General features: G+C 36.0%; 1 protein-coding gene across 1 annotated transcript; it reads left to right on the top strand.

Annotated features, from left to right (window-relative positions):
• The first annotated feature begins 31,976 nt into the window (after positions 1-31,976).
• Positions 31,977-43,785, top strand: LOC132056001 (histidine decarboxylase-like). Its single transcript, XM_059448047.1, has 5 exons — positions 31,977-32,314; positions 33,261-33,495; positions 39,496-39,689; positions 42,716-42,852; positions 42,942-43,785. The coding sequence occupies exons 1-5, from the start codon at positions 32,086-32,088 to the stop codon at positions 43,545-43,547; spliced, it is 1,401 nt and encodes a 466-aa protein (XP_059304030.1). The 5' UTR covers positions 31,977-32,085; the 3' UTR covers positions 43,548-43,785.
• Positions 43,786-72,089: the final 28,304 nt, after the last annotated feature.

Here is a 72,089-nt window from a genome sequence, read left to right as displayed (position 1 = left end):
TTCATGACTTCATAATAAAGTCATATTTTTATAGGTTGTACGACACTCCTACCTCCGGTTACATTTTAAGGAACAAAACCCTACTTTTTTTTTTTTCCATGCCTTCAAGAATGAAGTTCCATCATTGGTCGGAGGAAAGAAGAATGTTCAATCTCAACACTCCACTAGTTGCATTTTAGGGAACTAGAACCCCTACTTCTTTTTCATGACTTCAATCGAAGACAGGAAGGTACGACATTCCCCCGATTTTTTACATTTTATCGAACAAAACCCCTACTTTTTATGACGCCTTCGGGATATGTAGGATGCCCAAAGCCGGGACTCGGTCACATCCTTTTCTTTTACATTCCCTAGTTGCATTTTATGTTTCCAAGGAACAAAAACCCCTATTTCTTTTCATGTCTTTTAGGTCTAGATTAGATACTTTAATTTTTTTTTTAGTAAGTGTTATTTTAGATATTGAAAACTTCAAAAATAGAGTCAAAGGAAAGACAAAAAAATACTAACGTTAGTGATTTTAGTATTTTACTAAATTAATTTTTGACTAGCTATTTAAAAAAACCTATCATTTTTATCTTTTAAAGAAAGTATCCCGTAAAAGGAAAACAAATTAAAAAAAAAACCTATCCAGCAACCTAAACTACCCCATCACCCTCACGTCTCTTCCCTCTAATCCTAAACTACCCATAACCTATCTCCTTAAACTCCTCACCCCCAAAAATACTCACCTGAACGCCACCCATTCCCGATATTTTCTCTACGCATCTTTCGCACACAACCCATATATAAATACACCATGCAATGAATTCAAAAAAAGAACCTGCTAAACACCCCTCACTTCACGTTACTATCCCTTATCCCCATTCCCTTTTTTTTCTCCTTCTTCCTCTCACACGATCCCTCACAAAAACAAATATATATCCATGCACGCACACAACACAGAAAAAAAGGAGAACAACAGAGGAAAAAAAAAACAGATCAGAAGCAGTAGAGAGAAAAAAAAAAGTAAAACAGTAAAAGAAAAACAGTGAGCAAAAAAAAAATATAGAGAGGAAAAATACTTAGAGCAATTTAGGTGTTTCGAAAAGGTTTTATTCGAGTACGAGGTTTTCGTTTGAGGTTTCCGCCAAGTTCAAAAAATTTCCGATCGAGCTTCGTTTAGTCATCTAAGATCGTTGTTTTGATTTGCAGAGACATTTAAGGTTCAATTTCAATCTCATTCTCATTTGTTCAACAACTCCTTTATTAAACATATACATATGAAGTTATTTCTTTGTACGTGAATATGCATGTTTTAAAATTTTCTATCCTTTTTTTCATTAATTTGCAACGAACTATTCAGTGATTATCAAGTTTGTATGAGTTTTTTTTTATTAAACTAATTCTGGTGACATTGTGCATGGTATCATTAATGAAGTATTTCATTAGAATACACCTGAATGTTAAATGATTATTATTGAAAAGATGGTTCAGGATTTAAACAAAGAGTATGTAGCTTTTATATAGAATAATGCTCAAATAATATGATTATCGCAACGAGTTTAAAGGTTCGTACCCGTTATTACTTTTCTATTCACTAATTTTTTTTTTTTATGGATCAAAGTTTTGTTTGAAATATCCGTTAGGATTGGTTAAATCTTTTTTGTATATAATGGTTTATTATAAAGAAATACTCGTCCAAGTATTCTTTTATGGCTGTTTTAGTTCATGATTTTTGTTTTGTTAAGAACATGTAGTTCTTTTGCTAAGAATTGTTAGTTCCTTCTTGAGACTTATTACTTGTGAAGTTTGTATAAATTTATGCATGAATATCGACACATTACGTTGAAGCCTCTTCATTCTGCAATTATTTTTTTTTTATTTTTTTTTTATGTTTTGAACGTCCAACTCTTGAGTTCAATTAATCCTAATCATGTGTTTATTTTTATATAAATGAAAATTCTATGGATAGCTCCCAGATAATTATGATTTTGCCTATAACATGTTAATTTTTGTTGTATTTTTAATATTCCTTCATGTGATAGTTTACGTCTATATGAGGCTATGATTCACTTGATGTTATAATATGAAGTTGTTTAGATATAACATAGGTCTAGTTTATTATAATTTAGAGAAAAATTAATATTACCGTCACTGTTAGTTGCTTGCTACATCACCGTCCTAAAGCAAACAAAGAAATTGATCATTTTGATAGAATGAGTATAACAACGTAAGCTGAAAACGGTGAGAGAATCCATTAGTCTTATGAAAAGACTAACTTTTGTTCTTGATAAATTTTTAATCCTTGTTGACATTGCTAATTTTTTTTTTTTTTTTTTTTTTGTTGTTGTTTAAATTCTCACTTTTTGCATATTAACTCTTCAGTTTATATTTTTTTGAGTGGGAAAAATGACCGGGACTTTTAGCTAAATTAGTTTGAGCCGTGAATGGATTTAAATATTTAGCACGTTTTTTTTATTTCTGACTAATAATTAAGAAAAAAACAGTATGCTTATGAAGTTTTCTTTGATAAGTTAAAGTGTTCTATATTTATCCAATATTTTATTTAATTACAGTGCTTAAAAGATCTTTTGTATCTAAAGTGCTATGAATATTTAAACTGACCATTCTCCTTGATTAGCATTTGATGGCTAAAAGTGGTTTCAGATAATGAGGGATTCAGATACTTAATTGTCTTATATGTATGATGTTTGGGTTGCTATTCCGTTACCATATGTATACATGTTATTAGCTTATCTTTCCTTTGTTTATTCCAATGTGTTTTAAAGAAAAGGTTATCTTCGACGATTCTTATAAATTTAGTTACTTTATCCGGACATTTTAGGCCTAGATAAATACTTAAGGTTCAATTAATTTCTTTTTAATGTGAGAAAGAACGAGATGGGATACAAATTTATTTCAATCACGTTGTCACATTAAATAAAAATAAAAAGAGTGGAAAGAATATGTATGAGGGAGTGAGGCATGGCCGAAAATATAACTCACCATGTTCAAAGCGAATTAATTGGGCAAACTAGAATTAAGGCAAGCATGATTTTATCCAAGATTGGTTTAAGCCTAACATTAGTCAATAAGAGCGACCGTGCTAGAACCACGGGACTCGGGGAATGCCTAATACCTTCTCCCCGATCAACAGAATTCCTTACCCGGACTTTTGTTTTCGTAGACCAAAAAATAAAGAGGCATTTCCTTTTGATTAGGGATTCAATAAGGTGACTTGGAACACCAAAACTCAATTCCAAGTGGCGACTCTGTAATAAATAAATAATCCCTTCTCAAAATGTCACTTTAATTGGAAAAACCCTTTTAAGTAAAAAGAAATCAAATTTATTTTTATTAGCGAAAAAAAAAGGGGTGTGACAAATACCAATATGTCATCTACATACACTAATACAAACCTTTTGTATTCTCCAAATATACTATCCATTTTTTGTTGGAAAATTAGTGGAGTTGTCTCTAATCCAAATGGCATTACTAACCATTCAAAATGTCCTTCAGGACAAGTGAATGCGGTCCACTCTATACTATCTTCATGCATTCTTACCTACCAGTACCCTAACTTGCAGTCAAATTTACTAAATACTTTCTTTCCTTGTATTCTATTTATTAATTCTGTTTTATCTGGTAATTTATATCCATCTGTTATAGTATTATCATTAAGTCTTTTATAATTTATCACCATTCTACCTTTCGCTCTTACTATCTCACTATGATTTCTTACCATAAAGGTGCAGATATATATGTAGAAGTAGATCTCCTTATTACTCCTTTCCTTTCACCAAATGTCTCAACTCCTTTTTCCAATGCAAACCTTTGTAATATAAACCTCTCTTTGTATAATAGTACTAGTTTTTCAACAATCTTCCAAGCGTGAGAAGTAGTTTTTGGGGTTCCCCGAAAAAAAAACCTCTATCTATCTTAAAATCATGTAAGTTTTTATAACTATGTTTCTGTATTACTCTCCCAGTTATGTATATTATTAACTTGTTTTGTTGTAAAAGCCTATGCGATATATCTATGTTTAAGTAATCTCTTATTATTATGGATCTGTTACTCTTAGTATATGGTTATTCTCTTAATTTATTAATAATCTCAATGGATTAACCTATAAATTCATAGGTTTTGAGAGGCCATTAAAAATTTCCAAAGATGATAAGGACGAAATGTATGGCCATGTCTAGGGTGTGGTTAAAGAAGAGCGTTATTAAGAACAAAGATTAAGAGAAAGAGATGAACGGTGTAACAAGGATCCTAACTGGACAGAGTCCAGATTTTAAAAAAAAAAAAAAAAAAAAAAAAGAGGAGATAAATAGAAACTTAGTATTGGTATAATTTTTTTGGAGATATTTAATTGACCACCCTTCGGCACTCATACCTGCACCCTAGGCGCTAGCAGTAGAACCGATAATTTCTCCCTTCATTTCATAAGGAAAGCTTAACTTTTAGATATTAAATTTTTTTAGTGAGACAAAACTAAGCTTGAAGATCTTATATATATATTGTCACGCCCCGAACCATGGTCTGGGCGTAACACGACATTCGGTGCCTGTCTGCATGTGACCGAGCAAACCAATTGGCTGGCTGGATCAACATGTGATATATTGATATCTAAGTATGATAAACACGTGTTAATCGAGTGAGAAATAACTGACTGAAATGTATCTGTGCGGAAGAAATACTTAAAGTCTGCAATACTAAGTAAGTGGTAGCCAAAAGAGCTAACTCAATAATCCAACAAAATACTGAAATATCTGACTGACTGTAATCTATAAAGCCTCTACTGAATAAGGGAATACTGACTGACTACCGGGACAAGGCCCCCGGCACCTTAATACTGAAAATACTGTCTGCTAACTGACTAAACATAAAGATAAATGTAGGGCCTCGGAGAACTGAGGCTCACCACTGACTAGCTGAATCTGAAAGCCACCTAGCAAGCAGCGTCTGGACCCTGTATATCGGTATCTACATCATGAGATGCAGGCCCCGAGCAAATGGGACGTCAGTACATAGGAATTATACTGGTATGTAAAGCAACTAAATGAAATAATACACCGAACTGAAACAGAACTGAAATGCTGATAACTGGACTGAACAGGGAAGTAAAGATATGGATACTCCCTGTCCTGAATAATGAATAACCTGCTTACTGTCTGTGACCTTAGGTCCAATAGTAATAAAATGCATGCAAAACGTGGTATGATGCCTAAGTATACGTATACATAATTCGCGACCTTAGGTCCATATCGTCAGGCCTAATGCCCTAATACAGGTATTCAATAACAAGCACTGAGACTGAGATATAACTGATAACATGATATTAATTACTGATTATAAAGATAAAACTGGTAACTGTTCATAATAATTCTAAACATTCATACTGAGACTCATGAGATAAAATTCACAAGTCTATATTGATTACGTACTGAGTTCATGGTATTCAAATTAATCATCGCGAACGAATTCGGAAACTATAAGCCTAGAAGATAACAGTTCTACAATTATTCAAAAAACTACGGCTAAACTGTATTCTGAGTCAATTTACTGATAAGTATGAAGAATGAGGCGTAAGGAGAATCATGAATATTTCCTAATGTATATAGTTAGCCTCACATACCTTATTTGCTTCACAATCCTCAATCCAAAAGTCTGCATTCTGAGAAGAACCCAAAAGCCTGTGTCTCAAACCTTATCGGTGGGTTTTCATGAAAACCCTAGGTTAAGAATAATGAATTCTATCTTAGATTATCTAAATACATGATAGAATTTGATTGGAATGGGTAAAACTTGCTTACCATAGAGTTCTTGGGGTTGGAGAGGAGAAACAAGTCGTGTTAGGGCTTTAGGAACTAGTAAAAATAAAATTAGAACTGAAACCAGGTATTTATAGGTTCTGGTGCGGGCTGAGAAATACAGACCAAAATACAATCCATATTTTGAATTACGGTCTATAAACCTGGATCGTATTTAAGCATGTTCAACGGACAGAAACACTGTACAACTCCTTACCAAATACGGGCCGTATTTCAAAATACGGTCCGTATTTAACTATGAAATTTCCTGAGCCAATTTCCAGAATGCACAGTGATTAGATGCCACATTACGATTTGAAATGCGGGCCGTATACTGAAATACAGTCCGTATTCTAGGGCATAAATCCCCATCTGACAACTGAAGAGAAATTTTCAATTCCCGCATTCAAAGGTTAAGTTAAAGGTCTGAGATGTTACAATATGTCCCTCTTGGGGTCATTCGTCCTCGAATGATAGATTTTGGTTAAAGGTAACTACTGAAACATGTGTACACTATCTAGCATGAGCACATGCAAACTGAACTGAAAGGGGCTGAACTGAATTATCTGCTGAACTGAATAACTACTAAGCTGACTGTCTAACTGACTGAATACTGAGAACGTGGAAACTATAGAAGGATAAATTTTGAGAGAAGAAAGTACATTACCTTTACCAGTTTCTGCTGTTTCTTCAAAGAGATAGGGGTATCTGGACTTCATGACTTCTTTGGCTTCCCATGTAGCCTCTTCGACTTTCTGACTTCTCCACAAAACCTTTACTGATGCTACTTCTTCAGTTCTCAATTTGTGAACCTGACGATCAAGGATTACTACTGGGACTTCCTCATAAGTCAAACTATCCTTAACTGTAATGCTATCAGTTGGGACAACCAACAACGGGTCCCCCATACACTTTCTCAACATGGACACATGAAACACTGAGTGTACAGCAGCCAACTCTTGTGGCAACTCAAGTTCATAAGCTACTAAACCGACCTTTCATAAAAATTTGTAAGGTCTAATATATCTGGGACTGAGTTTGCCTTTCTTTCCAAATCTCATAACACCCTTCATGGGTGAGACTTTGAGGAACACCCAATCATTAACTTCAAATTTTAGATCTCTCCATCTCACATCTGTGTAAGATTTCTGGCGACTCTGAGCCGTTTTCAAACGCTCTTGAATTAACTTGACTTTTTCCATAGCCTAATAGACCAAATTTGGTCCTAACAATTCTACTTCACCACCTTCGAACCAACCAATTGGCGATCTACACCTTCGCCCATACAAAGCTTCAAACGATGCCATCCCAATACTGGAATGATAACTATTATTATAGGAAAACTTGATAAGAGGTAAGTGATCATCCCAGTTACCTTTAAAATCAAAAACACAAGCCCTCAACATGTCCTGAAGAGTTTGAATGGTACGTTCTACCTGACCATCTGTCTGTGGATGAAAAGCTATGCTGAAATTAAAGTTGGTACCTAATCCTTTCTGGAAGGATTGCCAGAAGTTCGTTGTGAACTGAGCACCATGATCTGAAATAATAGACACTGGGGTCCCATGAAATCTGACAATTTCATTAACATACAACTTGGCGTAATCTTCTGCTGAATTTGGTCTTGACTGGCAAAAAGTGTGCTGACTTAGTAAGCCGGTCAACGATCACCCAAATAAATTCATGCCTCCTAGCTGAACGAGGTAGGCCTGATACAAAATGGATATTGATCATTTCCCATTTTCAGACAGGAATATCAATGTTCTGAGCCAAGCCACCAGGCCTCTGTTGTTCGGCTTTCACTAGCTGACAGTTGGGGCACTTAGCCACAAAGTCTGCTACATTCTTTTTCATGTCGTTCCACCAATAAATTTCCTTAAGGTCGTGATACATCTTAGTGGAACCTGGGTGAATGGAGTACCTGGAGTTATGAGCTTCTGTCATAATTCGCTCTCTGAGCCCATCAACATCTGGGACACATAATCTACCTCATTACCTCAAGGTACCATCATCTTCCCTTTGTTCAAAAGCCATCGTCATATGCTTGTGAATCCCCTCTTTCAGCTGCAACAGGCAGGGATCATGAAACTGCTTCTCCTTCACTTCAACGACTAGGGAGCATTGAGATTTATCTTGAACAACAACACCACCATCCTCGGAGTCCAACAGTCGAACCCCAAGACTGGCCAAACGGTGAACTTCCTTGGTCATAATTTTCTTATCTGCATCGACATGGGCTAAACTTCCCATAGAATGCCGACTGAGAGCATTAGCTACAACATTCGCCTTCCCTGGATGATAGAGAATATCTACATCATAGTCCTTAAGCAATTCGAGCCATCTTCTCTATCTAAAATTCAACTCTCTTTGCCTGAAGATATACTATAGACTTTATGATTGGTGAAGATATCAAAATGCACTCCATGCAAATAGTGACGCCATATCTTCAGTGCAAAGACTACTGCTGCCAATTCTAGATCATGAGTCGGATAATTATTTTCATGAACTTTAAGCTGTCTAGATGCGTAAGCTACAACCTTACTATCCTGCATTAAAACACAACCGAGACCAACTTCTGAAGCATCACAATAGACTACAAAACCTTTGGTTCCCTCTGGTGGCGTCAAAACTGGAGCAGAAGTCAACCTTTTCCTCAAATCTTCGAAACTCTGCTCGCATGCATCTGACCACTGAAATTTAACCTTTTTCTAAGTCAACTTGGTCAATGGAGCTGAGATTGAGGAAAACCCCTCTACAAAACGCCTGTAGTAGCCTGCCAGACCCAAGAAACTTCTGATATCTCATGCTGATGTGGGTCTGGGCCAATTCTTAATAGCGTCAATTTTCTGAGAATTGACCTTAACACCCTCTCCTAAGATTAAGTGGCCTAGGAATGCCACTGACTTTAGCCAAAACTCACACTTTGAGAATTTTGCATAAAGTTGGCGATCCTTGAGTATTTTCAATACTATTCTGAGGTGTTCTACATGGTCAGCCTCACTACGGGAGTATACCAGGATATAATCAATAAATATAATGATAAACAAATCAAGATACGGCTTGAAGACCCAGTTCATAAGATCCATGAAAGCTGCTAGTGCATTCGTCAACTGATGGGTATAAATTATTCATGTAATTTCAATATAAAAATATATTATTTTAAAAATAAAACATGAATAATTTATATCATACTCTCGCACTTTTCTAACAAATCTTGCAAGAAAATAATACATGGAAAAAGAGAAGAAGCAAGAACTAAAAGCCAAGAAAGGAGGATGCATCCACGACAACTTCACCAAAGACTACATAAAGTCAAGAGAAACAAAGTTATGACAAATTCTCACCAAAATTTCATGATAAATTATTATGCCAAATTCTCAAGATTGCATGATAATTTGCCATGCCAATTTCTCAAGATTGCATGATAATTTTCCATGCCACTTTCTCATCAAGGAAATATTATTATATTGAATTTCTCTTGCAATGTCTCTCCAAGACTTCTAGGAATTTTTCTATAAATAGGGCATATGTTTGTAGAAGAAAAAGAAGCCATCTTTCATCCTTGATTTGCATCTAATAGTGAAGAGGACACAAGAACTAGTCTTGGTGTCTCTCTTGGCTCTATCTTGTAGTAAATATATTTTCTTAGTCTTTGTTTCTATTTAGTTTTTCTACTCCACAATGGAGTAAGTTTCCTTGGTTGGGATACTAGATGAAGCTTGATGAAGCTATTATAATAAACATCCTTATTTTGTTATCTTCTTATGTTGGGATTTTCTCTTTACCATCTTTATACACCAAGGTATTTGATATTAATTATATCTATTATTGGATTTAATTATATCTCTTTACAAAAATCCTTATCTTGTTAATTTATTTCTTATTCGGGAGAAGAGAACGATTTAAACAAGTTTATTGATTTAAATGATCTTTATCTTATTTCTTTTAGTCCTAATTCTAGCGGAGGGATTAACTCAAATAAGTTTATTGATTAAAATGATATTTATCTTATTTCTTTCAGTCCTAATTTTCACGGAGGGATTGACTCAAATAAGTTTATTGATTTAAGAGATCTTTGTCTCATTTCTTTCAGTCCTAATTCCACGGAGGGATTGACTCAAATAAATTCATGGATTTAGCAAAAGCTAATCGAAAGAGGCTTTTTTTCACTTGGTGCACTCAACTAAGATAATTCTTGTTTGAAGCCATTACTTTAATTAGTTAACTACACTAATCGAAAGAGGTGTTATTAATTAATTATTGTTTAATGTCACTAATTAATTGTCAATAAATTAATAGTATAAGCGAGAGTGGTGCTATTAACATATTGTAGTTATGTGGAGTGATTGTATTAGAAATAAACAATCATTCTTTAAATGGAGAAATAAGTAATAAACTTTTGATTTTATTATAATAATTTTATCTTGCCGATTCAAAATATCCCAACCTCTATCTTTTATTAGAAAATCCAAAAATATTTCTTATTTTACTATTATAATTTTCAATAGTTTTGAACAACTCTCTTTTCATCTGTTTGATCCTCTCAAATAGCAACAAAAATAATACAAATCTGTAGCCTAGGTGATTCCAATCTCTGTGAGACGATATCTTAAACTTTACTATAATTTGACAGAGTACGAGCAGAAGATACCTATGCACATTGGTCTCATCAAATTTTTGGCACCATTGCCGGGGATTGGTAAACATCTACTTCAGATTAATTATTTTATTACTACTTTGAGAATATTTTTTTTTACACTATATATTCAAGTATTTTATTTCCTAGTACTTGACAAGTGTTAGGGGACTAAAACTTGAAGCCATTATTATATTGATATTACTAATATTATAGCAATATTATATTATTATTTTAATAATATTATTATTATATTATATTATTATATTATATTATAGTTATTATATTATATTATATTATATTATATTATATTATATTATATTATATTATATTATATTATATTATATTATATTATATTATATTATATTATATTATATTATATTATATTATATTATTTAACTATCTTCATTTTTTTTTTAATGTATAACAAGTGTTGGAGCAAGACTTGAAAAAACAAAAATCTGAAAGAAAACTCATTCCATGCCCCTTCAAAATGAATCTTAATCAACCACATAGAAATCTGGTTGAAAGTTATTGTCAGGTGATTATCACTTGTAATCTTTATCGTGGGAACCATCACACATTGAATTGTCAATCAGTCATTTATGAATATGAAGATGATTGTGAACTCTTTCATGAGTTCTCATATGGTGATTCCGAGAAATCAAAAGATATTGAAAAATTACCAATTAGAATCAACCAAAGGTCAGTTACTTGTGATTATTGTGGTGAAAATCACCCCAGTCATGAATGTCAATTAGGTAACACTTTCTCATATGGTGGTTCTCGGAGACTGAAAGACCTTGAAGAATTAATTAATAAAATAAGTCAGAGGTCAGTCACATGTGATTTTTGTGGAGGCAACCACCAAAGCTTTGAATGCCAAACAGGTAACACAATCTCATACGGTATTTCTGAAAAACTAAAATGCATCGAGGAATTAATCAATCAAAGGTCTGTTATTTGTGAATATTGTGGTGGAAGTCACCTTAGTCATGAATGCCAATCAGATAATCCTATCTTTTTTGATTCATTTTATGAGCAATCTCATGATGCTGCTAGTTCTTACATGTATAACGATTTTTATGGGTATAATGGCAATCCGGAATGCAATCAATACCTAAATTAGATGTGGAATCAAAGCAACATGAGTCAACCACCTCAAGAGGAGAACACAAGGTTTGAAGAGACTTTGTATAGCTATATGAAAAAGACAGAAGAAAAACATGTGCAGGATCAAATAGCCATGACGCACTTAACAATGCAAGTAAATCACTTGGTAAGTATTGTAAACTCCTTAAATTTTGGTGGTGAACAAATAAATGACATAACATCATGTGAGAATGGATCAACTCAAGAAGATGAGCCTTGTGAGAAAAAAGTTATCACTCAAGACGAAGGTTTAGATCTAATGGAGATTGCTTACAATGAAGATTTGGTTGAATTTAATTCAACAAATGATGAGTGCATATCCGATTTTTCTTATTCACTTAAATTGATTAATTTTGAAGAAAATAAGAATGAAGAGGTCACAAGCACAAATGAAATATCCTTTGATTGTAATTCTCCAATTTCTTCTAAATATTATAATTTTGTGGATTTGTTATTGGAGATTTTCAGGAAAACGCATGGAATGATCTTTATAAAAAATGCAAAATAGAGTTAAGGAAGATCATACGCAATTATTTGACTCCTCAAGATAAGGACAAAAAAGAGCGCTATGTGCGAAAAAAGAAAAATGTTTTATGAGGTTCTTAGCCAAATGAACTCCATGAGGAACCAGAAAAAGCGAAAAAGAAAACTTGATTCACAATTAGGAGTGGATTACACAAGTTCTCGGCAAAAAAAAGATTTAAGGGAAATTCTTCACCCCTCTTGTTTTTAAAGTATGTGTCATGAGGACATGACACAATTTAAGTGTGGGGATAGAAGAAAACACTTTTATATATGTATTTTTTTTCTTTCTTTTATTATTTTTTCTAGTTATATATTTGATTTTTATGATTATTTTTTTTGGTGAGTTTTTTTTTTTTTTTTTTTTATCTTTGCAGTTTTTTTTCCTTCAGTTTTTATTTTTTTGTATCTTCCCGTAGCCATTGAGGGTGAAGCAGTGGAGCCTTATAAGTCCAGTAAGAAGGAGTGATAGTGCACTTGATTAATTGAGTTGGTTAATATCCATATCAATGTACAAATAGAATACAAAATGATGGCTCGCAAAAACAATGTCACTTATACAGAGTAACTCCATAGCGATTGGCATGCCTGAATGACTGGTTAATCAACCGCATTTTGAACAATTTCATTATTGGCACAGGTAATTTTCTAGTTTATACTTAATCTAGGCTCTGAAAGTTAACAGAGTTAACAAATGAACTTAATAGAACGTGTGTGGTTGCAGTTTCTTTCAAGCTTTCTTCTGCAGTTGTATATTTGAAAGCCAAAAAGATTTTTACTTTATTTTAAAATATGAATAATTTAATATATTATATAAAAATATGCCTCTTGTATAATGCAAATCTATCAAAATAAAATTCTTATCATCCAATGTCAAATATGTATATTTTATATTTAACTCATAACTTCCTTGTTTGTGAGTTTATTTTTGTGAAGGCAAGAACTAATATCTTCAATACTTGGCAGGACTTTCTGAGATTGAGAAGCATTATGATCAAAAGCAATCAGAATTTACAATCTTTATTCTAGAACTTGCCCTGAATGTCTTTTGAGGCGAAATCCTAGGCAACACTGATTTTTAGAAAATGAATTAGGCTTCCTTTGTTTACTTCAATCTTTTCTAAATATCGCACCAATTAAAAAAAAAAATTACCCCTAGCACCTGTTTTGAAGCCTAAATATACCTTTTTTTTACACCTAAACTAGCTCAAATTTAACTATGCAATTCCATGCTTATGATTTGAAAGTCCTTTTTCAGAAAATAAGTTTGGAGCTCGTTTTGAAAAAGAATCAGAATTAAAGAAAAAGAAAAAAAAATGAGGGTGATCTTATGTACAAACATTATAAGTACATCAAAAAAAAAAGAGAAGAAGAAAAGTATCAACTACCAAATATGTGAAAAGTTTGTTCTAAAAAAAAACTGCTCCAAAGCAGGAAAAAGGCAAGTCACTAAAAATATAACCTTTACCCTACCAGCCTGAAGCCAACATTACAAACCCAAAAAGTCCTAAATGATTTTAGAAGTCAGTGTTTGGTCTACATTATTGGAGATAGACATAAAGGGCAAGCCTATGGACAAAAAGATGAAAAATACTAAATGCAGATGATCGTAAAATTATCAATTTCGTAGAAGTCCCGAAAAGAAAGAAGGTGAAGCTTTTGTCGAACAAAAATAAAAGCAGAAACAAAGTGAAGGTTTGATAAATATGGAAATTATAAAGTTTGGAAGCATGATAGATTTTATTTGATTAAATATCCATTTTACGAGAGTAGCCATAATTTCAAAAAAAAAAATGCTTTCCTTCAAAATTCTTTCCTCGAGGACGAGCAAAAATTCGAGTGTGGGGGTATTTGATGGGTATAAATTATTCATGTAATTTCAATATAAAAATATAATATTTTAAAAATAAAACATGAATAATTTATATCATACTCTCGCACTTTTCTAACAAATCTTGCAGGAAAAGAATACGTGGAAAAAGAGAAGAAGCAAGAACTAAAAGCCAAGAAAGGAGGATGCATCCATAACAAATTCACCAAAGACTACATAAAGTCAAGAGAAACAAAGTTATGACAAATTCTCACCAAAATTTCATGATAAATTATCATTCCAAATTCTCAAGATTGCATGATAATTTGCCATGCCAATTTCTCATCAAGGAAATATTATTATATTGAATTTCTCTTGCAATGTCTCTCCAAGACTTCTAGGAATTTTTCTATAGATAGGGCATATGTTTGTAGAAGAAAAAGAAGCCATCTTTCATCCTTGATTTGCATCTAATAGTGAAGAGGACACAAGAACTAGTCTTGGTGTCTCTCTTGGCTCGTTCTTGTAGTAAATATATTTTCTTAGTCTTTATTTTTATTTAGTTTTTCTACTCCACAATGAAAAAGTTTTCTTGGTTGGGATACTAGATGAAACTTGATGAAGCTATTATAATAAACATCCTTATTTTATTATTTCTTATGTTGGGATTTTTTCTTTATCATCTTTATACACCAAGGTATTTGATATTAATTATATCTATTATTGGATTTAATTATATCTCTTTACAAAAATCCTTATCTTGTTAATTTATTTCTTATTCGGGAGAAGAAAATGATTTAAACAAGTTTATTGATTTAAATGATCTTTATCTTATTTCTTTTAGTCCTAATTCTAGCGGAGGGATTAACTCAAATAAGTTTATTGATTAAAATGATATTTATCTTATTTCTTTCAGTCCTAATTCTCGTGGAGGGATTGATTAAATAAGTTTATTGATTTAAGAGATCTTTGTCTTATTTCTTTCAGTCCTAATTCTCACGGAGGGATTGACTCAAATAAATTCATGGATTTAGCAAAAGCTAATCGAAAGAGGCTTTTGTTCACTTGGTGCACTCAACTAAGATAATTCTTGTTTGAAGCCATTACTTTAATTGGTTAACTACACTAATCGAAAGAGGTGTTATTAATTAATTATTGTTTAATGTCACTAATTAATTGTCAATAAATTAATAGTATAAGTGAGAGTGGTGCTATTAACATATTGTCGTTATGTGGAGTGATTGTATTAGAAATAAGCAATCATTCTTTAAACGGAGAAATAAGTAATAAACTTTTTATTTTATTATAATTTTATCTTGCCGATTCAAAATATCCCAACCTCTATCTTTTATTAGAAAAATCCAAAAATATTTCTTATTTTATTATTATAATTTTCAATACTTTTGAACAACTCTCTTTTCATCAGTTTGATCCTCTCAAATAGCAACAAAAATAATACAAATCTGTAGCCTAGGTGGTTCCAATCTCTGTGGGACGATATCTTAAACTTTACTATAATTTGACTGAGTACGAGCAGAAGATACCTATGCACATTGGTCTCGTGATCAACCCAAAAGACATGACAAGAAACTCAAAATGACCATAACGCGTTCTGAAAGCGATTTTCGGAATGTCAACTCCCTTAACCTTTAACTGATGGTAGCCTGATCTGATGTCAATCTTGGAATAACACTGAGCACCCTGAAGTTGATCAAATAAATCGTCTATTCTAGGAAGAGGATACTTGTTCTTAATGGTGACTTTGTTCAACTGACGATAGTCTATGCACATACGCAAGGACCCATCTTTATTTCGGACAAACAAGACTGGTGTGCCCCAGGGTGAGACACTTGGCCTTATAAACCCCTTATCAAAAAGATCCTTCAACTAGACTTTTAACTTTTTTAACTCTGCTGGGGTCATTCTATACGGCGGAATAGATATCGGCTTAGTGCCGGGAAGCAGGTAATCCCAAAGTCAATTTCCCTATCGGAAGGGACTCCGGGTAGATCATCTGGAAAGACCTCTAGAAACTAACTGACAACTGGTACTGACTGGAGAGTCAGAATCTGGGCATCTGCATCTCTTACTCAGACTAAGTGGTAAATATACCCCTTGGAAATCATCTTTTTAGCTCTAAGATAGGAAATCTACTCCTGGGTGTTACTGAATCACCACTCCACTTTAAGACTGGTTCATTAGGAAATCTGAACTAAACTGTTTTGGCTCTACAATCTACTGTGGCATAACACTATGCTAACCAATCCATGCCCATGATTATATCAAAGTCTACCATTTCTAGTTCAAGCTAAATCACCGTGGTGAGAGACGATGATAACCCGACCGTACAACCCTATAGATGAGTCTGGCTAAAATTGATTCTCCAACTGGAGTGGACACTTCATAAGGTTCATGCAACTTTTCAGGTTCTACCCCAAACTTTTTAGTAATGAAAGGGGTTACGAAAGAAAGAGTAGAGCCTGGGTCTATAAGGGCAAAAACACTGAAATTGAAGACTGATAAAATACCTGTGACTATGTTTGCACGAGCCTCTGTGTCCTGACCACCGGCTAAAGCATACATGCAGCCTGTGTTACCAGACTTAGTCGCACCGCTCCCTCACTGAGCCTGAGAAGCATGAGGGGCCGCTGAATTAGTGGACTGTGCTACGCTACCCTGTTTCACTGATGGACATTCTCTCAAGAAGTGCCCTGGCTGCCTACATCCGAAGCAACCGTCCATACCTGAACGACACACTCACAGATGCCTTTTGTTGCACTTACTACAGGTGGGGTGTTGAAAACTCTTGTTACCCATGCTAGATTGAGATTGGGAGCCTGTTGCTCTAGAATTCCTGTTCTTCTGATCATTCCTAAATTTCAGGACTGGGGCACTGGCTGCAGATAGGGCAATTCCTGCTGATTTACCTTTCTGAAATGGTCTGCCACCACCTCCCTAACTAAAATGGCTTGTGGACTTGGCCCTTTTTGCGAACTCTCTGTCTTGTTCTTTCTGTCTCGCCTCTGCTGCTTTCAGATCATCTTCATTCTCTTTCACAAAAGTCAACATCTTAGTGATGGTCATGTCTTTATTCTGAGCCGCTATCTTTGCAGGACCGTAAAGCTCTGGACTGAGTCCCAACACAAAGCGCCGGACTCGAGCTCTCATGTCTTTGACCATGTGAGGAGCATACCTGGCCAGCGATGATAACTTGACATAATATTCGGTCACACCCATGCCATCCTGTCTAAAACGCTTAAATTCCCAGGCTTTAGCCTCTCTAGCTTTTTCTGGCAGAAAATGGTCAATGAATGCGGTCTCGAACTCCTCCCAAGTAGCGTGAGAAGCATCCTTACCACAGGACATCTCCCATGACTCATACCATAAGTGAGCTACATCCTTGCGTTGGAAAGTACCAAACTCTACTGCTTCCCTGTCTGTAGCTTGCATGACCCTGAAAATCTTCTACAAATCATGGATAAGATTCTGAGGGTCCACATCTGGGTCTGTTCCTGTGAACTCCTTGGGCTTCATGCGCAAAAATTCCTGAGTCCTAGAGCTGGACCCTGATGACCCCTAACGCTGGGCTTGAGCAGCTACCAACTGAGTGAGCAACTGAATAGCTTCGCCAACATCCGTCTCAGAAGAACGGGGAGACTGAGCTGGTGCCTGGAGAGGTACAGTCAGGGGCACAACCCTTGGAGGGTTCCCCTGGCTGGGAGGTCTGAATCCTGAGCCCTTGTGCGCATCCCTTGAGCTTGTGAATCTGTTGTTTGATCGGCTTCGGTGAAAGCCTCCTGACTAGTAGCTGCAGTCTTTTTGGTGTACATTTTCTTTGTGCATTTTTCTGAAATATGAAATTTTTTAAGGTTAGAAGACTTTTACTTTCCTGAGGTACTGTTCTAACTGCACAATCTAGAGTATGAAAGAAGTGAAACAATCCTGCATGTCTTAGCGGCCAACTATTTACATGTGTGGCGCGCACACACACATTAATGAGACCCCACTAGACACGGCTTCATAGACTCCCTAAGACTCTTGAACCTATGCTCTGATACTAAGCTTTGTCAAGTCCCGAATCATAGCTGGCATAATACGCACTCGGTGCCGTCTCGTACGTGACCAAGTGAACCAATCGGCCGGGCCGGATCAAATGTGGTATACTCATATCTAAGTATTGATAAACACATGTTAATCGGGTGAGAAATAACTGACTGAAATGTATCTATGCGGAAGAAATACTTAAAGTTTGCAATATTGAGTAAGTAATAGCCAAAAGAGCTAACTCAATAATCCAACAAAATACTGAAATATCTGACTTACTGTAATCTATGAAGCCTCTACTGAATAACGGAATACTGACTGACTACCGGGACAAGGCGCCCCGCATACCTTAATACTGGAAATACTGTCTGCGAACTGATTGAATATAAAGATAAATGTAGGGCCTCAGAGAACTGAGGCTCACCACTGACTAGCTGAATCTGAAAGCCTCCTAGCGAGCAGCGTCTGCACCCTGTATATTGGTATCTGTATCATGAGATGCAGGCTCCGAGCAAATGGGACGTCAGTACCTTGAAATTATACTGGTATGTAAAGCAACTGAATGAAATAATACGCCGAACTGAAACGGAACTAAAATGCTGATAACTGGACTGAACAGGGAAGTAAAGATATGGATACTCCCTATCTTGAATAATGAATAACCTGTTTACTGTCTGTGACCTTAGGTCTAATAATAATAATATGCATGCAAAATCTATGGCATGATGCCTAAGTATACGTATACATAATTTGTGACCTTAGGTCCATATCTGTGGGCCTGATGCCCTAATACAGGTATTCAATAACAGGCACTGAGACTGAGCTATAACTGATAACATGATACTGATTACTGATTATGAAGATAAAACTGGTAACTATTCATAATAATTCTAAACATTCATGCTTAGACTCATGAGATACAATTCACAAGTCTATATTGATTACGTAATGAGTTTATGATATTCAAATTAATCATCATGAACGAATTCGGAAACTATAAGCCTAGAAGATAACAGTTCTACGACTATTCAAGAAACTAGGGCTAAACTGTATTCTAAGTCAATTTACTGATAAGTATGAAGAATGAGGCGTCGGGGGAATCATGAACATTCGCTAACGTAGATAGCCTCACATACCTTATTTGCTTCACAATCCTCAATCCAAAGTCTGAATTCTTAGCAGAACCCAAAAGCCTGTGTCTCAAACCTTATCTGTGGGTTTTCATGAAAACCCTAGGTTAAGAACAATGAATTCTATCTTAGATTATCTAATACATGATAGAATTTGATTGGAATGGGTAGAACTTGCTTACCTTAGAGTTCTTGGGGTCGAGAGAGAGAGAGGAGAAACAAGTCGTGTTAGGGCTTTAGGAACTAGTAAAAATAAAATTAGAACTGAAACCAGGTATTTATAGGTTCTGGTGCGGGCTGAGAAATACGGACCAAAATACGGTCCGTATTTTGAATTACGGTCCGTAAACGTGGACCGTATTTAAGCATGTTCAACGGACAGAAATACTGTATAACTCCTTACCAAATACGACCACCAAATACGGGCCGTATTTCAAAATACGGTCCGTATTTAACTATGAAATTTCCTGAGCCAATTTCCAAAATGCACAGTGATTAGATGCCACATTACGATTTGAAATACGGGTCGTATACTGAAATACGGTCCGTATTCTGCGGCGTAAATCCCCATCGGACAATTAAAGAGAAATTTTCAATTCCCACATTCTTTATCTGATTTTTCTAAGTCTAGAATCATGGTCAAAGCTTAAATTAAAGGTCTGAAATATTACATATATACACACACATCCATACATTTGGCTAAAACATTTAGGATCATTAATTGTCAATATGATAATTTTAAAATAATAGTTTGATCTTCACTTTCATCAAATCCAAGCAAATAGCCCACCGACAATCACAAAAAAATTAATGAGCAGTAATCTATGTCAATAAAAGTTTAACCATTAAACTGATTCTCTTGAGGATTAAAGCGCGGCAAGATAGACAAGTCAGAATATCACCAAATAGTATGATAGGATGAATGTCATTCCTCAATGTAGTTTTAACCAAAGGTTTTAAATTTGAGCTTTGAATGAAAAAACTTTTGCTAAGCAGTGTTTCCTCCTTATAAACCATATGTGACGAGAATCTAAATTATCGGATTAGGATATTTCAACTATCGGATGGTTTAACAAAAGACAGGTTTACTTCCTTTGTTAAAATATAATAGCACTATTTCTTTATAGTCCTTTTCAAATGGAATGTCATCTTTGTCTACTTGGAAATAATTTAACTTGAACGTTCATTTTACCTTTAATAACAAATTTCTATAGTCACATAAATGTAATGGCATACTTGAATTTACAAGTTTCAAAAGTCTTGTAGTCATTTAAGTGTTATAGGCATATTTAAGATCAATTTTTTTTTAAAAAAAAAAAGTTCAAAACTTTTATCTTCAGTCTGCATCTAAATTGAGACAAAGTATCTTTATTTCCTTCTTTCCTTCGACTCTAAACATTACTCCTTTTGTCTGCTATATTAAAACAAATGTTCACTTTTAGTTATACAGTTTTGAAACCAAGAAATAATTTATCACTTAGTTACTATTATACCCTTATTATTAAATGTAATCATTTTTCAAGATATTAAATTTATTACATTCAAAGCATGATATAGTAAACTTATTATTTTATTAATGATTTTTATAAGGAGCGTGTCAAGTCAAATATGAACAAGTAAGAATGAACGAAGAGAGTAAAACTTTTCCCAATTGTTGCAATTAATAGTATTTTTTTTTTTTTTTGGTTAATTGTTGCAGTTAATGCTTTTGATTTTCTAATAAAATAGTTGGTGGGGAGCAAAACACACTGACCTTAATTTGAAAAAAATGAAAAATTAGTATTCATTTGTTTGGTGAGTGAAAATTGTCACTTGTCAGCCCGGCGTCAATTATGGCAATTATTATAATTATTACCTACGCGAACTCTGTCTGGTCGCCACATAAATTTTCCTTTGCTTAACGAGGGACGATTCTCCGCGTGAGTGGCAAAACCGGTCCCGCTTAGTGTATTTGTCATTTGCTCCCTCTTCTCTGTTCTTCTTATTTTTTTTTTTTAATTTCTCTATTGATGTGATTATGTTTGGTATTTAAATTAGAGAGCATCTATTCTGAATTCGTATCACATAGGGCCCATTCAGAGAAATATTCCTTATTAAGGATTTTTTTCAAGACTCGAAACTGAAACCTTAATTAAGGAAGGAACAACTCTATCCGCTGCAATACCATTCTTTGGTGGTTTTTATTTTCTTTGTGACTCTTCAAAACGTGCTAAAACTCTCTCGGTTTGTATCTTAAAATCATTATTTCTAATGATAACTCACATAGTCACATACTATCTAATAATCACTTCCCTTTTCACTACGTAAGGGAATTGAAACGGCTCTCGTATAACTTTTGTTCACATGTAAAAGCATTACTCATAAGGTCATTCAGTTACTAAGAATTAATGTTGAACAAAGTCATTTTTTCCTTTGTAATCACAAGTTCACTTAACTTTATTTATGCCATTTCAAAAGTTACCCTTGTAAGATTTGACGAAAAAAATTGTGTTGTGGCATTTTATTTAGTCCACGTCTACTTGTCTTGTATCAGTTCACATGATATTAATAATTCAAACGGAAAAGGGTCAAATATACCCCGTACTATCAAGGGTTAAATATAGTACCCTTCGTTATACTTTGAGTCAAAATATATTTCTCAATTATATTTTGGATCCAAATATATCCTTCTTCCGTTAAAATTATATCAAGATGGATATGAGATCTGACGTGCCTTGACAACTCAGTGAGGTGGACACCACATGGCATGCCACCTCACCGCCCAACTCATTTACTCCTCTCTTCCTCTTCTTTTTCTACCACTACCATCTCCTCCTCCTCTACAACCTTTCCCACCATTATCACCACCACACCACCATTAGTACTACCACACTTGCTGATAACCATAAATGTAAGGGACTAGATCGAAAAAATATATGCAAGGCACAAGTATTACGTGGCAGACAAAACTTGTATGAGTCTCCTTTCATATTTTGCCAAGTGGATTTTGGATCCCACTTCAGCAAGCCAAAGACTCATCTAGGGATGTACAAAGGAAATCGACAAACAGCACCAAACTGATAATTCGAACCAAATGGAGAAAAAATTCGATTAGTGGTTTGGTTTGACTTGATTTGATTTTAAAAAGAAAAACCCAACCACTCTTGGTTGGGTTTGATTTTAACTAAAAAAGTCAAATCGAATCAAACCAACCCGGATATTACATGTATAAAATTTCAAAAATATTTATACATAAAAATATTTATTTATAATATAATTTATAAATATTTCTTAAACTATTTCATTGTTTTTTATTTTTTAATAGAATTTGAATGGTCCAATAGGTTTAATAGCTCATAGATATTATTAACTCAAATAAAACCTAACAAAAATCAAATCAATGTATTAATGCTAACAAAAGAAATTCAATTCTAACACTAGAAATGACAATAATGTTGGACATCTATTCTTTAGTTCTCTATTGTTTATACAATGAAAATAAAAAACTTAATTTTATTTTTTCTTTAATATTTAGCCATGTAATTAATATTTATTAGCCGTACTTATTTTAGCATGACTTAATACTTTTAGATTATGATTATTTTCTATATGCCTTATAAATTAGTCATGTTTATTATGGCATGACTTAGTACTTTTAGATTATGATCATTTTATTTCATGCGATTTCATTAGATTTTTTGTTCAATATTTTAGTATAACATCATTTCTCATCTCACATTTTGTGTTATTTTCTTAAAAATATCTTAATTAGATAGTCCTATCTTACTAGGACTAAAGAAATATTGACCTACAAGTAATATATTTTGTATAAAGACTTTACCAGGAAAAAAAATCTGAAAAATCCGAAAAAATCGAGAAAACCCGAAGTTAAAAAAATTGATTTTTGTTGGTTTGGTTTATAGATTTAAAAATCCAATACAATTGGTTTTATTTATTATTTGAAAAATCCGAATCAACTCGGTTCATGTATAACCTAGACTCATCCCTAAAATTTTTTATTATGATTAGACATGGGGATTGTGGGTCCCATGCATTACCTATTTTCCAACTCTCCTTCTCCTTTCTCTCACCTCCAACGAGCCCACCAGAAAATCACTCTCAACCTTCAAGCAATACCGTCACCTAATTTTTGTTACTACTTAAAAATCCAATTACAGCAAAACCTTAAAAACTACAGTATTATCTTGAACCAGAAAGAAATACTAGTAATTATAAAAATCTGATTTTTGTGCTTCAACGCCAAGTTGGGACTAATAACTCTTGCATATGTTCTTATTCATATTCAATTCAATATTTCTAGTTCCTCAAAAAATTCATTTGCACTTTTCAAATAGCATCACCTTTAGTTTTACTGATTTCCCAACCTCCCATTACATGAATTAAAATAGAGAGAGAGAAAGATAGAAAATAAAAATCATACTTAATATTTAATATTATGGGTTAATCATTGTTGCTGCCATTTCAACTTTTCAGTAGGTCTCTATATACTAGTTGGATTAGGAATTTTGAAACCGTTTGGTACGCGGGATGAGATAGGATATTTTGAGATTAATTTTGAGATAAATTTTATAACTTATTTAGTTGAAGGTATAAATTTATCCATACCTTCAACTAAATAAGGTCTAAAATTTATTCCAAAGTTAGTCTTGAATAATTCATCTTATTCCATCAAGATTGGTATTATTTTATTCCACTTCTCATATGAGATAAAATAATTAATATCGGAATAACTTAAACCGCCTACCAAAAGTGAAATGAGTTTAAAGAAAAAGAAAAAAAGTGAAATGGGTTTGAAAAGAGAGAGAGAGAGAAGAAAAGTGAAATGGGTCTGAACCGAAGAACGAGAAGAAGAAATAGACATAAAGTAAAAAGGATAAATTCTGTGTCCCACAGCGGACACTTGTCAACTGCAGAAAGGCCACACAGCCGACACTATGCCTCTAGTAAAAAATTTCGACTATATCACCTACCCCAATACCAAAATCTTCACTGAATTCGAGGGGCCATGTCCATCACTTCATGTGATAAACATAATCATCTAGTGGGGACTACCACACCTATAATGCTTTTTTCAAACTTCTAATCCAGATAACTCTGTCGGTGACTTCTAAAGGACAAGTAATTGTAAAATCTAGCTAGATATATGTACATTTCACTGTTTTGCCTTCGTATTAGGTTGTCATAAATAATCTTAGATTGATATTGAAATAAGCTGTCATAAATAATATTATTTCAATATCGAAATAAAACCTCCTTTTTTTTTTTTTTTTTAAACGTCACGGATGATCTAGATGTGACACTAATTTATTAGGAAAAAAGGACCCCTATTTTCCTACTGATAAAGGCAGAAGATTGTGTGTTATGTGTCCATTCCTATGTCAGACATAGTACTGATTTTGACAATTCAAACTACTATTATCTTGGTTGTTGGATAATAGAGATGGTAGTGTGGTGGTGCTAATGACGGGAAAGGCTATGGAGAGGGAGGATATGGAAGTGGTGGAAGAAGGGAAAGAGAGGGGTAAATGAATTGGGCGGTGAGGTGGCGTATCGTAGTTTATCTCATCAAGCTTATCGATTAATGGCCACGCGATCTCATGTCTATCTTGGACAATTTTAACGGAGGAAAGCTATATTTGGATTCAAAGTATAATAGAGGGATATATTTGGATTGAAAATATAACAGGAAGGGAATATTTAGACCAAAGGAAAACGAAAGGTATATTTAACTCTTTTTTGATAGTACAGGGGTATATTTGACCCTTTTCCGTAATTCAAAACTAAACATAAACCATGGACTCTACCCGATCCGGATTAACCCTATTCACTCTCAATTTTCTTTGTAAAAGACCTTGCCTCTCATTTTATAAAATCATTTTCAAGTTATCGTGGAAGTCTTGAAATTGCTAGACAAAGAGCCCGTTTGGATTGGCTTATAAGTTGCTTATGTTCGTTTTCGAAACTTTTTTTTTTTTGTTATTTCTCAAAAATCGCCATTTTGTATTTAAAATAAGCTCCTCAAAAAATAATTGGATCCATTCGACTTACCATTATCTAAAGAACTTTATAAGTTCGAAAACAAACTTATGCTCTAAAAAAAAATAAGTTAATTACCCCAACTTATTTTTTCAAATTTTATGTTCGCAAATTTTTATAAAAGATAAGCCCATCCAAACAGGCTCAAAATCAGATGGTGGATAATGCCCAGTGATCAAAGTTATTTCAACTGGAAAATGTTCATGTTTGTGGTCCTATTTGTTTTTGTATTGGTAAAAAAATTGCAGGTGCTTGTGATAAGTTATGGTTGTTGGCTGATAAATGTAGGCGACTAATATAGGTAGTAAGTGTTGTAATTGGATTTGAATGAGGTAGGTGACATTGTATGGTGTAAGCTTCAACCCCTGCCTTATTTTGTCTAACCATTTTTTATTGAGAAAAGGGTCAAAAATACCCCTTTACTTTGGGAAAAGGATCAAAAATACCCCTCTACTTTAGAAAAAGGGATAAAAATATCCTCTATTACAAATTTGGGTCAAAAATACCCCTCTCGTCATTAAAGTTTTCAAATATACCTCTGTCTTAACGGAAATCTCCAACACAACCCGATTTCATTTTTAAACTCGTTTCATTTAAACCCAACCCAACTAAATAAAAAACTCATATGGGTTACCCGCTCCTGTACGTAGTGGCTATCGATGTAGTACTCTGGAACAAGTTGGTCGCACATGAATTTTTTATGTAGTTGGGTCGGGTTTAAATGGAATGGGTTTAAAAATGAAATTGGGTTATGTTGGGAATATTCATTAAGACGGAGGTATATTTAAAAACTTTAATAACGGGAGGGATATTTTTAACCCAAATTTATAATGAAGGATATATTTAACCCTTTTCTTAAAATAGAGGGGCATTTTTTACCCATTTCCCTTTTTTATTGTCGTGATAGTCTGACAATGATTTATAAAATAGAAAAGGTTCAAAAATGTCCTTAACGTATTAGAAATGGCTCAAAAATGCCCTCCTTCCACCTATTTGGATAATAAATGCCCTTTCATCCACCTATTTGGCTCAAAAATGCCCTTAACATTAAAATTAAGTCTAAAATTGCCCTCCTTTTAACAGAAATTGATATAGAATATATGAATTTTTTAATTAAATATGTAACATTATTTTTGTTATTCCACATGTAATTAGACTCAAATTTATATACACTCCAACTCATTAATCCAAACCCATTTTCAAATATGTGGCCCTTAAGCTCGTTTTATTCTTATGAAAATTTCCGGGACTTTACTCCGACGTTTACTTTTTGGTCTCGATTTCTGGTGGGATTTATTTTTCTGGTTGTTCGATGGGAGAAAGCAGTGGCGTACACAGGATTTTTAGCATGCGGTGTCACATTTTAAAATGAAACAAATAAATAAAACACCGTGACACAATATTAAAAAAATGAGCATAATATAAATAAAGCTCCACTCAATTACTATAACTCTCCCCGATGAATTTTTATTTTTTTAAATGTATTCAAAATTATCTCATTAGAAAATATACTAAACATTATTTTTCCTATATAAGGCACTGAAGGATCTCTAAGAAAAGTTGTCATTCATCTGATTACGTAAATCAATTTTAATCAAGTTTATTGATGAAAAAGAAGATGAAGGGGAGAAAAAAATATAGCACACAGTTAATTAGGGAAGCAGCAACTTTCTTCGTTCAGACCTAATATATAATCTTGTCGAAACGTTAATATACAGTGCCATGGATTGGTGGTTCACAGTTTTATTAACTTCTAGAGGTCCACGGTTCGAACATCAACAAGTATCTTTTTTATTTGTGAGGGAGAGAAAAAAGATATTAAAAACAATGAAGAAAAAAAGATATTAAAAACAATGAAGGGAAGCTGCCAGATTTCGAACTCAGGATTTCCTGACCAAACGACCTACGCCGCTGGTTGCAACAAGCAGTATCACATTATTCAATTTATCTGTTATGCTACTTCTGCCTTCCAATTATGTATATATATTTAATAAAAAAATTCAGTGAAGCAGTATCACGTGACACTCCTCGGCCTACAATAAATCCGCCCTTGGGAGAAAAGGTGAGTGCATCGGGACTCCGGCGGGAGCAGTGCTCCAGGTAAAGATAAGAAATAGAAATGGAGTAGAAAAATAAAAAGGAATAACGTAAGAAAAAACATAAATAAAAGGAAAAATGAAAAAAAGTTGCTTTAATGAAATTTACACATAGCACAACAGGATTGGCGAACGACAATTACCTTCTTTTTTTAAAACTGATACTAGTCGAGAAGGGGGATAATAATACCATTTCAAACCAATTTAAAGGAGTATTCGGAACCCCGCAATCACATAGTAAAGGTCAAACAGGGCCAAAGATAGACTACTTTATGAAAAATTATTTATGTATTTTGCCTAACACAATATAAAAAATTTCAATCCATAGATGTCACGACCTAATTCGCGAGTCGTGGTGGCACCTACACTATCCCTCCGAAGAGGCGAACCACATTACTAATAACAAGTTAAATGTTTTAAAAATTAAATAAGAATAAGTTATCAAGTCTTAAATACTTATCATAACTAAATGTCACGACAACCCCAAAATCTGGTCAAAGGGTATAAGAGCGCTAACGCGCATTTTAATATAAGTCCGAAAATACCCGAAGGCTACATATTGTATGTCGAATACAAAACAAATAAATGAGGAGGTCCTTCAGGGGCCACGGATACGACCAAGTAGCTCACCCCCGAATTATCGAAAGATGTCACCCTCGCGTATCGGGGCCCACGGGGTGTAGAATCGAGCCGGATCATACTCGCACTCAACAAAAGTGCTAAAGAGTAGTATCGTACAACACACACACACTAGTGTAAAGCATCATAGGCCGACAATGATTAGATAACGCGTGAAGAAGTGGAAACTAACAAGAAAGACATAGAGCAAACAGTATGGTCACATATAATATACAAGTAAAGTGTAAAGGAATCATGAAATCGGTAATATTGATATAATTCACCAGATGATCACCAAATGTATGAGTGAATGAATGCAATGCAACGCAACAGCCACCTTTCTCACTCCACTCGTACACACACGCAAGCGGGCGTGCCTTCAAAGCCACGTACCCATGGGGGACCCGCGAAGTCTACGTACTCACCCGTGCTCTCCCAGTAAACCTCTGAGGCTTTCAATCACTCTTAATCTCCGGCAAGGACTCGAGTCTCTTTGTCACTCTCAATCTCTCGCAAAAACCCTAGCCTTCTCAATCACTTACTCACCATCATCACATGAATAATATGGAAGGCATGTCATACATGATATCAGTCTTTAACAATATCACCAATATACAATCAACAAATACAAGTCATATTAATGTTATCATTCCTTTCCTTTGGAGTGTATGTCTTGTATAATCTGTTTAATCAGTGCTGTTGTAGTCCTCTTCTTCTGTTGGAACACTCTCATATTTCTTTCCTGCCATGTGTAGTATATGCATCCTGATAGGGCCATCCTGCAGACTTCGGCTTTTGCATTGTTTCCATGTGCATGTTTGTTTGCCCACCTTTGCTCTTGATCCCAAGTATATATCTGCCTATGGATCCCCTGCCATGTTAGTAGCTTTTCCCACACCACATGTGTCACTGGGCATTGAAAGAACAGGTGATTATTGCTTTCTGGCCAATTCTCACATAATGGGCAGATTGGGTTGCAAATAATTTGATTTATCTCTTTTATTCATATATCTTCCTTTTTATCATCTTTTTTTCCCATAAATTTGATCCTATAAAGTACAAATTTTTTTGTTTTTTTTTTTTTTCTTTTCAAATTTCCGACCAATTTTTTTAGTACAAAGTAAAAAGTTTCCTGCAAATTTCAGAATCATCAGAGGTTCAGTATCCTCTCATTTGCAGAAGCGAATTCAGGATGTTAAGTTTTTTTGGGTTCAACAGTTAAGGTTTTTAAAATTTAACTCATTATATATCTTTCAAGTTATGGACTCATATTTACTATTTGTTGCAAATTTTATTTTATGTCGTCTTACATATAAAATTTATGCTTTGGGTCAGAATCAAATGAATTTTGTGTTGGTATACTACATCCACCTCAGCTCATTTGCTTAGTACGTATTGCAAACATATTTATGTAATTTATATGTGAGATCTAAATTTAATAACAACAAAAACGTGAATAAAAATATATTAATTTATTTTATTGGATGGAAGAGTGCTTAAAAAAACGTGTGACCACAATGATTCTTTTTCACCAAACTTAATCTAATTTCTTAATGACGATTTTTACCTCTTTGTACATCAATAATGTAAGAACAAATTAACCATTAAGGGGCATAAAAGTCGATTAATATTTTAAGGGTATTTTTGTCGTTCAACATTTAGCGTGTAAAATTCGTGATTTATAATATCTAGATAAACTAGACTAGATAGATAGATGGATTTAGACTAGATGGCGAGCTTCAACCTTCCAAAATCGTTTTTCCGTGCCCAGATCCTTGCAAAAGGCTCAACTCTAGCCAAGAGAACACTTAAAAGTGTGTAATAATTCCATCGCACTCAATTTCCTATTTAATAGCTCAAATCACCAATTTACAAATTCTAGAGCTTAGTGCAAAAATCCCAATTTCATTATTCAAATTCATATTTAAATGTTAAAATTCAGTGGTTAATCATGGTATAAACTCAAACAAATGTTTAGAATACTTACCCCAACTTCTGAATAAATATAGACAAAATGTTCACAAAGTTGAGTTTCCCAAGTCAAAAAATGCTGAAGAATGAATAACATTTTCGAAATTCGGCTTTTATATTCAACTCTTATTCTTTATCGTGATAAAAAAAAAGCTCGCGTTGACCAGTCCACCTATACTTTCATCATTACAATTGAGACAAAATCCATTGCAATCGCGATGAACAAATCAACACTAGAAAGATATGCAATTTCAACTTGTTCCTCCGCGATGTACCAAAACTTATTAAACCTCCTCGATTCTCAACCAAAGAGTACCAATAAATTCCAAAATATCATATCAACCTATAGAAATCTTAAAACACAGAAATAAGATTTAAATACACAAAATGAAGGGTTAGGTTGTTAGAAGCCTAATCTAATCTATTGAATCCCCTCTTATAAAAAAAAATATTGTGTATCGATGAATTCTTTTGGTTAATTTTTTAATCTCGTTAATACTAAACAGGATTCTTAATTCTAGTGTAGTGACATGAATGTTCAAGAAATTTGAGTGGGTTCACCTACCAACTTTGACATATCGAGGGGTTAATTCACAGGTAGTGATTCAACATATTAGTTTCATAAAAGTCACTTAATTGTGATTCATCACTTTAAAATATCTCTATTAATAGACTATAAGTTAACTTGGGGGTTTCCCTAACATATACCCACGAAATCTGAGATGACAACATAAAACTCATAATGGATTTTTTTAAAATGCCATTTCAACTTTTAAGGATTCACAATAATAAAAAATACTCCCTCTGTTTCAATTTGTTTGAACCTATTTTCTTTTTTGTCCGTATCAAAATGAATGACCTCTTTCCTAATTTGAAAACAAATTCACTTTATGAATGATTTATGTACAACACACAAATTTTGAAACGCTTTATTTTGAACCACAAGTTTCAAAAGTCTTCCCTCTTTCTTAAAAGTCATGCCCAGTCAAATGGGTTCATATAAATTGAAACGGAGGGAGTATGATTTCTGACGGATTCTTTTGTCACTAAAATATCTTGGTTCGTCATTATCTTTTTTAACGATTTGTCTATCCCTCGTAGACATATCATTATTTAGTGTTTCTGTTAAAATCTATTTTCGTCCCAAAATATATTACTCCCTCTATTTCAATTTATTGCTTTTTGAGAGTCAATTTAACTAAACTTTGAAGTTACATTGGATTAGATTAACTCGATATTTTAACATTAAAATTTATATATTTGAAAACTCATAAAAAGTACTATAAATTGTAACTTTTCTCATATTAATTTGATGGAAAAATACATCTTAAATGATCAAAGTTCATATAAATTGAATTTCAAAAAGCGAATTGTGACACATAAATTGGGACAGAGGGAGTAAATAAATAGCGAACTTGTTGGTTGAAAAAAGTCCATTTTTTTTTGTAGTTAAAAGTGACTTTCGTCACTACATAGAGATTCATGCTGATGAAATAAATTTGTCACCAATTAGTTAGTGACTATTTCAATTATCTTTAGTTTGTAGTTAATATAATGTCAGTGCGTCAGTAAGGAGCCGTTTGGCCATGAGAAATAATTATTTGATTTTGAATTGTTTTTCACTTTACTTGAAAATCAATGTTTGGCCATAAGTTGTATTTAGAATTTGGAAAACAATTCAAAATCTGTTTTCACTTTTTTCCATCTTATTTTTTTGATTTTTCTTTTTTCAAATTTTGCCCTAAATTTTTGTTTTTATAGGAAGGATCTCATTTCAATTTGATCAAGGGTGCCATTGATTTGGATTTTGAGGTCGGATCGGATCTTTTTAATTAAGATTTTATTTATTAGATAGATTAAAACAAAGAGTAAGAAATATACTAATCATGAAGAAATTTGCATTAGTCATGAAGCAATTTTTTAACTTTATGGATTCTGGATTTTAGAAGAACGACTTCAAGTGGTAATAATTGGGTTCTAAATTTAATATTTGTACATATTTAAATCATAAAATTTGCATTAGTCATCAAGCAATTTTTTATACTTTATAATTCTAGATTTTAGAAGAACGACTTCAAGTGATAATAATTGGGTTAAATTTAATATTTGTACATATTTAACAATATTTCTTAACACAAATTCAATATTCAAATAAAAGCTACTGATTTGTCCACACCTACTACATCCACCTATAAATAAGCTCTGAATTGGTAAGATACCGTAAGAATTGCTATAAATTAGAGTGAGGTGCTTTTTGCAAAATCTTAAATCTTAAACAATGGTGCTTTTCACTGGAGTAATGAACAAAACAGTCACATTTTCGATTCCGACTGATAATATTGTCAATGGCAACATCAAGAAAGTGGTGAAAGTGACGCCGCCAGGGCCAAGGAAGAAAATGCAAATAGCCGTGACAGAGCCAGGGTTGAGAAACAATGGTCCTTCACCGGACTATATATTGGATAATTATTTAAACACACTTACACAACGAGTCAAGTATCATCTTGGTAATATTTTCATTTTGTCCACTTCTTCTGTCTTTCAAGTAAATTAACCAGTTTGTAATTGACAAACAATATATTTCTCTGAGACAACTCTGATTTGATTTTCTTTTCCAAGGAAATTTTAAAAAGGTGTTGGAATATTTGATAAAAAGATTAAGAGAATATGGATTTTTTCTATATTTCTTACAAACTTAATAATAAAATTATGGGGTGTTGTTGTTACCCTCTAAATTATGATATTTTCAGTCTAAAACTTTGTCAGATAGTATGAAGAGTCGCTTCACGATTACTTTGTTTTTCTAGGTCTAAATTTTAGCTCTCATACACTATAGAGAGTGTCAGAGTGAAGCCACTCTTCTTGCCACTTGGCACTCCTGTGATGTTATGAAGAAAAACTATCAAAACAAGCTAGCTAGTTTTAGTGATTAACAAGATGAGGGACTTTTTGGCAAATTCTTTTATTAAAAATTTGAAATACTTTTTTGTCTGATGAACGAATTGTTGAAAATGATAAATTATATGTTTAAAGTATGTAAGTTGATGTCTTTTTAGTTATCCTAGATGGGTGATCTTTTCTACTATTTGAGAATGAATTTGTTATTACCATCCATAATATGTGTGCGTATATACTAATTGGGAGTGTAGAAGTATCCTTAAGCACCTATAGATATCCCTTTTGTAATCTTATAATGAAAATATGATTGCGCATCATGTGTATCTCCCTCTTTATCAATTTTTTACCTTATGATTATCAAGGGGTTCAACTTATATTCCAACATGAATGAACTGATTAGATTTCGATAAAGTCATTATTTGTGTTTTCTCTTCACGCAGAAGCAGTACCATTAATCTGATTTATAATGTGATCGAAAGCTTAATACTACTGACCTAATGGATTTAAAAGATTTTAATGTATGAAATCTTAATTTGATCTTTTCTCTCTCTTTAGGTTTTCCCGAAAACATACGTTATGATCACCATGCCACTTTAGCTCCACTTTTGCAATTTCACTTGAATAACTGTGGTGATCCTTTCACGGAGAACCCTGTGGATTTTCATTCAAAAGATTTCGAAGTGGCTGTTTTGGATTGGTTTGCCAAATTATGGGAAATTGAACAGGATGAATATTGGGGTTATGTTACACATGGTGGCACAGAAGGCAATCTCCATGGTATTTTGGTAGGGTAAGTATCTGCTCTATAACTGCAAGTGTTAGTATTTCTAAATTCCTAGGCTATTAACATCATCTGCATATTGATGCCAGGTATTAATCTGAAAACAAATTTAGGACATGTATCTCTTGAAAATAAACAAATATAGGGAACAAGCATAATTGTAAGCTTTATACCTTTATTACTTTAGAGGTACACTAGAGTGATTTAAGCAAATGTCCCTTGTTTAAGTCTATCATTTAGATTAAACCTGTCAATTGGGCCGACTATCCGGCCCATAACCGGCCCCGAGCAGAACCCGGTAAGAGGGGTAGTGAGCTAGGCTAGTGGAATAATTTAGGGGGTTGGGCCGGACATGACATGTAGCCCGGAAACCCGGCCCACCAACACGCTCGGGTTCTGGCCCATCGGGGCACCGGCCCAGTTCAGATTAATTAAAAAATATATATATATATAAATAGGCGGTTTTTGAAAAATGATTACATATATATGATAGCGCTAATTGATATCAGTTATGGCATATCAAATATTTACTTCTATAACAGATTCTAGTATACGAGAATCATCCTATATTAGATCCCCATGCTTTCCATTTTTCTTGCCTATTTTTAGGGATACTTCTAAAATTTTGGAAGTTAATTAAATAAGTCACTCAAATTAGCTATTGTATAGGGAGATGATTCCAACTCACTGTTAACCATTAATATTCTTTTGTGTGTTTTCCTTTAATTTTTTCATAGTTTATCTTCATTTATATGAACACATCATAAATAATAATAGAATATTATATATATTACTGGAGAAATTTTAATCCTAAATTATGGAATTCTTTTCTTATACTACACACATAATATACAGTCAAACCTCTCTATAATTGCCATTCGTTATAACAACATTTCACTATAACGGCCTGATTTTCTCCTGAACTGATTTTTCATGTTATATTTTACTTCGCTATAACAACATTCTGCATATAATTAGGGGTGGGCGTTCGGGCCATCGAATTGGATATGAAATTTTCGGTTTTCGGATTGAAGAAATTACAATCCAAATAAGTTCGGATTGGATTGACTATTTTAAGTTCGGTTTCGAATTATTCAGTTTGGATATTTCGGATTTTCGGATTTGACTCTTGAGACTTAAAGCAAACTTATTAGGAATGAAATTCATATATTAGTTCCACAGAGGTAAACCTAAATCTTAATTGCTCAGTAAAAAAAGCCTTCGAGTTCAAATTAGGATTAGCAAATCCAAATCATGTCCAACATAGTAAATCCATACCAAATAAAAGCATTCTAGAGAAGTGGAAATGAACAAAATAAAATCTAAGTAGTCATCTAAAAAGATAACAAAGAACTCTATCGTGGGTGACACTAACGTGAGACTTTTGAGACTTGAGAAGTAAGAAACCCCTATTATATTTGATTTAGTAGAGAATTGCATATTTGATTTAATATTTTAATGGGTAGAGCATTAGGTACTAATCCATTAGACCTTTAGAAACTAGACTTATTAGTACTAGGCACATATGATATAGGTAGGTCTAAATAAAAGGTATAAAAATTTTGAATTTTCGGATATCCAAAAATTCATAGTACTAAATTCATATCCAATCTGAAATCCATAAATTTTAAAAATAAAATCCAAAGTCCAATCCATAATCCAAATATCCAAACCAAATATTTAAAAAGTTTAGATTTCGGGTTGGCCCAAACTGTGCCCACCCCTACCTATAATAACACTGACATCCGTTATAGCGGTATACTCTTTGTAAAATTACCTCTCTACAAGAGCCATACTCAAATAGCGTGTAATAATATTTTGTAAGAAATATATTATGTGACAACAAAAGTGTTGATGAAGAGTCTCAACCTACTGTTACTTGGAGATAGAAGAGTCAAATGTTAAGCACTTAAACAACCTTAAAGGGAAAGCTATTGAATTTCCTTTTGCTGAAAGTTTGGACAAAATTTTTTGTCAGTTGAAGCGTTATATTATCACTAAGAGACTAGAATTTACGAAACAGCCTACAATTGTAGAGTTCTTACGTTAAACTTGAACCATTTAAATTCTCAATTAATTTAAAATGCATATGTTCTATATATTTTAATTCTTTATCTGTGTGATACAACTAGTTATGGATTTAGTAGTAATTTATTAGTCTTTTCAATTTTTAATTTATGAGATATGAAAATCAATTGAGATTTTAAAATTTACAAGTGTATTGTTTTTGTTTACAACATAAAAAGTACAAAAAGTTAATTGTTTGCGTGCTTTTATTTATAACAGTTAAATGAGATCTAAATATCGAATGTCAGTATACATGCATAACAGCACCTCACTATAGTAGCCATGAAATTTTCGGACAAACGCTACCACTATAGAGAGGTTTGACTGTATATATAAGCAATCGTAGGGATCTAGTAGCTTCGTTGATCGCTACCCGAACTTTCACCTTTTGGTGAGGTTCGAATCCCCACATTGTAATCCCTCCCCATTTTCCCTTCCTCTACCCCCTATGTAATAAAAACAATTTAAAATGAAAACAATATATATATATATATATATATATATATATATATATATATATATATATATATATATATAAAATTAAAGTAAACATAAGAATAAAGTTACGTTTACAATTAATGAATATGCAATGTTATTCTAAAATTTATGCACGGTATAACTCATGCATATATTTAATAATGATTATGTTAAATGGTACTCCCTTTGTCCCAATTTATGTAATATAGTTTGACTGGACACGAAGTTTAAGAAATAACAGAATACTTTGAATCTTGTGGTTTAAAATAAGTCAAAGATATCTGTGTGATTATAGATCATTTCGTTAAGCGTGAAAGATAAAATTTAAAGTTAAATTATTACCAATAAGGAAATGGATCATTCTTTTTAGAACATACTAAAAAGAAAAGTGTATCACATAAAGGGACAGAGGGAGTATATCAATTATGTTAAATGATATATAAATTACAATGATAAAACCCGGCCCGGTTAGCCCACTATGTACCCCTACTCGGGTAAGGGGCTGGGTCGGACACCCTTTCCCCTCCTCAAACCCGGCCCCCAGCCCGGCTCGGCCCTGAACCGGCCACCATGTGGCCCTCATTTACATGGCCCGGCTCGACCTGTCTGATAGGTTTAATTTAAATTTTATCCTTATTTTTAGAAGTTGTTCAACTATAGCCCATAGGAAATAGTATTGTCGAACAAAGTTAAGGTAGGATCTAATATTTGTCCATATGTTGCTTAATCTTACAGATAAAAGTATTAGATGTCGTCTAACGTTTGAATAACTTACAAAATTTAGACCATGGTCTAACGTTTTTTTTTCCTCATTAGATCTTTAGCTTGCTCAAAAGTAATCTTTAAATCATGATCTAAAAAATTTGTAAGTTGCAAGAGAAATAAAAAGAGTCATTTATTAAACAATTATTTCAAAAAAGGATGACTGGTGAAATTTTCGGGGTGATCTATGCTTTACCCTGCCATCGCGAGGTAACATTATTTGAATGTTTTGAATTTTCTTGGTGTTTCTTCATCGAATATCAATATGGTGGTTGATTAAAAGAAGAATAAACAAATATTTGTACAATGAATTTGTCTGTAATAGCAATTACTTTCATCAGTAGATCTAGACAGCCGTTGTTTCATCTAGTAATGCAGCTGAAAAGTAAGCTAGACATTAATTAGATTACTTGATTGATGTCATTGCTCCCGTGTAAAAGTGTGACTTATTAATGCTACGGCGCCAATTGTCATGGGTCTTAGTTCTTCACGTGGATTATTCAGAATGAACGTGGTAACACTTCTTTTGCCATGGGCATGGGTTTCCCATTTTTGGTGATATAAGCTTCAATCTTCATTGTGATTATTATGGGTTACATTTTAGGTCAGATTTATGGTGGGCATGAATTCATGGTTTCTCTGCAAAATTCGATTTTTTATGTACATATTTCTTAAGATTGATCTAATATAATTTGTTCACACTCATTCTCCAAAAAGGACGAATGATGCACTTGGTTGAACGTTAAGTAGGCGTTTGGACATGCGATGGAATCAGCGTTTGGACATACAATTTCATCTCTGATTTTTTCTCATGAGATAAAATCCCAAATCATCCAAAAAGACATGATTTGGGATTTGAAATCATGATTTTAAAAAATATAAATGTAAAATTTGACCCATACGTTTATATTTTGTAAAAAAGATCCATAAGTTGGTAGATATATTTACCAATCATGTTTACCAACCATTTGTATTAAATATTAATCTGTAAGTTGGTTCAATATATTTACTAATCATGTTTACTAATCATGTTTACCATGTGGGAGAATTATATTAAAGAGTAGTTACATTACTATTCATGTTAAATTTTCCTTTTTATTGAACTAAAGTTTGATCAAATGATGTTATATTTTTTAGAAAGACCTTTTAGTAGCGTATTAATTTTATTATGAATTATGATTTACTCATTTGGTAAGATTGTATAAGAATTTTTTTTTTTTTTTTTTTTATGGTTTTCACAACTTGTGAGTTTTTATGTTTATAAAAAAAAACTACAACTTAAGAAATCCAAATTGCATGTCCAAACACGATTTCATCTCACGATTTCATCTCATGAGATGAGATCATATCCAAACGGCTCCTAAGTTATTCACCTTTAAGAATAGGGATCAATTTCCACTTAATTAGTACTTCCTTTTTTCTTTTACTCCCTCCTTCCCAAAAAGATTAACACTTTTAGCTTTTCGAGAGCCAAACGAGTTGTTTTTTGACCGTAAATTTTTCATGTCTTTTAAATATTTTAAATTGTTAATTATGGTGACTTATAATACTTTTTATGTAGTTTTCAAATATGTAAATTTTATTTCGAAAAAAATTAAAAATTCTATGTTCAAATACACAATTAAAATTAAGAAGTTTGACTTTCGAAAAGCGAAAAGTGTCAACCTTTTTAGAATAGAGGGAGTATTTTAATAGTGCACCTGTATTTGGAAATCATAGATCTGCCTATGTAATAAGCGCCCAAAGTTCACATCTAAACCATCTGCTTGAGTCACGTGTTCTCAATTTGCCTATATATTATCATCCATTGGCCATTTGCTAAGCCTAGTAGATGCAATTGGCCTTTAGTGGTCCCAATATGTGTGTGATTTACAAGAATGACTTTGACGGTGATTGGTTTTGAACTTTTGATCATACTTACATTATGAGCAAAATTTCAAGTTTTAAACAAATCTCGACTTTCGAACTTGAAGGTTTGCCCATGAAATAAACGGAGGTCAAAAGTTCAAGACTATCAATTTTCAAGGTCACTGAGGTGTAATTTCTTGTCGATATGTCTGCTGACGGGATCATATTTAAAGGAGTACTAACACAAACAACAACAACAACAACAACAACATGCCCAATAAAATCCCACAATATGAGGTCTGGGGAGGGTAAAGTGTACGCAGACTTTATCCCTATCTCGAAAGATAGGAAAGCTGTTTCCGAAAGACCCCCAACTGAAGAAAAAATGAGCACTAACACATATGCATGTAATACTCCCTGCGTTCAATTTTACTTGTCCACTGCATTAAAAATACATTCACTATTAGTTGTCACTTTTAGCCTATCAATAGAAAAGCGTATTTTTTTTCAATTTTTACTCAAATCATTTCTCAAAACCTAAGACTAAACATCAATTAATATGGGTATTGTGGTAAAATATTCATATCAATTATTATTTCTTAAATATGTGCAAATCCAAACTAGATAAGTAAAAGTGAACGGAGAGAGTACATTGCAACAAAAAGGCTATCAAATTTTCTTCACTAAATTAGTTTTAAAAAAATGCTTACTTTATAGATACAAGTTAAAGGATTTAGTGGCGAATATCAATCTATTTAGTGTGTTCGAGTGGCAAATCCAAAATTTTGTGAAGTTTATATGACAGAAAGTAATAGTTTTAAGTGTGTGCTTTTATCTTAACAATTTTTTCTGCAGGAGAGAGTTACTTCCTAATGGGATTTTATACGCATCAAAAGACTCTCACTATTCAGTCTTTAAAGCTGCAAGAATGTACAAAATAGATTTGGAAATGATCAACACATCAATAAATGGAGAGATGGACTATTCAGATCTGAAAGCAAAATTGCTTCACAACAGGGACAAACCAGCAATTATAAACATTACTATTGGTAAATATTCATATTTCAACCTTTTCGTGTTTGCTTTCCCCTTTTTTGAAATTATACAATAGGTTGTTATAGACCAAATAGTAGAGCCTAACCCAAAATATTAGTCTGACAGGTGGGAAAGTCTGTTTAGTCTATAAACCTATTAATATTTCTTTTCTTAACCGATGAGAGACAATTGACACATAACAATCATTTTCGCTTGAGAACCACCGACCTCTTTGGCCACGGGTGAGCCTAGTTGATCACGGCTGGCACCGCTCTTGGATCTAGGCAATCAGTCCAAGTCATGGCCCTATGCGTGGATTTCGACTACTTTGATACTAATATTATAGACCAAAAAGGAAAACCCAGGCCTAAAGACTAGTTTTAATAGGTAGGAGAGCTTATTTAGCCTCAAAACCCATTATCGTTTCTCTCTCTAATTGATAAGCAACAATTGACACGCAACATAGATTGATCAGTTGAATATGCCCACCCTAAATGCCCAACCCATGCATTACTTGTGCATCATGATATGCCTAATAATAGATTGAGGTGAAAATGTTGGGAAGAAAACAAGCAACAACCAAATTGCACGACGAGGTAACAGCGGAAGAAATACCCAAGTCAAAACTTCCCACATTATTTGAACCAAGAGAAGACAATAAACACTAGCACAAATGAAAATTCGGACATCAACTATACCAACAATAAAATAGAAAAGCGAGCAAAAATAAACCAATGCAAGAGACACTAAATTTACGTGGTAAAACCCCTTCAAGGTGAAGAGGAAACATCTACGGGACTTCCGGCCCACAAAAGCTCCACTATGATCAACAAGAGTTACAATAATTTTCTCCGAATGGCTAAAACAACAAAGCCAAGCACGGAGCAACAATACATAAAAGATGACACCAAAACTAATGAAAAAAGGAGAGAAATCACCTCCCAAAATGAGCTACTATTCGTACTCGAAAAATGAAGCTACAGACCACAAAATCCAATCACCACCGTTGAAATCGAAGAACTAGATTTTGAGAACCCCCAGTTCAAATTTGAGCAAGATCCAACGGTTAATGAATAGGGAATCGCAATTTGAAGCAGACTGTTATAGCTGATTTTCACTGGTCCGAAAATCACCACTTCTCTCTCAATTTTTCTCTTTATATGGCTGTTATGAATTCACTCTTGTGTTTTGAAAATAAGACCTAAGTTGATCCTATATATAGTGAATTTTAGGATAAAAGTGGACTGATCCAAATTAAATTAGATTTTATTAATTCAAATCCATATAAGAAGGGAAAACCATAAAACCCAACGGAAAATAGATCCATCCTCTTGTGATACGATAATGAGTTGATCAACGGGGCCAAAACCTCCCAGTGTTGGAGTCCTAAGGCCAAAAAGGAATAAATAATCATCTTGAGGCGTACAAAGACTGTACAAAAGGTATAAGCTGAGATATCCCACCACTAATTTTTATACCATGTTTGGTACAAGGTATAAATTTATCCATACCTTCTTATCCCACTTATGCTGGGATTATTTTATACCATCTTAGATGGTATAAAATAATCCCAATAGATGGGATAAATTAATCCCGGGATTATAATCCCGGGATAATTTCGACTATCTACCAAACGACCCCTAAGATGATAAGATGAAGCTACTATAATTGGTTGAAGCATTAACTGAGGGGATGCCTTTTTCAGGGGTTAATCCAGACATAGAAGATCAATTTTTAATCAGAACACACAATGACTCAGTGAACTCATCCTCTTTTGTGGGTAGAATGTAAACGCCGAGTCTTGTCAATCAATAGGTTGTGCTTATATTCCAAATTAGTATCCCCTACAACTCTCAATTTATGTGATATTCTTTTTAATTGGTTCATAAAAAATGATATATTTTTATATTTTGTACTCTTTGCGATGTATTTTAGTTGTTATTTTAGAAATCAAGACATAATTAATTATTAGCTTGCACCTTTACCCTTACTCATGAAATGTCGAGAGATATTAATGTGGTGAGAAAAAATAAATAACGATAATTTAGTCAAATTACCCTTTTAGTTAATGTATATTCTTAATGGCAAGCACTACAAAAAAAAAAAAATGGACCAGAGGGAGTAGGAGGATCTCAGTAGCTCAGTTGGTTGGCTACCTGAACTTTCACCTTGGATGAGGGTTCGATTCCCCATTCCCCTTCCCCATTTCCCTTCCCCTATCTCCTATGTACTAAAAATAAAAAATAAAAAAAGATAGGAGGGAGTAACAATTTAATTTTAAACTTCCCATTTTTTTTTTTAACCCTTAATGAGATAGTTTGTAGGAGGATTTTTTTTTACTATTTCATCTTTTTATTTTTATTTTTTATTTTTTATTTTTTTTTTATGTTTTAAGATATATATAATAATCTCTCTCTTCATTGGGTATTTACTCTATTTATGTGTCATCTTTCTATAATTGAGGTAGTCTTCAAGAACAATTATTACGATAGGTAAAATGTGAAAAAAATAATTAAGTTTGTCTTGAACTTCTAAAATAACAAATAATTGAGACATCTATTTTTAGAAATACGACATATAATTTGAGACAGAGAGAGTAGTTGCAAAGGATTTTTTTTTCTATCAAACTATGTGCGATGTGCCCAGTCATACGCTTACACATAAATTGGGATGGATGGAGTATTTAACTTCACTTGTATGAATTTCTTATATCCACTATTAGGGGTGTCAAATGTGCGGGTTTGAGGAAATTTAGGCCGGTCAAAATGGGAGAAGAGACGGGTCATAATTCAATTCACCGACTTATTATTAAGTTTTAATTTCTCTGTTTGGTTTTTTATAATTTGTTTAAAAATTTAATAATTTTCTTTTCTTTATTATGACTATAGATAACATGAGAATTTTTGTTCACTTCCTTCAAAGTTTCTAGTCTAGAGACCATAAGGACCAACTCTCTTAGAACTCTAACCGCTTTTAAGAAAAAGAAATCGTTTCATATAACTAGTTTTAGTACTTTCTTAATGGTCCTTTTTATGTGTAGGAACTACATTCAAAGGCGCTACTGATGACATTGATGTCATTCTTCAAACACTTAAAGATTGTGGCTATTCCCACGAAAAGTTTTACATCCATTGTGATGCAGCACTCAATGGGCTGATTATCCCCTTCATAAAAAATGTGAGTTTTCTAGCATATGTCTAACAACCACTTGAGGATACTACAAAAATCAAACTCTAATTGTTTGTGATGCAATTAATTGACAACAGATGATTAGCTTTAAGAAGCCAATTGGGAGTGTCACAGTTTCTGGCCATAAGTTCTTGGGATGTCCAATGCCTTGTGGCGTTCAAATAACAAGAAAAAGTTGCATCGCTAACCTCTCAAGAAAAGTGGAATACATTGCTTCTATGGATGCCACAATTTCTGGCAGTAGAAACGGTTTGACTCCAATTTTATTGTGGTACAGTTTGAGCTCTAGAGGTCAAATTGGGCTACAAGAAGATGTTCAGAGATGCCTCGACAATGCCAAATATTTGAAAGATCGTCTTCAACAAGCAGGGATCAGTGTTATGCTCAATGAGTTGAGCACTATAGTTGTATTTGAGAGGCCTCTTGACCATGAATTTACTCGTCATTGGCAGCTTTCTTGCGTGAGAAATATTGCACATGTTATTGTTATGCCAAGTATCACTAGAGAAACACTAGACGATTTCTTCGTTGATTTAGTGCAACAAAGAAAAATGTGGTACCAAGATGGAAGAGTTCAGCCTCCTTGTGTTGCGGATGATATTGGTGCTCAGAATTGTGCATGCACTCATCATAATGGTCAATATTCCTTAAAGGCAAAGAAGACCATGGCCACAATTGGATGAAATTTCAACGTGAATTTGCCATAATTGGATGGAATTGTTGGTTCTTTTCCTATTCTTGTTGTATCCCTATCGTTTAAAGTTTCTATGGATGTTTTCATGTTTGGCCCGGTTTTGTCTAGGCTACTTAAGTACTTATATTGTGATTTTCAAACTAGCTAAGTTGGCTATATGAATACTGAGTATTCATTATGTAGATGGTCTATTCAATTGATGAATAAATTACAGATTTTCCAGTTAACATTGTGTTCCCTTTAGTTAACCGACAAAAAGTGAGGCTTCTACTTTATGCATTTCTCTCATTCTATTAAGTAGCAGATTGATTGACGAGTCTCAGCAGCCAACCATTCTCTTTTTCTTTTTTTTCTTTTTTCAGTAACCCTTCTCTTATTCCCAGGGCGGGCCCAAGGATTAAGCCACTAAGGCAATGGCTTTGGGCCCCCAAATCTTTGGGGCCCCATTTTTTATTGAATTTTATGCTAAATGGTACTTTGATATAGCTTCTAAATATATAAATTGTTTTTTAAAAAATTTAAAAATTGTATATCTGAATTCACGATAAAATGAAGAAGTTGAACTCTTGAAATCCAAATTGTGTCACATAAATTGAGACAGAGGGAGTGCACAATATTTATGAAAGAAAAAAAGAGAAGAAATTTTTTTAGTCACGTGATTGATTAGCTATATTGTCAGTTGAATTTTTTTTCGAATAAATTGATTTGAAAAAATTGTTAACAACTTTGCATTGTGTTTGACTATTATAAAACAATAATTAATGATCTCGCATCTAAAAAAAAATAGAAAAGTAGATTTTAAATAAAAATATATATGTCGATCTTTCTTTAAAAAAAAAACTAGAACCTCTCTATGATGTTTGGTTTTAGGTCCCCAATCTTGTTGAGACGGCCCTGCTTATCCCCCCTGCTTGAACTTCACTTAGATACTTTTATTTATTTATTTATGAAAGTTCAATTTATCACAACTTTAGAAACTCTTATGACTCTATAAATCAATTTTTGGACCCAGATAAAATTAAATGAGCAAAAGATAGGGGGGAGATCCGGAAATACTTTGCCTTAGTTGCTCTATCTCCAAATAGGGAGACCTCTATCTTATGTTGAGAACAAAAATAATTAAGAATATGGGTACATTTGCTAGGGAGGAAAACATTGTTTAGTGTTTTCCGATTAAAAAAAAAAATTGATGTTGATTAATGTTATTTTCATAATTTTTCTAGGAAACAAGTTTCATAAAAGAAGCATTCTGCGCTAATCGTCTTCTTCCCAACCAAGTTACACGTAATGACATTCAACACTGATTTCTCCTCTCCACCTCCAACACCCCATCCCCTCCATCCCACACTTCGATCCCCACCATTCATTATCCCGCACCAGAGACGGATTCAGGATTTAAATTATAGGGGTTCGATTTTAAGTATTGAACCTATTATATTTTTAAAGTTATGAGTTCATATCTACTATTTATTACAAATTTAATAATTTTTGACACATAAATTTATGTTGCGCATCGAAAGTTTGGAGTTCCAGAACCCCAACTTACCATGCTAGATACGCCCCTGCGCCGCACTCTACCCTCACTCTATAATGTTGGCTTATATTATGCTCCTATATAAATGTTCTTGTAACTATATTACCTAACTAATATAAAAAAATAAAAATACCACCTTATATTGTACATGTCCGTGTCTGTCATGATTTTTACCAAATCACGAGAAAATAATTGTGTCCGTGCTTTGCAGGTGGAGGTGGCTTTTGGAGCTTTGTAGGGTTAGTCATTTATTATACTGGACCTTAAGGGCTCGTTTGGTTGGAAAGAGCTTATCCCGGGATTAGTCTAATCCCCGGATAAATTATATCGAGATTAGTTATTCCACCCGTAAGGTGGAATAAAAAAACACTCTAATCCCGGGATAACTAATCTCGGAATTAGTTATCCCAAGTTTTTTTTTTTTTCCAATCAAATGTGGAATAAGCCGATACTAATTTTTATCCCAGGACTATTTTTCTCTATCCGTCATACCAAACGAGCCCTAAAAGAACCATGTATTTCTTGTTGCTTGTACGACAATGGGTGCCACCACAGAAAGAAAAATGAAATTGTTTGTGCGCTCACTTAAGCTTGTTGAGAAACTACTACCCCTCCTTTTTAATATGTTATAGATGTTGGCAACTGACACAAATGACTACACTTTGAGGGTTTTTTTAGGTATAGTTACACTTTTGCTAATTACATTTCGTAGTTACAGTAACGTGTATACAAATTCGATAGTATTCCAATTCGCCTGTATTTCGCTGTATTCCAATTCCATTATATTTACACTGTATTCAACTTATTGTATTTAAATTCAGTTGTATTCAAACAATATAAATGAAAAAAAATAGGGGTATTTATCCGTATTCAAATTCATTGTATATAAAAAGAATTCGAATGCAGTCAATTCGGTTGTATTCATTCGTAACTACTTTTACATTGTATTCAACTTATTGTATTTAGATTCGGTTGTATTCAAATAATATAAATGCAAAAATATACAGAGGTATTTAGTTGTATTCAAATTCATTGTATTCATTTGTATACAAAAATATCTCCTTCGAAATACTAGCAAAAAATATATAAAGAAACACTATATTTTATCCTAAAAAAACGAATACACTCAGATCTGAGATACAAGAAATAAAATACACTCAAATCTGAGATACACTCAAATACACTCGAATACACTCAAATACACTCAGATCTGAGATACAAGAAATAAAATACACTCAAATCTGAGATACAAAAAATAAGATATAAAAAATAAAATACACTCAGATCTAAGATACTCGCCAGATCTGAGAAAAGGGAAGAGAGAGAGAGAAGCGGTTGCTCGCTCAGATCTGAGTGTTTGATGGCGGCGACTGCTCGCTCAGATCTAAGAAAATGGAGTGGTTGATGGCGGAGAAGATGGAGTGGTTGATGAAGATCAGAGAGAGAAAAGCGATCGCCAGAGAAGATAGAGTGATTGATGGCGGCGACTGCTCGCTCAAATCTGAGAAAATGGAGTGGTTGATGGCGGAGAAGATCGAGTGGTTGATGAAGATCTGAGAGAGAAAAGCGATCGCCGGAGAAGATAGAGTGATTGACGGCGGCAACTGCTCGCTCAGATCCGAGAAAATGGAAGAGAGAGAGAGAGAGAGAGAGAGGCGGCTACCCGCTTTTTCTCTGCTGCTACTGCTCGCTACCACCAAAGAAGATGGAGTGGTTGATAGCGGCGACGGAGATGGACGGTGGCTGGCCGAGGGAGAAGAGAGAGGGAAAAAGGAAAGAGAGTTGAGGGAGAAGAGAGAGAGGGTTGAGGAAAAGATTGATACAGTGGAATAATTTTGAGGGAACCGTATGTTAAGGGGTACTAGTTACCATGTGTAATTGAAATACAATATTTAGCTATGAGATATAATTAAAACAAAGTATAGTTACTAAATATAAATACCTCTTAAGTGTTCTCTACACCAAGTAAATTTCCTTAATTTAATGAGAAAAGACATCATTTAACCCTTGAACTTGGCACGAAAACTCAGTTTAGCAACTAAACTTAACTTGTATTTATTTACCCCCCTTAACAACTTTCATCCCAATTATTTACCACCCTGAGAGCTGACGTGGCAAAAAAAAAAAAAGTAAAAAAAAAATTAAGAGAGTGAAAAGGTGGGCCGGCCCGATATATATAGATATATATTATTATATAATTAAAAATAAAATAAAAATAATATATAATTAAAAAATAATTAATTATTTTTCTCTCCTCCACCCCACCCCACCCCGCCCCCGCCCCCTTTTCACCCCCACAACCCCCCGCCCCCCACCATCTTCTTCACCCTTCCTTTTTTATTTTTCTCTTTCTTCTTCTTTCTCCTCATCCTACCATAACCATGTATAACAACAACACCCACATCTTTAACCCACACTCACACACCCACCACCACCACCATCACCCCACCAAATTTCATCCCATTCCTTCTCAAAATCATCCATAATCATTATTTCATAATTTTATTTTTGAAAGAAAACAAAAATCAAAATCAAGAAACCAAAAAATGGTAAGAAAAGAATGATGAGAATATAGAGAGAAAGAGGAATTGATGGTGGGAGCGGGGCTGTGGAGTGGGGTGGGGGTTGTGAAGATGACGAAATGGTGGGGGAGGGGCTGTGGCGTGGTGGGGGAGGGGCGGGGGGGCGTGGGCGCGGGGTGGGGGGGAGGGGCGTGGCGTGGTGGGGGAGGGGCGGGGGGGGCGGGCGCGGGGTGGGGGTTGTGAAGATGGTGGGGGAGGGGCGTGGGGGCGGGGGGCATGGCTGCGGGGTGAGGGGTTGTGAAGAAGAAGATGGTGGTGGTTATGGAATAATGATTATGGAAGAAATGGAAAACAAAAATCAAAATCAAGAAACCAAAAAATGATAATAATAATAATAATAATAATAATAATAATAATAATAATAGCCAACAATAACAACCAAAATAATCAATTTGGACGAATTTGAAAAAAAATGGGGTGAAATTTGGTGGGGTGATGGTGGGTGTTGTTCTTGTGGGTGTTATTCTTATGGGTGTTTATGGTAGGATGAGGAGAAAGAAGAAGGAAGAGAAAAATAAAAAATGAAGGGTTGGTAATTTTTTAGTATTGATTATTTTGCTTGGCGGCGGTGCGGCGGCGGCAGGGCGGCGGTGGCGGAGGTGTGGCGGCAGCGGGGCGGGGGGGTGGTGTTGAGGAGAAAGAAGAAGAAAGAGAGAAGGAGGAAAGAAGAAGAAAGAGAAAAAATAATAAAAGAAAAACAAAAAATGAAGGGTTAGTCATTTTTGACATGGCAACGACGTGGCAACGACGTGGCAATGATGTGGCAATGACGTGGCGCGAGTGTAATGCACCTCCCGTTGTGAGAGTGGTATTATTTTCTTAGGGTGGTAAATAATTGGGATGAAAGTTGTTAAGGGGTAAATAAATACAAGTTAAGTTTAGTTGCTAAGCGAGTTTAAATCTTGCGAGTTCGAGGTTAAATGATGTCTTTTCTCTAATTTAATTGATCATGAATAGCGCCGGCCCAAGGCCAAAGTCACTAAGGCAATGGCTTTGGGCCCCAAAATTTTTTATTAAGTTTTATGCTAATTTGTTTAAAAAATTATTGTGACTTATGGTACTTTTATATAGCTTCTAATTATAAATTGTTTTTCAAAAAAACTTAAAGATTGTATGTCTGAATTCACGATAAAAATAAAGAAGTTGGACTCTTGCAATCCAAATTATGTCACATAAATTGAGACAGGGGGAATGCACAATATTTATAAACGAAAAAAAGAGAAGCAATATTTTTAGTCGCGCTTGATTAGCTATATTGTCAGTTGAATTTCCAAATAAATTGATTTGAAAAAATTGTTAACAACTTTGCATTGTTCTTGATGACTATAAAACAGTAATTAATGACTTCACATCTAAGAAAACTAGAAAAGTAGACTTTAAATTAAAAAAAAATGACGATTTTTCTCTTTAAAAAATGAAAAAACAAATTTAGGACTCTCTCTATAGTTTGGCTCTAGGCCGCCATTCTTGTTGAGACGCTGATCATGATCATGAAATTTAAGAAAAAGAAATAAATACTTGTGAAATTTCTAGTCTAAAAATAAATTACTATAAATATTTTGTGGTTAATCATCTTATTAAGAGTATAAAATGAGAAGTTTAAAGATAAATATTTTCTAAATTTAGGAAGGTATATTTATTTTTTAGCTAAACTAAAAAGAAAAATGTATCATATAATTGAAACAAAAAGGATATACTCCCTCTGACGCAATTTGTGTGAACTTTTTTAGAGTATGAGATTCAAATTTTGTAACTTTGACCCTAAATTTTGACATAAATTTTTTAAGTTTGTAAATATATATATACATAATTCTACAAACATCAACACAAAAGGCAGCACACAAAATAGATTAAAGAACACAATCCAAGTCAGGAAGAGGAACGACACGATCACTGTACAAAGAAGCAACAAAGCAAGATGGGGAACAATAACCAACAAGGCGATGATTTTAAGGAAAGCTACAACAGATCTGGAGGTAAAATTCGTACACAAAAAAAAGTACCTGAAGATGAAATCAAGATCCGTAGTTTTCTCCACCAAAACGAACACGGAAAATTGAGGAAGATGATTGAGAGGAAGGCGACCAGCTAACTAGCAGCATCGAGAGTGAAGATCCAGAGCTCAAAAGAGATGAAATCAGAAGAACCGAAATTTGGTTTCCAAATTTGAGATTTATGCCCCAATTTGAGCGGACACAGTACATAGTTGTCTTTTATTTCCTTTACTTTATTGTGCAAAGACTTTTATTATTATTATTAATTATTATTATTACTAAATAAAAAATGGAGGTGCTAGGTGTCATCAACCGATTTTGTTAACTTATTAATAGGTTAGCATTGTATCCACTTTTTAATTCAAAAAAATATTCCTGTCACCTCATTAAATTGCAAACTTTTAGGGGCATTTTGGTCTTTCACCTAAACCATCCAAATTTCATCTCTACATTCCCCAACTCCCATGGAAATCAACTCTTGTAAGATGTGTATGAACTTGCAATCACGCCTGCGAGCTAAGTGTGTTGATAATGGAATGCCAACTTGATTAAATTATTAGTTTTCCATAATTTCTTTTTTGACTTTTCAATGTCATTCCGTAATACAAATCTACCACAGATTTACCCAGCAGAAGAATAGATACACATGAGAAGCATTGATGCTAAGTCAAATTATTAAAGAACTATCAGCGGCCAACCTATTTTTTTGTGCCTTTTAAAGAATTCTTCCCATGATTCAACCTTATGAAAAATAAAAATAAAAAGTTCTTCAGTGCTTAATAAATCGACCGTGCAGTCCAGCGACCTTCAAAGAAAAATAAAAGTGATGCAATTGGATTTAGATTTCTCTTGAACTGATTTGGCCTACCAACCACGACATGGATGAATCCATGAAATGATATTGGAGAACTGCAAAGAACAAAATGGAATCGGAGGTTAGGGGTGGGGAATTTTAGAGATGAAATTTTGGGGAAATTTGATAATTTAGGTGAAAGACCAAGAAGTCCCTGAAAGTTTACATTTTAATGAGGTGATAGGATATCTTTGTGAATTAAAGAGTGAGTACAATGCTAACCTACTACCTTCATGTAGTACATGTAGTATCATGTAGTAGGTTAGCAAAACACTCTCTCTATATATATATAGATACAAAAAGAACTATAAGTCATGATAATTTATAATTCAAATAATTTAAAAAAATGTAAGAAAAATGTGGTAAAAAAATACCTCATAGACTCTCCAAATAGTAAAAGATTAACATAAATTGAAACAGAGGGAGTATGATTTTACCATGTGTATTGTGAACACCTAATTTTTGACCGAACATAAGTTTTTACACCATTTTTAGCGTTTAAATATTTCTTTTAGGTTTAGTTAGAAATTTCAATTTTTATCTCATTTTTTGGTAAGTTTTGCATTTAGAGATCGAAAGATGCAAAAAAATAGAGTCACATTTTAGGGTAAATTTTGCCACGATTTTTTCAAAAGAATAGAAAATTTACAAAAAAATATATATTTTCTTCCAATTTAAGTTTTGATAAATAAGATAGTTATTTTTAGTAGCTTTGTTAGTTTCATTTTATTTCGAACTAGCTGTTTATTTTTTTCTTACACTTTTGTTAAGTCTAAAATAAATTATCTTTGTATATTTCGTTATATTTTTAATTAAAGAAATAAACTAAAAAAAAAAAATGAAAATTTCCTAGAAGTCAACCTCACCATCACTTGCACGTCTCTCCCCAAAAAGTAGCCTAATCCTAATCTAATTCAAAAAGATCCTCCTAAATTCCCACGTCCCAAAATCAATCCCATCTTCCCTTGAAAGACTCAGCCAACTTCATCCCTTTAAACCCTCAACCAAACATTATCTCTGAAAGTCATACTCCCTCACGTCTTCCTTTTAATATGGCAACACACAACACATATATACATATAAAAACATACACCTACACGTAAAAAAGGCAGAGAACAACAGAGAGCAAAAAACACACAGAAACATAAACAGCAAACACCAAAAAAAAAAAAAAAAAGGGGGGGTTTTCTTTAAAGTTCGAGTTCGAGGTTTCCGTTTGCGGTTTCGAGTTCGTGACGTTATTTCGGTAGAATATTGTAGCTTCACATTATCATTTTTCAGCGAGGTATTTACGCAAAGGTAACACTCGATCTTCATTGTATGATTTAATATCACGATTACATGAGACTTGATTCCAATGTTACGAGGTTGCTCAAATTTCATATGTTTTAAGTGGTTATTATTAGTTATGATATGGGATGTAGCTTCACGTTTATCATGTTTGGTTTTTATTTAAAACCGTAATATTTTACCCCTAAATCGATGTGGCAAGGAGATTTACGCAAAGGTAACATAAAAAAGCTCGAAAAACTTAATTTTTTCTTAAAAATTTGTATTTTCTTAAAATATGAATATAAATATAGTTTTTCACATTTTAAAAAAATAATTAATTTTTTCAAAATTTTATAAAAAATCGTTTTTTTTTTCAAATTTTGACAAGAAAAACACTTTTTCCGGATTTTTTTGAAAAATAAAATGTCCTAAGAAAATGAAATCTTGAAAATCAAGGTCTTTTAAGACATTTTAAAAAAAATAATGCTTTCCATATTATTAACAAATCCATTTTTCCATATTTTAAAGAAAAATCGTTTTTTAAATGTTTTTTTTTTTTAAACGGGTTTTAAAAATGAATGTTTTAAGAAAAATGGTTTTTTTAATTCGATTATTATCAGTTTTTTTTTTTTTAAAAAAACGGGTTTAAAAATAAATTTTTTGAAAAAGTTTTTAAGGTTCATATTTTTGAAAAATACAATTGTTTGTTTTTTTTTTTTTTTTTTTAAAACAGGTTTTAAAAATAAATTTTCTTATTTCAAACATTTGGTTAAATAAATTTTGTTACGAAAAATCAATTTTTTATTTTTTGATTAAAGTTTTGTTTAAAAAAATAAAAATTGCATTGAATAGTAAATCTTGGTTGGTATTTTTACATTATATCTTGGTTGGTATTTTTACGTTATATATGTTTTTCTTTTTTCTTGTTTGCCTATTATTTTACTAAATAACATTGCTTTGAATAGTAAATCTTTTGTATTTTTACATTATATCTTGGTTGGTATTTTTACATTATAAAAATATGTTTTTTTTTTTTTCTTGTTTTATTAATTATAACACAAAAAAAAAAATTATTAATTATAACAGAATACTGTGCACGTGTAGTAATCATGCAAAGAGATTTATAGAAACTAAATATAACGAAAGAATACAGAATAAGGGAGAATTAAAACTAATCCCTTAAATTAGGGTCATTATATTTGATTCCTTAAATTAAGGTCTCCTAAATTAAGTATAACCCCTAAACTTGACAAATATAGTCACATCTACGTGCAATATTTTATTCTTAATAAAAGTCGGTTGAGGAAAAATAGCACTTCCCAACGTTTATTTGGACTTGGACTGTGTGTAATCCAATTTACACTCTCCTAATCACGCTAACATATTTTTCTTAATCAGATAAAATAAAATTGTTTTCCTCAATAAGTTAATATACCTAACTTGTCCCTAAATATTTGATTTATAACATATAGATGAAATACAAAATAAATACACTTATAAGTTTATGCTAAAAATATTTTCATAAATCCACTAGATATTTGCACAATTTTTTTTGTTATGCTTTTAATATTCATGGTATATTTCTAGTATAAATATTTTATATCCTCAGCATGCCATGCATCTGCAGTAGGTTTTTGTCTATACATTAGATAATTAGAATCATGCGTACACTAAGAATATTACTTGTACTATATTTATATCATAAAAAATAAATCATAATATATTAGTTTATATGATTTATATGTCCATTTTTCCTTTTCTCTGTTCTTTACCTTGCTAAGTTCTTGATTGATGCATAAAGTTCCATACTTCCAGGTTCAACGTTATGCATTTAATTGAAGTTTGGATGAAATTTTGCTCAAAATGGCTATGTTAATGGAGTATTATTTTTCCAGTTGCATGCTTATGAATCATGTTTAAATATTGTCCAGAATGTATTTACTTGTTTAACTAAAGCCATGGATGCAGAATACTCATGTACATATTGTTTACCCCGGATTTGGTAACCAATTGAATTTATATGTGGGTATAGGATACGTACTTGAGTCTAACTATGAATCGCGGAAAGGTGATATGGATGCTTGTTTATAGACTAATGACAGGTGCAAATACAGGATAAATGCACATACAACGAGTAGATGGAGGAAGTATAACGTAAATGACAAGATTTGTATATATGTGTCTTTTGTGTTACAAATATTCTTGAAAAGTGAAGATCAGCCCAAAAGGAAAAAACCCCCCTTTAAGGAGGGAGGATATACCCTATTTATAGTAGCTGGCCCATGGGCCTCATACAACATGAATTAATAAAATAGCAATAAAAAGGACAGCCCCTGCACGGATTTGACGGGATTAGCCTGACGGCGCCGCCTGACACGCATAGTTGGTAGCCGACCATGATGTGACACCACTGACACGCTTCGGCAACGGTCATAACGGACCAACGGATACACGGACAAACGAGCCCTCGGAAAGAGTTATCGAACCATCAGTGGCACAGAGACCGGGCCAATGGCGCCTCTGCTCGGCTTCGATTAAAGCGCTTATCCGGATAGGTGTGACGCCACCCGTGTGAATTCCCGGCCCCTTTTCTTCATCCGATCCATACCTTCTCCGAATTGACTCATGTTCGATTTTTACCGTATACAGATAGCCCCCACACTTCCCGGGCCAATGATCCATCGGAGTAACGGGAAATGGATGAAACATACAACCGACCGCCTGGATGGCCTATCCTTATCTCCTTATTTTGGCGGGAATAGTTGCGTCACGTCTTCCCTGCCGGCCACGTGTCCTTCTCCGGATGGTCCGCTCACCGCAACCGCCTTTTGCGCGTCGTTTCGGGTCGCTTCGCATTAATGATGGGACACGTGGCGATCCCTGATTGGCCGTCCTCGATAAGTTCCCCTCCTTGCGCCTATATAAAGCCTCTCATTTTTTCACTTTTACGATCTGCTCTTTCATTTTTTCTCTCCTCTGCGTTCTATCTTCATCCTTTCTACAAGCAAATCATTCTCGCCTTTGCTTTTCGCTCCGATTTGCTCTCCAAATCACCATTTCCTTCGTTTTCTTTACATTATTTTCCGAAATCCTCTTCCCCGTTCCTTGACATGTCCGAGACCACTTCTCCCGAGGCCGTGTCTCCGTCTAAACAACGAGCAACCCGAGACTATGGCCTCGGATATTATACCGCCAAATTTAACTTGATAAAGACCTCGGCGGAAAAGCCCTCCGCCGTCTCGGACGGGATATGACGTGAGGCGATATCCTTCCTCCATAACCGAGGATAAGCTTGATATAGTCGGGCGGTACCGGGTGGAACACACGCCGGTAAGGGTTTTGCACCCGGGCGGACGAATCCGTGCACCGACCACCGGGAAGGGTTCTTGTACGTGTATACTTATCCCTTTACCCTTAAACTCGACCCCCCGATCGATCCGGTCATACTGGATATGTGCCGGACCTATGGTGTGACTTTGGCACAGATCGGCCCAATCGTTTGGAGGGTCGTTGCTTGCTTCGGCCGTCGGCCGACGGAAGTGAGAAAGAATTCTCCTGGGCCACACGATACGCCTATATTCTCGAGAATATTCGGTGGTGTCATAAAACTAACTAAGCGCAGCCGGAACCCGTTCTTCTCGAAGATGGACGAAGACCGGGATAGGGGGTGGTTAGAACGCTACGTCCGGGTAAAAACCGAGGACATAATCCCGACCGCCCATCAACCTTTCCCAGAGAAATGGAACGACAAGCGTAAGTTCGATCCTTTGAGCAATCGTTCTTACTTGTTCATCCGCTTTTAGTAACTTGTTTTCTCATTGCCCTTTCCTTATTTTTTTGCGCAAACGGATTTGTTCCCCAGGTTATTCGCAATTTGAGTGAATGGGTCACGACACTCCTTAGCCAGCTTCCTTATGAGGACCGAACATGGGCCCATTTGTCACGCGGTCGATGGATCGCCCAAAATCATGGTAACGTTTGACTTTCCTTCGTTTTTGCTGCATCTTTAGCCATTCGTGGTCGTCAGCTTTCTCAATCCTGTCCATGTCTTTGTGGTTCAGGTTTGCCGAAGGGCTCGGCGGCATCCAGATCGGAGTCGGGGGTCGCTTCCCCTGCACCGGCATCCGCGTTCGACACGGCGGGTTCTTCCCGCGTTCTTGCCGAAGCTGCCAAAAGGAAACGGCCCTCCGAAAAGGGGCGACCGTCCAAACAGAAGAAGGCAAGAAGTGTTGCCCGGCCCCCGAGAGAAGAAACGGAGCCCGACATCATAGTTCGGAGGGTTGACCTGGCTCCGCCAATGGCTCCGGCGCAGGAGGCCCGCTCCGTTCCGCCTTTGCCCTCTATCAACGAAGGTCTCTTGATTCCCGTTCTTCCTTCAGGTGCGGAAGGAATCCTTTCCCCGGCTCCTCTTCGGTCGGTTGACTTTGTCGATATTTCAGGTGAAACTTCTTCGGAAGATACCCCCCGGCAGAGGAGAGAGGGACCGGGGGAAACGGCTGTCACTGCAGCTGGTCAAAGGACTGCCCCAGTTCCGGGGACCGAAGCCCCCATTCATGCTCGTTCGTCTCCCGTTCATGAACCTGTTTCTACTGCGGAGCCCCCGGTCTTTGCCAGAAACATTGAGTCCACGCCAAGCTCATCTATCCCGGCTCCGAGGGTGAAGATTTTGAAGATATGTTTTCATCCACTCCTCCCGCTACCTGGGTGACGCCGCGGGTTTCGCCATCTTTCAATTCCTCAGGTCACGAGGTCGTCTACCCGACAGTCAGAATCTGGCTCTAGAGATAACCTGGTGAGCATCTTCCCAGCCCCGAGCGTAGAGCCAAGAAGAACAAGATCGGCCGTAATCACCGTCCCCGAGGATTGCGGCTTTCTATCGCGCCCTGTGGGAGTAGCAAGCTATTTGCGGCCTCTTGTCTCCGACTCGGACAAGCGTAAAATGACCGGGGGTCACGGCGTTGCCTTATGAACGAAGGTACGCACGCGGCAACCGGTAAGACCCTCACCCACCCTTGTATATTGGTAGACTTTATGTTTACTTCGTTTGATTCTGCATGTTTGTTTTTCTTTTGCAGAGTGTGGTACTGGTCAACGAGGCCTTCATCCGGGTCCAACACGAGATGGACGATCTTCGAGGACAACTAGATGCCCAAGGCCGAGAAACGGAGAAATATAAGCATCTCCTCCGAGAGAAAGAGGAAGATTTGGGTCGGGCGGCCGTTCGCCAACCTTCGTCCCGAGCTCGATGCGCCAAGGACGAAAATCGTCGCTTGAAGAGTGAATTGGCCGCCATGACCGATTATAATCGAAGCCTCGAGCCGAGAAGATTGGCCTTAGCCGAGACAAAGCCCATTCTCGTCGAGGCCGGGACGAGCCGGAGACCACCATATCCCAACTCCGGGAATCGGATGCGGTGAAGGCCGACGCACCCGGCCTAGCCGAGAGGAACCGGCCTGCGGAATCTCGATACCGCTCTCGTACAAAGAACGCACGAGAGTTTTCGAAGAGAAAGCGGAGGAGCGGTCTCGGATATGCGAGGCTTAAAGCCGAGACGGCGGCGGCTGCCAATGATGTTCTCAAGGCCGAGCTAGGTCGCTATTCACATGCGGAATGTTGCTGTGGCAAACCGGCCGAGCTGGAGGCTAAGTTGGCTAAAGTCGAGGCTGATTTGGAAGAAGCCTGGAAAGGCGTGGAAGCGGCCGAGGCTCATACTGCCATTGTCGCCGAGTACGAGAAGTGGAAGTCTCGGCGGCTCACCCTCGAAGAAGCCGAGAGCGGATTCTCCGATCTTCCGGCCCTGATAAACCAGGCCAAAGAGATGGAGGAGGAGGCAAACCATGCCCTTGAAGCCGACTCAGATGATTCCGAACGAACCGAGTCCGATCATTCTGCCTCCAGTCATCCAGCATAGGATTTTTACTTGGCTTTTGCTTTTTGCTTTTGCTGGCCTTTTGACTTTTGATGTAGAAGTATTCCTTGTAAAAGTATCTTGTGTATACATGAAAGTTGCACCCTTCTTGTTTCTTCATTTGAGTGCTTATTTTTATTTTGCCTTGAATTATTGGTCCGTTTTTGGACAAGATGATCCGTAGTCATTGATTAATTCAGCCCGTAGGATTTACCAAATGTTTTGTGACTTCGGATCTTTCCGTGCGGACCTTTCAAAGATTTTGCGTGACCGGTTCGCAATGACCTCGTTGGTCTCGTCGAATTTCGACCATAGTGCCCGGTGTAGGGCGTATAAATTGCAATATCTGTATTGCAAGTGTTTGTACATATGAGAATTTTCATTTCTTGTATCTTTGCCGTAGCAAACGCTAAATGGGACACAATCCATTATGATCGTTTAGTCCTTATATCGGGACACGATTCATTATGATCGGTCCTTACATCGAAGGCGGTGGCCAGCGCCCTTTGTTCAAACACTAAATGGGACACGATTCATTATGATCGTTTGGTCCTTACATCGAAGGCGGTGGCCGGTGGCCACCTTTGTTCAAACACTAAATGGGACACGATTCATTATGATCGTTTGGTCCTTACATCGAAGGTGGCCGGTGGCCAGCCTTTTGTTTTTGCCGTGGCAAATGCCGAGCTTCTTTGTTTCCTTTATCGTGGCGGTGCTTCGATGTGGGTACCGTGCTCCCCTAACACCGATCCGAGCTTCGAGGTCGGGCGAGTGTTATCAAGCCCCCAATCGGAAGGTGTGACCTCGGTGTCCGAATGCCGGCCCTTTATCTTTGTTGCGTAGCACGTTGTACTTGTTGCCTCATTAAAAACCTCGTCGGAAAACCCATTTTGGGACAAAACCGCACTAAGGAAAAGAGTGCAACACGTGCTTTCAGTTCTAAATTCTAATTTTATGTTGTCCTTGATTTCCTGCAAAAGAAAAAATACGGTTACAAAAAGTAAATGGGAAGATCATACCTTAGCAAGAGTATCTTTTTAGATGGGCTATGTTCCGCCGTGTTGCGCAGCATTGCCCATCCATGGACTCACCGGTATGATCCTTTCGCCCGTTATACCCGTTACCTTGTACGGTCCTTCCGGGCCGGTCCTAGCTTTCCCTCGTCGGGGTTCTTTGTATGTAAGGTGACTTTTCGAAGCACCCGCCCCCAACTCGAAAATGCCGAAAGTTGGCTCTCCGATTGTAGTATCTTTCCATTCTCTCGTTTTTGGGCAAGCATCGACCAATGCGTTTTCACGCATCTCATCCGCGAGGTCGAGTCTTACGCGCCATGGCCTCCCCGTTTAACAGCATGCCCGAACCGGAGGGTCGGTTCACCAACTTCAACGGGGATAAGGGCTTCGGCCCCGTATACCAACGAGAAAGGGGTCTCGCCCGTGCTAGACTTGGCCGTGGTTCGGTAAGCCCATAGTACTTCCGGAATACTTCCTCCAATGGTGCTTCGACGCTTCTAGCCTTTTCCTTAGGTTTTGGATTATTGTTTTGTTTGTGGATTCTGCTTGTCCGTTTGCACACGGGTGATATGGGGTCGACACAATTTTCTTGATCTTCAAACCCTCGAGAAAACTGTTGACCTTGCTACCCACGAACTGAGGACCATTATCACAAGTTATCTCGGCGGGAATGCCAAAACGGCAGACAATGTGATCCCAAATGAAGTCGATAACCTCCTTTTCTCTGATTTTTTCAAAGGCCTGCGCTTCAACCCACTTAGAAAAATAGTCGGTCATAAATAAGATAAAACGTGCCTTACCTGGCGCCTGTACAACGGACCCACGATGTCCATCCCCCACTTCATGAAAGGCCGTGGTGAGACCACCGAATGCAAAGCAACTCCCCGGCCGGTGAACCATGGGGCATGTCTCTCGACACCCGTCACATTTTCGGACAAAGTTTTTTGTGTCTCCGTCCATCCGATTCCGAATATCCGCCCGATAAGCTTTCGACCGCAGCTTCGCGCCAGCAGTGATTGCCACAAAGTTCCTTCATGCACTTCCTCATCACATACTCCGTTTCCCGGGCCCAAGCATTTAGCCAAGGGTCCGTGGAAAGAGCGTCGATATAATCGTCGTCCACCAAGCAAAACGGCAGCCCTTGGTTCGTAACGATCGCGACTCCTTCGGGTCACTTGGGAGCTTATCATTGCGCAAGTAGTCAATGTATTTGTTGCGCCAATCCCAAGTCAAACCTGTTGAGTATATTTCGGCGTGTCCGCTTTCTATGGCCGTTTTTTATAGTAGCACCGTTGACCCGGGGTTGACTTCGTCCCCTTCGACCGCGGACCCCAAATTTGCTAATGCATCGGCCTCGCTGTTCTGTTCTCTCGGTATGTGCTGCATGGTCCATTTTTTAAATTGGTGAAGCACCACTTGGGTTTTTTCGAGGTACCTCTGCATCCGTTCGTCCTGACTTCGAACGTGCCATTCACCCCGGTTTGCGACCAAAAGCGAGTCGCATTTTGCCTCGATAGTTTTCGCCCCCATGCTTCGAGCCAATTCCAAACCTCGCAATCATAGCCTTACTCGGCTTCATTGTTAGTCAATTTGGTAGTTTTAACGGATCGTCGAATGACACCCCGCCGGGGCCCTAAGGACAATACCAAGCCCGGAACCTCTAAGGTTCGAGGCCCCGTCCGTATACAGAGACCAAATGCCCGTGGCCTTCCCCGAGGTCAGTAGGAACTCTTTTTCGACCTCGGGGACCATAGCTGGGGCAAAATCTGCCACAAAATCGGCCAAGACTTGGGACTTGATGGCAACTCGAGGTCTGTATTCGAGGTCGTAACCGCTAATCTCTACAGCCCACTTTGTAAGCCTACCCGACAACTCCGGTTTATGCATGATGTTTTTCAAAGGGTAAGTAGTTACTACACATATGGGATGGCTTTGGAAATAAGGTTTAAGTTTTCTGGAGGCACTTATCAATGCTAATGCCAACTTTTCCAAATGGGGGTAACGGGTCTCCGCGTCCCCTAATGTCCTACTTACATAATAGATAGGGAATTGCGTACCTGATTCTTCTCGGACCAAAACGCCGCTTACCGCCACTTTGGAGACAGCCTAGGCACAGAATAGTGTTTCGCCCGCCTTGTGTGTGCGTAGCGGGGGCTAGACAAGTACTTCTTCAAATCATGTAGAGCTTCTTGGCACTCGGTGTCCAATCAAAATCGTTCTTCTTCCCGAGCAAAGAGAAGAATCTGGTGACTTCGTCCGAGGATCTTCGATATGAAGCGACTTAGTGCCGCGATTCTTCCGTGAGTTTCTCGAACCCCTTTTATGTTGTTCACCACCTCGATATCCTCGATGGCCTTGATCTTGTCGGGTTGATTTCGATCCCTCGGTTTGACACCATGAAACCCAGGAATCTGCCGGATCTTACTCCGAAGGCACACTTCTCCGGATTGAGCTTCATGTTGTACTTGCGAAGCACATCAAAGGTTTCCTGCAAATGCTTTAAATGGTCCTCTGTTTCCAGGGACTTAACAACCATATCGTCAATGTAAACTTCCATTGTTTTCCCTATTTGTTCTTCGAACATTCCATTAACTAGGCGTTGGTAAGTTGCACCGCATTTTTTAATCCGAAAGGCATAACATTATAACAAGAGGTCCCGTACGGTGATGAAGGATGTTTTTTCGATCCTCCGGTGCATCCGGATCTGGTTATACCCGAGTAAGCGTCGAGAAAACTCAACATCTCATGTCCGCCGTTGCATCGATCATCCTATCGATGCGAGGCAACGGAATGAGTCCTTCGGACATGCCTTGTTTAAATCTTTGAAATCAACACACATTCGAAATTTGTTACCTTTTCGGGCACTACCACAACGTTGGCCACCACTCCGGTATTTCACCTCCCGGACGGAGCCTATTTTCAAAAGTTTTGTTACCTCGTCCTTCACGAATGCGTGCTTAGCCTCCGCCACGGGCCTTTTTTTGCTTCACCGGGGTAAACTTCCCGTCCAGGCTGAGTTTGTGAGTTGCTACTTCTGGTGATATACCTGTCATATCTAAATGCGACCATGCAAAGCAATCGGCATTAGCACGGAGAAACTCAATTAATTGTCGCCTGAGCTCCGGGGTGAGCCCCGTGCCCAGGTATACCTTTCTGTCCGGAAGATACTCCAACAGGATGACCTGCTCCAGTTCCTCCACAGCGCTGATCGGGTCGCATCCGAGTCATCCGGCGTGACGAACGATCCGGGTACCTCGTAACTCCTCTTTATGTACCGGTTCAACCCGGCGCGCTTTTGATTGCTATTTGGGAACTTTTCCTCCGTTGCATCTTTCCCTTCGGCTCTTTTGGCCGAGGTGCCACTTCCTCACCGCGAACATTTCCTTCGCGGTCTGCTCGCCTCGGATGGTTTTTACCCTTCCGGCGTGGGGAACTTCAAACCGATGTAGTGTTGAAGGCACGCCCTCATGCGTCGTGTATCCAAGGTCCGCCCAAAAGAGTGCATTATATTTCATGTCCCCCTCGATCACGTAGAACACCGTCCGCCGAAGGGTGTCACCCACATTTACCGGGCGAGATCTCTCCTTCGTGGTTTCACTTGCCATATTGAACCCGCTCAATACTCGGCCACCGGTACGATCCGACCGAGTAGTCCCCACTGTTCGACCACTCTCCATCGGATGATGCGCCGAGCTACCTGGGTCAACCAAAATACGCTTGACCTTAGTTTTAAAGACAAGTATAGAAATTATCAATGCATCATTGTGGGGCCGGATGATGCCCTCCGTCTCCGTCATTAAAGAAGATAGATCCCTCGGTCGAATGATCTTGAGTGCGCTTTTTTCACGAACAAGAAATCCTCGTCCGCTTCATTACCTGCCCTCGAAGGGCGTCAGCGCCCCCCACTATCATGTTGATCGTATGTTGGGGTTCGATAGGTTCGGGCCTCTGATAAGATTCTCGTTCCTTATAATGATTTTTGGCCCGTTCGCTCAGCAGGTCCCGGAGGTGGCCATTTTTCAATAACCGGCTACCTCCTCTCTCAATTGGCGGCAATTTTCTCTCTATGACCGCGGGTTCCGTGATATTCACACATTACGCTCGGATCCCGCTGACCCGGTCCGACCTCAATGGTTTAGGCCATCTTACATCGGGGATACGTCCAATAGCCGAGACAAGTCCCGAAGTACTAACGTTGAAGTTGTACTCCGAAATTTTTTGGCGGAACTTTATTACTGGCGGAACTTCCGCATCGCTCCTAAACGAGAGTCCCCGACTGTTTGCCGGCGTTCAACCCGCTTTGTCGCCCCGTCCGCAGAAATGGCTTGGACTCTCGATTAATTTATCCGACCTGAAATTTTGTCTCTCCGAATGGGGATATGGCCGAAACCTCTCTTTCGATGATTCGGACTTCGTTTCGTATCCCTTCCTTGGTGCCTCGAAACCTCTATTTACTTTGATCCTTACCGGCGGGAGCTCGAATTGATCGTCCTCCACCCGAATCTTCGACTCATACCGATTGTGGACGTCGGCCCATGTTACAGCCTCGTATTCTAGCAAACTTTCTTTCAATTTGGCCGAAGCCACCGAACTTAGCATGTTCGAGTCCCTTCGTGAAAGCCCCCGCGCGGCCCACTCTTCCGCCACCGGGGGGAGTTCCATCCGCTCCCTCCCGGAACCGGTAACGAACTCCCGCAATAGCTCGTCGTCCTCCGGGTTATCCGAAAATATCGCCCTTACGGGCCCGCACCTTTATGGCACCTACGATGGGCTTTTACGAATCGGCGAGCATTTCAAAAGAAGTGATTGAATGCTTGCAGATGGTCGTACCACGTCAATCCCCCTTCGATAGAGTCTCTCCGAATTTTTTCAACAACACCGACTCTATCTCATCTTCTTCCATATCATTGCCCTTTATAGCACAAGTGTATGAAGTCACGTGCTCATGCGGGTCCGTGGTGCCGTCATATTTCTGAATATCCGCATCTTGAATCTCTTCGGATCGCTCGGGGGCCGCACTTGGAGGAAAGGCCTTTGAACATACCTTTTTGAGTTTGGCCCTTTATAGCGCGGAGCCCCGTGTATCCGATCCACCCGAGAGTTGCACGTCTCGACCCTCTTTTCGGTGGAATCCACTCGCTTTGCCAAAGTTTCGAGCATCTTCGTAACCCTCGGTGGAGGAACCGGCTCCAGAATCATTACTCTCGATCGTCCGTGGCTCGTTCCTTCCAATTTCCACTGTACCCTTAGCCTTTTCCGGCCCGGCATCCCCTTGTCCACTCTGCAACCGGCAATCGCCATTCCTTGCTCGGCAATTGCTGCTCTTTGTTCCGCAACATCTCGAAAATCAAACGCAAATTAATGCCATCATTTGGTGCCTCCGGCTCTCTCCGGCTTTGGGTCCGAGACAATGTAACGGAGTTATGAGTTCTCGCAGGAAATGGCTCGGTGGCGGCATTCTCTCGATCCACGGTGTTTTGTCGATTCGAGGCCCTCCCTCGAGTCAACGGGGTTCGGGTCGACAGATTTGGTAGTCCCCGTGGTTCGCTTCCCTCATTTTCTGCCACGATTTCGGTGTTATTAACGTGACCAGATTGTCCGACGTCAGCCATCGGTCCGTTTTTGACGAGACGAATGAGGGGTGGAAGTGTTACGATTTAGATGGGTACGATAAAAATCAAGACTAAGAACTATTATCCTAGCCCCACGGTGGGCGCCAAACTGTTTACCCCGATTTGGTAACCAATTGAATTTATATGTGGGTATAGGATACGTACTTGAGTCTCAATATGAATCGCGAAAAGGTGATATGGATGCTTGTTTATAGACTAATGACAGGTGCAAATACAGGATAAATGCACATATAACGAGTAGATGGAGGAAGTATAACGTAAATGACAAGATTTGTATATATGTGTCTTTTGTGTTACAAATGTTCTTGAAAAGTGAAGATCGAAAAAAAAAAAAAAAAACCCCCTTTAAGGGGGGAGGATATACCCTATTTATATAGTAGGCGGCCCACGGGCCTCATACAACATGAATTAATAAAATAGCAATAAAAAGGACAGCCCCGCACGGATTTGACGGGATTAGACCGACGGCGCGCCGCTCGACACATGCATAGTTGGTAGCCGACCATGATGTGACACCACCGACACGCTTCAAAGAACGGTCATAACGGACCAACGGATACACGGACAAACGAGCCCTCGGAAAGAGTTATCGAACCATTAGTGGCACAGAGACCGGCCAATAGCGCTCCGCTCGGCTTCGATTAAAGCGCTTATCCGATAGGTGTGACGCCACCCGTGTGAATTCCCGGCCCCTTTTCTTCATCCGATCCATACCTTATCCGAATTGACTCATGTTCGATTTTTACCGTATACACATATGTAGTTTACTTTGAATTTCTTACAACACACATGTTTTTATAATTAATTGTAGCTCCCTGCAAAGTGTCACATGTTCGGTAAAAGACAAGAATACAAGAGTCTTCGTCAGTTTGTTGAACATTCATACTTTTGGTTTAAAGATTAAAAGTTTATGTGTTTGATTCTACTAATGGCTTCCACACCGTTTATTAGATAATAATGTGATGTCATGGTGCTATATTAGATTTGTTTTGGTATAAATTGATTGAGTTTTTCAAAGTTTGGTTCCGTTCTACTTTATTCGATAAGATTGGTTCATTGTATGTGTACTTTATATTAATGATGACAACTAAATGTGATTAAAGCGATTTGGCTTGTTAATCGTTTCGTGTCGGGCTCGGATAAACTTTTACCGCCCGATTAATTAGTTAAAGACGTCGGATAGTGAGATGGGGCACAAATTATTTCAAAACCTGTTGCAAACGTATAAAAGAAAGGAGCGGAAAGAATATGTGTGAGCGAGTGAGGCTTGGCCGAAAAATATAAGTCACAGTTTTAAGCGGATTAATTGGGCAAACTAGAATTAAGGCAAACATGATTTTATCCAAGGTGGGTTTAAGCCTAACATTAGTCGGTAAAAGCGACCGTGCTAGAACCACGGGACTTGGGGAATGCCTAATACCTTCTCCTCGGTCAACAGAATTCCTTACCCGGATTTTGTTTCGTAGACCAAAAATAAAGAGTCATTTCCTTTTGATTAGGGATTGATAAGGTGACTTGGAACACCAAAACTCGATTCCAAGTGGCGACTCTGTAATAAATAAATAATCCCTTCTCAAAATGTCACTTTAATTGGAAAAACCCTTTTTTTTTTTAAAAAAAACAAATCAAATTTATCTTTATTACGAAAAGAGGGGTGTGACATGTATAGCAGCATCAAAATTATTACCGTACTTAGAGAAACAAATCGTCATATAATACTAAAAGTGGGAAGCTCTTATCTTCAACGTTGGATTACGATTTTGCCCATGCAGTAAATCAAAATGTAATAAAACATTTAATTAATAGTTATATATTAATCATATCTATAATAATAATATTTTAAAAGTGGGAAGTCCTATAGTTAAAAGTTGGATTAAGATGATCAACTAAATTACCCCTCATTAAAAAAAAAAAAAAAAAAAATGTATACCTTTCCATAAACCAAGACCCCACAACTTCTTGGCTGAATTTGAATATTAAAGGGGATGTCTTAATGTTATCAACTTAATGTTGCTAATAATACCAACAATGAATGTTTTAGACCTCACGTATCTATTTCCGCATAATTATTATCTGTTCCTTTTCCTAAACGTTTTTCCTTCTTTCTCTTCTTTTTTCTTTGGTACGTTCCCCCGTCTCTTGCTCATTGTTATTACTCCTATTCATTTAAAATTACTCTAAAAACTCTCCCTTTGCCTTCTTTAATTTTCTTCTGTTTCATCTTCCTAATTTCCATATATTTATTTGTTAGACATTTTGAAGTGGTGAGATTTTTTATAAAGATATTGGGAGAATTTAACACACTTCAGTGTATGCGTTCTTCTCTTTCGTCGTGGTATGTTTTTGAGTTTTGCTTCATTTCTTTCTCTTTTTTTGTTTGCCTTTTAGCGTCATTTTCCTTTACTTAGCTTAGACGATGATATAATTATATGCATTGTTAACTTGCGGGATTCTTGGTTTTGGATATCCTGCTTTTGATGTTTTGAAACTAAGGACAAGAACAAAGCAAAGATTGAATAGCTCAGATATGGTGTCAGCAAAATAAAGATAAAAATATTTCTCTTCTCCCAATACTTGTGTTTTCAATTTTTTCCTTGTATTATCTTTTTTTGATATGATAATTTGATTTAATTTTTGGAAATATGAACAATAATTTCCTGAGTTGCAAATTGTGTTAAGAAATATTCACATTTAGATGAGTTTTCCTTAAATCACATTATGCTTTCCACATCTTACCCTGTTCTTCTTCCATTATGAGGTGTTATTGTAGTTTAGGTTGGAATATTTTAATTTTTTCTTACTATCATGTTTTCCGTTATTTTAGAATTAGACAGAAGAAAGGCGCAGTGGTTAATTTTGGACAAATTTTGGATTGAGCAAATGTAGAAACTACTGATGAATCAGGTTCGTATTTGTTCAAATTCATTTTCCCATTTTGAGAGCTTAATTATAAGAGGGGGAATTCCACCTCCTCCTTTTTTTTTTTTTTTTTTAAGTTAAACATTGTCTTCATTATTCATAGATGTGCAAAACGTTACATTTTTGAGTTTGGCATCCCAAATTTTGTACATGATCATTAAGTAGAGACTTCTATTGTTAGTCTAACGAAAAAAAATTCCTCCTTTTTTTGTGTTAAATTAACTTTTATCTTTGGAATGAATTCTTTTGTTCCTCATAAAGATGTAATATATATATATATATATATATATATATATATATATATATATATATATATATATATATATATATATTGGTAGTCCCCTCCACCTCAAGGACTTTTATATTAAAGAAAAATAAGTAATGATCATTTCATAAGTTTAATCGGATTGTAATAACAATTTAAAGCGCGGACGAATTTTGTAACGCTCATAAATTGGAACCTATAATGTATAAAAAAATAATTAATATTCAAGTGTCTGAGGCTAATGAAGATTTGACATGACTTATGACTTGACACGTTGAGTTGGTCACGATGTGATTGAAAGTAATATTAACTTGGTTTTCAATTTTCATACAAATTGTTTAATATTATGAGGTAAATACTTTTATTATATGCATGCTATTTATATATGTTCGAGCATGTATTTGTCTTCAAATTAAAGTACCATATCACTAAAGTAACATCAAGTGTATAAGTTTCTGATTTCAAATTGTATGTTGTTACTTTTTTTATGTTTTGATTTCTATTTTATAACTCAAATAAAATATTAAAATTTGAGAGCTTAATTATAAGAGGGGGAATTCCTCCTTTTTTTTTTTTAGTAAAACATTGTCTTCATTAATCATAGATGTGCAAAACGTTATAGTTTTGAGTTTGGCAACCCATATTTTGTACATGATCATTGAGTAGAGACTTCTATTGTTAGCCTAACCAAAAAGAATTCCTCCTTTTTTTTTTGTTAAATTAACTTTTATATGAGAATGAATTCTTTTGTTCCTCATAAAGATGTAATATATATATATATTGTCGAAGTCCCCTCCACCTCAAGGACTTTTATATTAAGAAAAAAATAAGTAATGATCATTTCATAAGTTTAATCGGAATGTAATAGCAATTCAAAGCGCGGACGAATTTCGTAATGCTCATAAATTGGAACCTATAATGTATAAAAAAAATTAATATTCATGTGTCTAAGGCGAATGGAGATTTGACATGACTTATGACTTGAAACGTTGAGTTGGTCACGATGTGATTGAAAGTAATATTAACTTGGTTTTTAATTTTCATACAAATTGTTTAACATTATGAGGTAAATACTTTTATTATATGCATGCTATTTATATATGTTCGAGCATGTATTTGTCTTTAAATTAAAGAACCATATCACTAAAGTAACATCAAGTGTATAAGTTTTTGATTTCAAATTGTTTGTTGTTACTTTTTTTATGTTTTGATTTCTATTTTATAACTCAAATAAAATATTAAAATTTATGTATACTGTATAAAATTTATCGTATTTCAATATAATTTTTTACTAATTATTTTGGGATAAACGTATAACTCACGTTCCATGGACTAGTTAAAATATATGCTGTCAAACATAGACTTATGATAAGTGGTATACTCCCCCCTCCCCCAGTTTTGGACTTCAAGATAGACATTTCTTTACGAAAAGATGGAAAACTTATTCATTTCTTGCACAAGGAAAGGGGTTAAATGGCAAGATTTCCATGTATATGTTCTATATATGTCCATTATGTATCATCGTCCATGATTTTATCCACAAGTCCATGCCCTGGATTTTGGAGCTTTGGAAAAACCCAACCTTTCGACAGACAATCCAAGACTAGTACCAATTGTGCATGAGAGTTCAACGCATGCATTTCTGAAAGCAAAAATAAGCTGACTAGTAAATGTTTAACCTAAAATATATATGTTTATTAATTAGGTCAATCAATTAAATTTTTAAGATTGAGGTCACAAGCTTAGTGATTAATTCAAATCTAGTTGATCCCTTGATATTATGGGAATAATGAAAATAACATAATAACATCAATAAAGAAAATAATCAGTATGAAATAATAAAGAACGAGAGAGAGAGAGATTCTTATTGATTAAGGTGGGCTGATCAAGAGGCAACAATAGCAACGAGCAAGCTATGAACAATGATTGTGTTACAGTGTTCAGATGATATACGATGGTGGGAAAAAGGGGATATCAATTTATAGGATAATTTAATCGTAACTGACTCTATGAATCAACTTGCATGTTACATGGATAAGATCGTGTTAGACGTGATAAGATGGAATTCCAGATATCTTGGAGTTTGACCATCGTGGGGAAGTAGATTGTTCGAGCACCTTGGACCTTTCACTTGTATCATCCTGGGTTACTGCTATCTGATATGGGCAAAATAGACCCAAGACCAAATTTCTGGACGATTAAGAGTTCTTAAGTCTTTGATCAAGCTAGCACCAGTTGATTTTAGGTTGACTGTGAGTTATTTATGTGCTTGCCATGAAGTTCCGTCAAAAAGTCTTCAACATGGTACATCTATTATCAATACTGATAGTCCCCCACTTTCTGGGTAGGTGTCAGGAGCTGTCCGAGAAGTGAAAACTTTTAGGCTGGAACAGGGGCATAGTCGTCATCATAACACTTGAATCTGAACCGACGAGGATTGGGCTCCCGTCCAGTACCTCATCCCTCCATTTCATCCAGTTCTATCCTAAAATTTTTACACGTGTCCCCATAAAAAATAAATGATCCAAATCTCTTTAGTTAACCCAAGTAATTTAACTCCAGTCAGATCTTCTCTTTCCCTCTCTCCTCTGTCAAAAACCCATTCTTCCTCGTCAATACTAGAACTCATTCCTCTGTTTGCCTTGCACGTAATCCAATACTTTGCCATAACAAAAAATTGCGGCTTTCTGGAGAAGATAAATAATTAAAGTGCTTGGTAGAATTAGTTGTTCAAGTTGCTTTCTTGGAGAGTCAATTGGTAAGGAAAAATTGAGGGTCCTCTTCACTGTCAATGCATATTCGGGAAAACAGAGCTAAAATAACATTAAATTTTAGCTGCAAATCAATCTAGCATGTACACAAGTTCAAGCTTATTTGGAGTTCACAACAATATATCCATATTTTTTAAACTGGGTTTGCTTTATTATCTAAAGATTTTTCAATTTAGAACATAGATTTGAAAAGAGAACATAATTCGCGTGGCTGCTAATTTGAGACTTCACAATGGAGCAATATTTGATTTTCACGATTGAATTGCGTTTACATTCTTCGTGCTCCACGTTTGAGAGATTTGAGCGGAAAAAGAAGGAATTCTTATTGGTTGTGGAGAGGGGAGAGGGAAAGAGAAGATCTGACTAGAGTGAAATTACTTGGGTTAACTAAAGAGATCTAGACCATTTATTTCCTATGGTGACACGTGTAAAGTTTTTAGGGTAGGACTGGATGAAATGGAGGGATAGGGTACTGGAGGGGAGCTAAATTGAACCGACGATGCCTTTTTAACTCTACGTCTGGGACACGTGGAGAGCTAGGTTGGAGATGATGTCTCCGCCAATTACCAACGCAATGATGACACTTTGCTTATAAATAACAAATCTTTTCACCCATTCCTCTTCTTCATCTTATGCTAGAGATTTCTTCGCTTGCACTCATATTTTCTTGCCCTCTCAGTCTTCTATTTACATATTTTGTGAGTTTCACCTCCATCTTTGCATATTGAACCTACGTATCAGGATAAAGACCTTCAGACCACAACACACCACCATCGTCGGCTTCGAGGTATGAGACATACAAGATATGCCCTACACATCTTAGCCTTGCATCGGCTACATCACCTCTTTTCCAGCCACATCATGGACCTCCCCAACTGTCATTGATCGAGTCTTGTGGCATAGGAAGCATGTTCAACAACTTCCTCAACAGCCTCCACAAAGATCAAGGAGATAATATCGGCCCCAATAGTCAAAACAGTTCAATGTGTTTACCCCCGGATTGTGGGTAACAATTAAATTTGTAAGTGGTGAATAGGATATGTGGGTGGACTTATTCTTTTGTGATTTGAGATTTTATCGAATATATATATATATATAAGTTATAGCAAATATTATTGAGCAATAACAATAGAAACTAGAAAGGAAGAGTTATCAAATGCTGTGAGTTGGTCCGGTTTGGAGTGAGCTTCCTTTAATCGAGCCAAAGTACTTGAAGAACTAATTATGATCCTTTGCTGATTACAATTTGTTGAATAGTGAAAGCTAACCTAAAAAAGGAAGGAGTAGCCCACTATTTATAGGTAACCATAAATGGGCCTTAGTACAATATAAAAAAGCCTTTCTAAAAGAAAACCCTAAAATGGATAAGGCTGTCCGTACGGTCTGACACCCGTACCGTTGTCAGCGCAGATGGCGGAATGGTTTGGTGACGCGTGGCCGCTCCATAACTGATTATCCGGACCTACATCGGATATGCTCATTTAGGTTCGGGTCTACCGTGTCCGGTAAAATACCTTCGACGTTGAAGCAGAGTTGAACGCGTTCGTGCCCATTCGGACCTGTCTTTTACTCCGGTCCCATCGGACACAAGTTGACCCGATTTTTACCGTATACAGATAGTCCCCACACTTTCCGGATCAGAGTTTCACCGAAGTGACGGAAGTGGAAAAGACTCTTCCGGTGACTTCCTTAGTAAGTTTATTCTTGCCTCGAAAATAAGCGGGAACCGCAACTTCTCTTCACGTCACGTCTTTCTGACTTCGGCCACATGTCTCATCCCGAATGGC

Source organism: Lycium ferocissimum, chromosome 1, assembly GCF_029784015.1.
Source record: "Lycium ferocissimum isolate CSIRO_LF1 chromosome 1, AGI_CSIRO_Lferr_CH_V1, whole genome shotgun sequence".
NCBI lineage: Eukaryota > Viridiplantae > Streptophyta > Magnoliopsida > Solanales > Solanaceae > Lycium > Lycium ferocissimum.
The sequence above is the reverse complement of the archived record's forward strand: the minus strand, read 5'-3'. Positions and strand labels throughout refer to the sequence as shown.

Bases quoted from the DNA above. Each gene is read 5' to 3' on its own strand.
- LOC132056001 (XM_059448047.1), top strand. From the start codon at position 32,086: ATGGTGCTTTTCACTGGAGTAATGAACAAAACAGTCACATTTTCGATT. The intron at 39,690-42,715 runs GTAAATATTCAT...TTTTATGTGTAG, and splicing joins AATTATAAACATTACTATTG to GAACTACATTCAAAGGCGCT. The intron at 42,853-42,941 runs GTGAGTTTTCTA...AATTGACAACAG, and splicing joins TTATCCCCTTCATAAAAAAT to ATGATTAGCTTTAAGAAGCC.